At 39.4% G+C, this 72089-nt stretch overlaps 2 protein-coding genes across 5 annotated transcripts; both read right to left on the bottom strand.

Annotated features, from left to right (window-relative positions):
- Nucleotides 1-258: 258 nt before the first annotated feature.
- YEATS4 (YEATS domain containing 4) lies at nt 259-8612 on the bottom strand. The gene is made up of 7 exons (XM_032107170.1): nt 8515-8612; nt 8295-8414; nt 7677-7743; nt 7492-7586; nt 5961-6053; nt 5795-5882; nt 259-4167 (listed from the first exon to the last, which is right to left on the bottom strand). The coding sequence occupies exons 1-7, from the start codon at nt 8563-8565 to the stop codon at nt 3998-4000; spliced, it is 684 nt and encodes a 227-aa protein (XP_031963061.1). The 5' UTR covers nt 8566-8612; the 3' UTR covers nt 259-3997.
- An 8936-nt stretch (nt 8613-17548) lies between these two features.
- CPSF6 (cleavage and polyadenylation specific factor 6) lies at nt 17549-49097 on the bottom strand. Of its 4 annotated transcripts, none has more exons than XM_032105214.1 (11): nt 48964-49097; nt 38164-38373; nt 36893-36996; nt 36008-36153; nt 35178-35351; nt 33535-34039; nt 32224-32316; nt 31109-31224; nt 30618-30771; nt 29832-30023; nt 17549-22313 (listed from the first exon to the last, which is right to left on the bottom strand). In XM_032105214.1, the coding sequence occupies exons 1-10, from the start codon at nt 49021-49023 to the stop codon at nt 29837-29839; spliced, it is 1749 nt and encodes a 582-aa protein (XP_031961105.1). In that variant the 5' UTR covers nt 49024-49097; the 3' UTR covers nt 17549-22313; nt 29832-29836. The 4 variants fall into 4 exon arrangements, with proteins under 4 accessions (XP_031961105.1, XP_031961103.1, XP_031961107.1 ...); XM_032105212.1 differs by having other exon boundaries at nt 29832-30026; XM_032105216.1 differs by lacking the exon at nt 32224-32316 and having other exon boundaries at nt 48964-49096.
- Between the last annotated feature and the right edge of the window lie 22992 nt (nt 49098-72089).

Consider the following 72089-nt stretch of genomic DNA (forward strand, 5'->3'; position numbering starts at 1 on the left):
GAAACTTAAACGACTTCATGTGCTAGCTTAGAACATTTTAAAATGGAAATAGCATAAATGTACCATAAATGAATGTTACATAAATCCCCACTAATATATATAACAGGAATTGCTCATTGTTGCTATTCTTTTCTACCATCCTAATTCTCTTCTCTTCCCCTTACTTAAGTAAAAGTGTTCTTCCCTGCTGTATACAGGAAAATTAGAAGTTTCAACACACTTGGAAAGCAAAGTTCATTTGTAGTATTCATTACACAGTAAGTAGTCAAAGAAGTTTATTAACTTTATCAACATTAAGTTTTAAAAAGTAATTGCTTTTGCTTGTGGAAAATCCTGCCATTTTGGACCTGCAATTGAGTGCAAGCAAAGCATGTAGTCCAGTAGAGTGCCTAAATTAAGTTTTGTGCACTCAGATTGTAACATAATCTTGGCCTGAAAAAGAAAGAAAAAACCCTGAAAACAACCCCTCAAAACAACCCTTAAAAACAACAAAGAGATTTTTATTTGAAAGCTGCTTCCCTTGCCAAATGAACAAAAATTATAAACATTGACACTTTATTTTGTGCTTCCTGGCACAGCACATTTGATTTGCTGACAAGGCTGCTGAACAGTTCTGTAACATGCAAGAGATAATTTGGTCACCTCTACTAAAACAAATACAGATTGTCTCATGAGATGATCAAGTCTCAAAGCAAATGAGGTCAACCAAAGATATCACAGATCTGCCAAAATCCCAGTAATGAAGCTGCTGTAGAGACTGGAGAATATTTTGGACATAGCTGCCACCTGGTGTTTGGTAAACATCATGTCTGAAAACCACCTGAAACGCTCTTAAATCTGTATTCTCATTAAGAAGCAAACACACACTGATGTATTTTATATGGATGAAATGCATAATCAGAAGAGGTTATTACCAGCATCTGTCTAGAAGAAAAATGAACAGGGTGCTTTAATGTTGCTTCCAGTACTGACTACAAAAATTCTCAAGTAAATCTTTCACTTAACCATATCTACACATCTCCTGTCGGATAATGGCACTTTTGGTGAGAAACCTCCTGGGCAACAGCCTTATACAACTTCACAGTCTGACTGTAAACTACAGAGGGCCAAACCCAAAGGAAAGAACTAAGTTATATGAGATGGAGCTAGGTAAGAAAAGGACTAGTGATACGTAATACTGGGTACTGAGTAAACAGGTCATTGTCTGAAATTACTGTGATGAGTAGTCATTTGTCCTAGCTCAAACATTTAAACCCCCCAAGTCTTTATAGTGGAAGTGGCCATGACACTAACTACTAGTTTTGCATACTTGATATTGATGCTCACTGGTAAAACTCACAACAGTAAGCACATAAACTGAGATAAACCATGGTTTATCTTTACCTACCAAAAGGCAACTTCAAGTGGTTGCTAAAGCTTTAGAGTAGGCAATTGAACAAATTACTGTGCAATTCAGTGATATCAAACTGTATCTGTAACACAGTGAGGTTTTTTTCTCTGCCTCTGCAAAGGAACATTTAAATACAACTGTGTTTCCCAATCATAACTCAGGTTGAAGCCACAGTCTAAGGTCAGCCTCAGCAATATAAATAGCATTTAAGTTTGCATCCTGGCAAGCACAAACCAGAACTATTTTCTCTGCAATCACATCTTTGTAGGGCTGCTAAAATAAAGCAGAGTGTAGCGTTTGGGTTTTTCTTTTTCTTCAAGGCAATGGAGGTCAAATGCAACTGTGTCCTTAGGTGCCCCACTCCATTTCACTTCTAATAACTTTGAAAATGATATGCACTAGAAGATCAACACTTACTGTAAATTCTCTGTGTACACATATGCTCTCAGGAGCCTAATACTCTTCTAGGATCTTTGCAGAGAGCACAAAGGAGAAGGAAAAAAATACAAAAAGTTGAAAGAAAAACTGAGGAAAAAAGACCACTAATGACAAACAGAAATTACATCAGTGGTCTAGCATGCTGAGGGCTACTAACAGTGGAGCCAGGATCGTTGTTCCTGTATCCTAGGACACTAGGATTCAGGATGTTTATTGGATGTAAACAAAAAAAATACTTTAGGCTCCCACAAAAAAGTTGGATTCAAAAGGTAGATCTCCATTCTTTTTTGGTCTGTTCAAGTCTGTTTCAGCACATACTCATGTTAGTCAAAGCTCTTGCAGATCCTCTTTAATATTCCATTTGAGCTGGTCATCATTACTACTATTTTGACTGACAAATATGAAGATAATAATGTTGCATACACCACAAATCGTGCTTTCCATTCCCATTTTTGTTTCAGCATACACAATATACTGTGGCCCATGCAAGTCTTACTCTCAACGCACAGCTCTGAAAACAGCATTCTTCTTCAGCTGCTGCTTAAAAGGAAATTGGCTACTGAATAAAGAAACCAAAGCACTTAGCCAAAAATTGACAGATTTCGATATTCTGCAGTGCTAGGAAGGATCTGTGTAAACAGCACAGTACAAGCTGTTCCTCAGCCTCTGTGCATACATAATACCATAAACTAAGTATGCCAAATTGCTGTTCTTAATGAAAACCCTAAATCTACATACTGAGTGATTCAGTTTACCATGCCATATAAAAGTCAATCAATCATCAGTTTTTTTCAAATATGAAGAAAATAGTGCTTTGTTCTCAAAGCATTGATAAAATCATGTAGATTTTTGGGGGAGCACTTGCTAGTGACTTAAGAATTATGTGCAAGTTTTTGGTAGTTAGGGAGCTACAGGGGTGGCTTCTGTGAGAAGCTGCCAGAAGCTTTCCCCATGTGCAACAGAGCCAATGCCAGATGGCTCCAGGATGGACCTGCCACTGGCCAAGGCTGAGCCCAACAGGTTGCTGATTTAAAAGGCGGGAAATAAAACCTGCTTACACCAGGGAAACAGAGAGAAGAGTGAGAATATGTGAGGAACAGCCCTGCAGACACCATGGTCAGCGAGGAAGGAGAAGATGCTCCAGGCAGTGGAGCAGAGATCCACCTGTAGCCTGTGAAGGACCCCACACCAGAGCAGAGGGATGCCCAAAGAGGACTGCAATCCCATGGGAAGCCTGCACTGGACAGGCTTCTGTGGCCCCATGGAAAGGAGCCCACACTGGTGCAGGTTTGCTGGCAGGGCTTATGACCCCATGGGGGAACCACACGGGAGCATTTAGTGAAGAAATGTAGCCCATGAGAAGCTTTCACATTGAGAAGTTCATGGAAGACCATCTCTTGTGGGAGGGACACCAGGCTGGAGCAGGTGAAGTGACTGTAGTACAGTACAAATATTAAACAAAATCCTACAAAACAGTACTGGAATAATTTGCTGCTTCTGAACATAGTTTGTAGCATTGGTGCATTTATATGTGTTAAAGCAGCTTTGGGGCTAGAAACTCTTACCTGTTTTAAAAACAAGTTATTTAAAATCCTGTTTTCATAAAGTGTTTTCACTGTGCTGATAACAGAGAGACATGCCAAAAGTCACTGCAACCAGACTTAAACAACTTGCATACCATTGTATTTCAACCTGCCTGAAATCAGGGTATGCTACTTACAGTTGTTCTTGAAGCCCACTGCTGGACAGAGACAAGTACTAAAATAAAAAACTGCATATTTTATTTTTAGCTTTAAAGATGCATCTCTAAACAATCAGTAGAAAAAAAAAAACAGTAAAAAAAGTAAACACCAGCATTTTGTAAAGTCACATTGAACTAATACAAGACTTAATACAAAGTTTTCATACACGACTCAAATGCAGTTTTAAAAAAAAAAGTAGTCTGGTCTCCAAGACCACTTCCACTTGAAATAAATCGTTAAGTACCCACAGATTTTAACTATAAAACAAGGATACATTCTTTCTTTTTTCCATTTATGGAGTTGATTGCCACAAACTTCAATCATTTACCAGTGAAATTCTCATAGGCTCAGTTACAGAACTGAAGAGAACTCACACAATTCCATGACTGAAGTCTTTCCATTTTCAGTACATACAAGTCAGCACTGGTCACATATCTTTAGACTGATCATCTTCTTCAAGTTTTCTGATTTCATTCTTTAAACAGTTGATGGTTTCACGGCTTGCTTTTAGTCTTTCTTTAAGCTCAGCAATTTCAAAACTAGTCTTCTTTTTGGCAGCTTCGAGCTTCTCCCTTGTTTTCACTTCAAGATCTGCAACTGTGGTGGTGATAAAGAAAAATAAATGTTTCAAGTACCATGAAAAGTTGCAATTTTTTAAAAAATTGAAACAGTAATTTGGATAGCATGTGTCCTGAAAAAATAATCTATTACTTTTAGCCTTAGAGATTCAATGGTTGTAATCAAAATGGTATCCACACAAGAATCTGGATTAAAAAAAAAAAAAAAAAAGAAGCTTGTTTTGCAGCCTCTTTCAGCCCTCAGCCCATCAGTTTTGTAGAGGGAGTTATACAATTCATAAAATAATTTTAGACAGTTTTTTTTAAAGATTGGTGAGGAAAATAAAGCCTGACATGGTAACAGCAAATACATGGGAAATTACTATGAAAAAGAACTATGAATATGTGGTGCCCAGTGACAGCACATGAGGCCACAGGCACAAACTGAAATCTGGGAGGTTCCCTCTGAACATCAGGAAGCTTTTACTGTGAAAGTGACCAGGTGGTGGCACAGGCTGCCCAGAGAGGTTGTGGAATCTCCATCCTTGGACACATTTAAAAGCCATCTGGACACAGTCCTGGGGAATCAGCTCTAGGTGGCCCTGACAGGGCAGGGGGTGGACAAGATGCATCCACAGGTGCCTTCAAGCCTCCACCACTCTGTGGTTCTGCCTCGACGTACTGTAACCATTTTCTGTGTCTCACTGGAGTTTAATTCTACATATTCAAAAGTTTTAGTGATGCTGCCGTGCTTTACGAACATCTGACATCAAGTATCCTCTTTTTTATTATTTTTTTCATGCACAAGTTTTGGGATAAAGATGGTAAAGTCAACAAATCTATGAAGACCACAGAGACCCCTCATATCCCATACATTATGTAATTGTGGCAGAGGCAAATATTATCAAAAAAACCACACTAAAAGTTTCTACCTACTCTCTAGAGAAATATCCGAAAATTTTAAACTAAGAAAGTTTACATTTGGATGTTTTTATGAATCATATTATTAAACATTTTCTAAACAAAAACTGTAACATGCAACAATAACAAAAATCCACCTCAAGACTGGCTGAACTGAGGCAGGAAATACAAGCAGCTCACACATCCACATAGCCAAGCAGACGTAAGGCAAATAGCAACCCCAACTTTGAAGAGCTTCAAACTCATAATCACTCTCCACTCTTAGCTCTAGGTGTTTGCTGTCCAAAAAAATACCTGACATTTGTTGTCAGGTGAACATAAGGTCAGGTGAGGTGGACTACGATGGAATAAAGTTTGTAATTATTAGGGCAGGAATTTGGCTCAATAAATACTAAATCTTCTACTCTCAGAAAGCAAGTAAGAGATGAAGTACAGAAGATCAGAACAGAAATAATCACTAAACACACTACAACTTATGATCCAATGGATCTTAATTTAATTTCCTTAATTCCCTTAATATTTTTGCTTATATTTGGAGAGAAATTGGATAAAAAGGACACAAAAAACTTTACATTGTATTGAAGTATTAATATCTTTGCAAAAGTTCAAGTTAAATTTAATACAAAAATATCACTTTTTAGCAGCATCCAAATCCATTGTACTGCTACAGTCCAGAAAAAAAACCCACTAAAAGCACATCCAGCTATTGTTATTTCTAAAATTAAATATTTTGACTTTCTACTTACACTCTGTTTCATGTTTATAAGCACCTAGTGTTAGTTGACGAGATGTTGTTAACAGCTGCTGCATCATTGCAGTAGGATCTTGAAATATCTAATGAAGGAGAAAAATACATGGTATCACTAATACTCTTTAAAAATAAAGTGAGGATTACATTAAGAATGTTCATACCATTTCATCATAGAATTCAGAAACTACAGTTTTCTTCCCCAGGATGGCGTTGGTATCCGACTGAAAAAGCTTCAGCAAGTGATATAAGGTTACCTATGCAAAGACAGAATTTTATTAGCTTGACAATTGTAGGGAAATAGAAATCTTGTTCTAGATATCAAAAAGTAGTACTTGTTCTACAAAGCAACTGTATAGGATTTAAAAATGTTTTAGGAATGCAAATATAAATGTCATATAGCTTCAGTAGAATTACTTAAATTTAATATTAACTGTTAAAACATGCCAACTATCCAAAGGCCTCTTGAGACTTTAAAAATGCCTGGGAAAGTGGTTCAGTACTGGTATGTAAAAACGACTAATACCACCTTCTCTCAAACATTTCCAAATAGGTGATTTAATTAAAATTGACTTTCCCAATGAATCACTTAGAAAGTGCTTTCTGTGATGTTATCCTCCCTTCCTGAAAAAGAGAGGACCAGGGAGGCTGTGAATCGCTTTTCACTGGAATCTCTCTTTATGGAGTTACTCTTCCATCCCTGCACTGCACATGGCAGGGTGGGGAGAGGACTGGAAGCCCTCTATCCAGCCCTGAGGAGCCACTGACCACCTGGCCCAGGGCCTGGGAAGAGCACACACTGCCCACGTTTCTCCCCTTCTACGAACAGGCCCAGGAGTGATGGTGGGACAGAGCACCACTTTACTCCTCTTGGTACTTCCTGGAAAGGAAGAATGTGACAGGCTCCAGAACAGCCTTCCAAGAACTGCAGCAAAGAAAAAACACCCAACCAGTTTAGGACAGCTTGGTCAAGCTGTGAATGGAATTAATACAAATCAGGATGCTACTGAGACCAAAAGCATAGGAAACCCTTTCTACAGATTGCCACGTATTCAAGAAAAACATAAAATTCAGTTTCCCTCTCATTTAGCAAAAAATGGATAAATAAAAGGATTGTTCATGTGGCAGAAGGAACACAATGCTTCCAGAAACATCCTTTTTCTCTATAATAGAGTAATCAAGTTTCCTACCTAAACCTGGATAAACAAGCCTACAAGATATGTCTGAAACACAGGAATGGAAGAAAGAAATTAATTCCAGTGCTTTATGCAACTACAGAGTTGTCTTAACCTGGTTTTCTTAGGCAGAGACTTTATGCTAGCATAGTACCTCTGCTGCTTTTTAACTGATTTTGATCTGACAGAAAAAAAAAAAAAAATACTCAAATATCCTAGAACTTGGAAGCTACATGGAAGAGAAATCCTCAGCGTGTGCTCAACCTAGGTAAGGTGTAATACGTGGTCACGTATTAGAAAATGTCAGAGAAGCGAAGCACAGGAAAAGCAGTCATGAATACCAGGAGCAAAGCACAGAAACAGGAAAACGTGACCAATCCTTAAATTAATTTTCTACAAAACCAGACTTTTATTACTTCCATGACCAATGAAACTTATTTTGACCACCAATTTCTTAGAGCACAGCTGTAGGCCACCATAATTAATTATTTCAGTTTTGTTAAAAGTTCAGTGTACTTACAGGTCTTTCATTTGGATCAATGAAAAATATCTTAATGATTATTTCAAATTCACCCCAGCCTGTTTCGGTGATTTCATATGGTGGTTTGGTAACAACTGCAATAGGAAACACAGAAGTGTTAAACCCATGATAAAGCCGGAACAAAAGCCCAGTTCTAGGAACAAATGCCAAAATGCAAAACCCACCTCTTAAAGGATTACCGTAGCTTTCATGCAACTTGAATTGAATTTTTTTCACATATGCAGACATGTCCTACAACAGAAACATTGCTATTTCTGATTATTCAGCACACCAAGCTACTGTTCATTCATCTATCCTACATGCCTATCATTCCTTCTGACTTAAAAGAGTATTACTTCTGACTTTAAACACAGAATGAAAGTAAAACAGTAAATCCAAAAACTAGTTCTGGCACAGAGGTCTGTTAGTATTTTGTCCCCACGAATGCTTCCCAGTCTTCCCCTAACCTGGAAAGACCACTCCAAAAATACAGAAGTGAAAGCATGCCTTTCCCATGGTTTTCTTTTTAGGAAACCCACCAGCCTATGTGTTTCCTCTGCTTACAGCCAAAGACCCTCCTGCCCCTTCCTCGAATCCCGGCTTTTCAAACCCCCACGTCCCGGCTAGAAAAGACCTCTAACATCACGGAGTCCAACCCTTAACCCAAGGCCACCACTAAGCCATGTCCCCAGGTGCCACATCCACAGGCGTTCTGCACGCTTCCAGGGATGGCGCTTCCCCAGTTTCCCGGGCCGCCTGTCCCAAAGCCCGACCAGCCCTTCGGTGAAGCGGCTCTGCTGTACCTCGTTCCGGTACGGCTTCACGTACACCGTCCACTGGTGAGTGTGACCATCCTCCTCTCGCTTCTTCCCAAAGTACCGCGCGACGTTCCCGTACACGATCGGCTTCACGATGGTAACGCCCTTAAAGAAAAGGAACACAAGCGGACGCGGCGCGTTCAGAGAGGCGCTGCCGCGCCGCCCCCCGCGGCCCGCGCCTCGCCGGCGCCCGCCCAGGCCGCACCTTCACCCTGCCGCCGGAGTCAGGCCCGAACTCTGCCATTCTCTTGAACATATTGCCCGGGGGCGCCGCCCGCCGCCGCCACCGCCCGCGCCCGCCCCGCCCGGCCCCGCCGCCGCTCCCGCCGCCGCCGCCGCCCCGCGCCCGCCATCCCCCGCGGCTTCCGGGGCGGGGCCGCGCCGCCGCCGCCCGCCGGAGCGGAACGGGCCCGGGGGAGGGGTCCCGGCCTGGGCCGCGGGGAAGGCAGGCCGCGGAAGGGACCGTGAAGGGCGCCCAGTTCCGATCCCGCGCCCAGGACAGGGACACCTTCCACTAGACCACGGTGCTCAAAGCCTCATCTGGCCTGGCCTTGAACACTTCTAGGGATGGGGCATCCACAGCTTTTTTGGGCAGCCTCCACTCTCACAGTGAAGAATTTCTTCCCAATATCAGTTTTAAATCTATCCTCTTTCAGTTTTAAAGCCATTCCCCCTAGGCCTGTCACTACATGTCCCTCTCCAGCTCTCTTACAGGCCCCCTTAGGTAGTGGAAGTCTGCTCTGCGGTCTCCCCGGAGCCTTCTCCAGGCTGACACCAACTCTCTGAGGAGGAGAGGAATCTGAGCGGGTTGTTGATTTGTGGAGTTGCTCCCTGCCCCAGCTGCACCCTCTGGTCAGCCCAGCTCTGTCCCTCCCTGTGATGGACTGGAGAACTCGGTGGACTCCTCTGGGGAACTGCAGCCAGACCCTGCCTGCAAAACATCTTCCAGAGCATCCCCCTCCGGTGGCGCTCCTATGCCTGTGCTGGGACTCCTGGCTGACAAGAAGGCAGTGAAGATCATGCCTAACCCACTCCCAGAAAGCAAAAATTGCCTGCCCTGTTCTTGCATGAACTAGATCTCATGTGAACAGCACTGCTCAGCTATGTAATGGTACAGCTCTTCTTAGTAAAACAAAGCAAGTTGGCAAGACTGGTAGCTGGGCCACTCTTTTACAAGTGGTCAAGCTCTGTCTTCAAAGAAAATTCTTCTGAGGTTAACTTTAATTAATAATTGGCTTCTATGGAAAACTCTTTATTCCAGTAACAAGATGAGCAAGAAGGGGAATGGTGCAGTTCCTGCTCTAAAGAAACCTTTTCCTCCCACATGCTCATTACTCCTCTACAGATCTCTCTTTGGGAAGGGTGTGCTTGAACATTTCTGCTTTGGTTTTTAAAGACAGAGGTGCAACCAACTTTTGTTAATTTGTTAGAAAGAGAATAGTATTAAGAGCATCAAAAACTCCATCAGAAGCTATCCTACAAACCCTGTTAAGACCCCATCTGGAAAAGTGTGCACCTTTCTGTTAAAAGAATATATAATAAAATGGTTTGGGTTTGGAGGAACCTTAAAGACCATCTAGTTCTCTCTCTCCCCCCCTGCCATGGGCAGGGACACCTTCCACGAGCTCAGGCTGCTCGGAGTCCCATAGAACCTGGCCTTAAACACTTCCAGGGGTGGGGCATCCAGAACTTCTCTGGGCAGCCCGTTCCAGTACCTTGCCACCCTCATAGTGACAAATTTCTTAATATCTAATAATAGTGCATTATCTCCTGTTATAGAAAAAATAACTGAAAGGCAAATAAGCAAGAACAGGGCAAATTGGTGCAAACACCGTGTCCTAAAGAAGGCCAGAGCCTCCTTAAACAAATTTGTCAAAATAAAGGCAGAGAAAGTATTAACTAGCTGTTGCAAATGCCTTAAGGGGTTAAGTATGATGGGCAGGGAAATAACTAGAGAGTGAGCAGTATCAGCACAAAAATCAGATTAATACAATGTAGCCAAGAAGACACTCAGGCAGCAATTTCCTTTTGCAACCCATGGAGCATGGGAGGAGCATGATAGAAGTCCTGTAAGAAGTGCAGGAGCAAACACCCCAGACAGACCCTATGAGGTTTTAAGATAAATCATGGAAGAAGTTAAAGAATGCAGTTGCCTGCCCCAGGACAAGATTGAGCTTCATATCTCAGGCAGCATTTCCCAGTCTTTCTTGCTATTTTCTTTCCTTTTGTGGCCTTGCAATGAAGTATGGAAGGCTAAAACACACCCACACCATTCCCAACCTGTTTTGCCTGTAAGTACGGCCAATCAGAGAGAAGACAGATACAGGCTCATTGAAAAAGAAATAAATTCCTTTTTTAAACCTCATACAAAGATTTGTTCACCAAAAGAATAGTTAATGGATTTATTATCTGAATATTCACAGGCTTGAATGTTGTTACCAAGATGGAAGCACATTTAGGAAAAGAAGTGGCAGAACTGGAAAAACTGGCACTGGACATGTGCTTTGTGCCAACTGAAATATAGAAAATAATTTCAAATGGAGAAGTCTTCAAGGCAGTCACTGAATTTCAGAGTCAGAGGCAGATGGTGGCTATGGAGGGTGGCTTTGTTGGAACATGTGGAATGAGAAGAATCTGCATAACAAGATGACATGGGAGAGATTGGAAATGGATGGGATGGTTTGAACGGGACCATGTTAGGCAGGTTCCTGTCTGTAGTGAAGGGCTGGGAGCACCCTGAAGAACACAAGTGCTGAAATCTGCTTCTGCCGACCTATTTTGGGAGCTGCTGCACATGATCTGCCACCATGCTGTAACTGTTGAGCCCAGCCTCTGCCCAAGTGTGCAGTTTAGGTGAAGCTTTATCACATGCCACTGCTGTGAAAGGCAAGAGCCACATACAGGGAGCCTGCTCCTCAGGGCTGAGCCCTTCACTGCCAGCTGTCCTCAGATGACACACAGATAGTGGCATACACAACAAATAAAGAACCATTTCCAACTCCAGATTCTCAGCAAAATTACCACGTTCCTCAGCATCTTTACCCAAGTTAGGTCATTTCAAAATTTAATTCCAAAATCGTGAGGTTTAATTTTCCTTTTTTTTTTCTTAAGTTCAAAAGAGATGGTAACATTTTTATTCTTTGTAAGGGGATTACATACAACCTCACAGCAGCTGACCTTGTAGAACTGTCACATAAGACTTTCCTCAAACTTCTTCCAGTCCTGGAAAGGACAAACTGAGTGGGGGAAAAGGCCACCTGCTCCAAGGATCAAGTGCAGCTGGAGGTAGCACAAACCTGGCTCCAGCAAAGAATGGTATACCACCATCTCTCTCACTAACCCTGACTGTTTTAACAGACTACTAATTTAATTTGATGGTAATGTGGTTTTGGCAAGTTCCTCCTTTTTCCCTTAAATAAAGAGCTGCATTTTTTTACTTCTTCAGTAATGTACCCAAGCCCCTCACAGTTAAAAATCTGAGCTACCTATTGCTGTAATTATACCTAAAAAGTAGGAATTATAATGTAGAGGTTTAAGTTTTATTTCTAAATTCTTTTTGAGTAAAAGCTATAAAACTAGTTTTAAAATATGATAAATTACTAAACTAAATGGAACAGGCAAGGCATAACTTGGAATTAGGAGGGCACAGTAGGGATCCTGTATGACAAAGTAAGTTATTTTTCTGAAGTATCATACTGTTACCACTGTGAAATTAACACCAGGAAAATTTTCCTGGACTCCTGCTGAGATAGAAGCCAGCCAGCAGATAGCTTTAATCTTATGGAGAATTTATACTTACATAGAGAAGCTCAAAATACAGCTTTTTAGAGCTGCTAATAAAACACTGGCTTCCTCAGACTCTTTTTATTCAAAGTACTTTATGTATTAAAAAAAGAACCCACCAAACAATTTAGACATTATTTCCAACAGTTTCTTCTGCAGGGTTCTGTTGGCCATTCTATACCATTCACCATTTTCATTACCCTTACACTACAGGTCTTTGAGAAAGTAGGGGCTATGAACCTACATCTTGCAAAGATTGCAGGCTAAATCACTTTCAGGAAAGAGAGAACTGCAGTTTTAAGTACATATAGGCTCCAATTAACTTTCTGAGGTGGTAGCCCAAGTCCCTTAAAACTTGAGCCATGAATAAGGATTCTGTTTGGCATGAATGGTCTCTGTTTCTGTCTCCTCCCACCAGTGCGGAGCTATAACACATCCAAGCAGAGCCATATATTTGCTAAGTGAAGCACAGGCTGCAGATCGTAAAAGGTGGCAAGAGTAGTCGCCTGTCAAAAGAAGTAAATGGCTGAAAGGGAAATGGGACACCAGCGAGCCTCAGAAACCAGTTTTAAGTATAAGAGTAACCATTTCTAAATGCAGTAACTCCATAGAGCTCACTGCTCCTTCAGAGGCAAATGCTGCCTGTTCCACAGAGGAACCCCACCCATCTTCAGAGGGGTTTTAGAGATGCATTCCACTACAGGTAACATTTTATCCGCCTGTGTGGACAGTATCTTTTTCCAGTGTTTCTAGCATTAAAGAAAGGTTTCTAAGCCTTTAAGTATTTCAGTACCAGTGTATCATACAGGGAAACACAGAGGAATTTAAGAGCAGTGCATTCAAAAGGCATTCAGGCAATAAACAGGGACTTCTTCATGAGGTGTCAAGCCAAGGAAAAGAAAGTACAGCTTGTTTATTTTGTGGAAAAGGGGGGAAAGAAGTGACTGCTATCTTCTTAAATTTAGGACAGTTGAGGATTATTACACCTAATTTTTCTGACAATGCAGACATAATTAATGAGATTGCTAATTAAGTGGAGAGGTTTTTTGATGCCACTAGATGGCAGAAAGAGCCCTTTTACACTCCTTGATCACATCTACACCATTTTGAATGTACTCTTCCTTGTGTGACAGGACACTAGAGGCCTATCTTCACCACTACAATGCAGGATAAAAGAAAAAATCTACTCAATGACTGCCAGTGCTAAGTAGATTCAAGTAGTTTTGAAAAAACTTTTCACCAATATATAATTTTTAAAACCATCTGTTTACACTGGGTCCTTTCTGTAAAGCTGGGAAGCCTTGTTTGAGAAGAAATTAATTTTACTTCCCATTTACACCAAGGGCACAAGATTTACAAGACTTCCAGCAGTCTGATAGGAAGCAAAATGCTAAAAATTTTCTGCAAATTGTTCAGAAGAGATGCATAAACAGGTTCAGATAATTGAAAGGAATAGCAATCTTCTATCTGCAGCAAAGAGCCCAGTTTCTACAGGGCTGCAATTGTTTTTCACACTGTCTCTCCAGGACCAGAAAAAGAGTGGAGAAAAAAGCTGAAGAATTTTTGATCACTTCCTTGAACCCCATATACTTTATAGAACATGAATGAGCATCAACTCATAAATAAATTCCTCGCTGTGCCTGGAGTAATCCCTGTTGTTATTCAGAAAGTAGTGTCATGCTTTAAGTACTTTAGGATATGCTAAATCCATTGTCAGAGGTGTTGAGCGTGCAGACTACATTCCTTTAACAAATATGCTATGCTAACCAGGAGGTTATCTTCAGAAAAATGCTAACTTGGCAAAACTCCTTTCTCAGCTGACTACTTTATATCTGGGAGTGTGATACTGCAGGCCTTCCAGGGGACTCCGCTAAATCCCAAGACAAAACAGGTACTGGCCATAAGTGATTAAACCAGTTTTTCCTTGCCTGGTGTGTCATGATTTGTTACACTCCAGAATTTCAGGGTACAGACACTCAGGTGCCTGCACCTGAACTTCATGGAATATTTGTAAAAAAGGCATCTTCGTGATCATAAACTACACACATATCTCTGTCTTCCTTTACTCAGTCTGCACTGGACAAACTTAGAGACTTTGTTCTGCTCATTTGGGTGTTTGATTTGCTTTCTGCTGCTCCTCTCTTTTGCAGCTTACCATTTTCCCTGGACAAGCTGCAGTATTATGGAACTGTCTGAATGATGAACCAGGGGAAAACGAAAAGGCAGAGAACAGCACTAATACTCCAAACCTGAGCATCTCTTTCCAGCCCAAACAAGGGTTAAAGAAGACACTTTGACCTCCTTACTCAGTGTCTGCTCCCCTGAAGGTGCTAAAGATGTCTCACTTCCATAGAGACCAAATTTCCAAAACTAAAGTCTCTCTCTGATAAGTAACTCCTGTATTGATAGAAAATAAAGGAAAATGCCAGCTTTGTGAGAGAAGAAACTTCAGTAGTGTTTTCAGTGATGTTGGTGCAGAAAAGGTACAGCAGCAAAGGGAAGACTTCCTCTTCCTGTAAAAACATGTGGAGAACTCATCTGTCACATTGCCTGGCATGCAAAACCCACAGCAGGTGTGCATAAGAGCTCCACATCTTCCTCAAAGAAAAAGTTCCTACAGTCCAGTAATCTACCTTCAATTGCACTTAGCGTAAGAACAGAAGGCTCACAGAACTGACTAGTTTAGGCTCCTCTGCCAAACCTCAGAAATGCCTTCCACCTGCCTTTCCTCCCAAAAAACTGACAGTCAATAATAAGGGCCACTCAGTGAAGTTACTCAGCCACGTACAGCCATGTTCAGGTTTATCCTGGTGTGGGTGATTTTGAGTTTTTGGCATTTTTATCTTGTTTCCAACCCTCAGAGGACAAGACAGATGGGAAGAATTAGCTCTCTTTGCTGAGGTGGCAGAGAGGAAGCTCCTGCACCAGATTCCACATTGCTAAGCAGTGGAGACTCTCCAGTATTAGAGAAACAAGCAAGGACAACAATCTGAAGCCTGGATTCCACCACGATCTCTCCCTCCAGCTCACCTAAGGCTTTGGGCCTTTCAATCTGCAGCAGTTATGAAGAAGACTCAGAAAAAAGTTGGAGGCAAGGTTCTTAACAAGCAGAATTGAGAAAGAAACTTTTCCTAATAAACATTATCAAATAATTTCCTTGTCTGCAACTCGAAGGATATTTTACCTAGGGCACTCTCAAGGAAAAGAAAACAAACCTCATACTTGTTATATTACCTTCCCCATTCTCCAGTACCATTTCAAAGCATACCTCGATGGTCTTGCATCCTGGTTAGTTGGCCTATGCTTGAACACCTCCACAACGAATTCATCCACGTACTACGGAATCCTCACTATGTTTACCTTAGAGTATACATCCCATGTTTTTGGGGACAGGATGTTTTACACTTGTCTCACATTTCAGCAATTGGAACTGTTGAACCCTAACCTGGAGGAAAATTGCAGGAAGATACTTTCAAAATCAAGAGTTCACAATGATTTTCCCCTCTGCTCTTAACCCAGAAGGAAGTCTGAACCCCACCAGCCATAGCCCAACACCATTTCCATCTCTGACCCTTCATGTGGTCAATGAAACCATGCTACAACACACAGTCATGTTGTTAAAAACTCAGGTTGTAACAGTGAAATTTTGACACAGTAAACCCAGTGGCCAAGTTGGCTTTACTATCCTGTTGCTTGCTATTTTGACAATTAATGTCTGAGCCCTTTAGAGTAAGTGAATGTTATTTCCATTATTGCAGGTTTAGAGCACAACCCAAAGAAATTCAGGTTAATTTTCTAATGAACATTTTGTTTCCTCTACAGAGACCTGTACAATTACCCATTGGGTTTAAATACAATCATGAATGTTGTGTTCTTCCAAGCCAATCAGATTAAATTTTAGACTTTTTTTTGAAACTGTTAATTTTTTTCCCCAACAAAAACCAGCATTCTCACATAATCTTACACTGTCACATGGTAGAGGCTCATCACAGGCCAAATTTGGAGCCAACAGCACAGAAAATGATACCTCTAATCTAAGATGGTACAATGGATATAGCTTGTTTTGTGCCAGTGAATGAACTTTGACAAGTATTATGAATTATGGAAGTTCACCACTAGAATGGCACAGTATAGCAATGCCAGTGGCTTTGTGTATGTAACACAGAGATGTGTTTTATGTAACACAATGTTCTGCTTTAGCAGCAAAAACATTTGCCCGTGTAACTCCAGTATCAAAAGTAGTTTTAAATCAGGGGATAGATACTGTCACTGGTACCAAACCAATGTTCTGCATGAAATGAGCTGACAGCAGCTCAATCTGCCATATACCTGTCTTACAGCTGCTGTGTTTAACACTCACATGCTCTGCAATGATTAACGTTTGCCAGATCTAGTCAAAGCAAGAAACCAGATTAAAAAGTTTTATCATCAGTGATTTAATGCCTCTCATAGAGCCCACAGCTCCAAACATTACTACACTGATGTTTGAGTCTGAAAACGTAATTTTAAAAGACTGAAATTGCTTTATGCATATGCTTATTTTTTCCTTTTAGTTAACACATTTCATGTGGGACACTGTATTTTACAGAAAAATATGGTTATCTTAAAAAAAAAAAAGTCTGCACTTCTCACTGGCTGTTAAACTTTGCAAAAAAGTCTTTAAAGACCAGATAAGGACAAGAGCTAGTATAAACTATTTCTAGATTCAGAAATAATTACAGCACAGAATCTAGCTGTAACTATCTTAGAATGTCCACCCTCCAAGTTTTAATATCTGAAAATTTGAAAAGTCTGGAAATAATGAGAATTGCAAAGAAATTAGACAAGCTAAAAATGAAGACAGACAAAAGTATTTTTTAATATAAAAATGGTCTTTATTTCTTCAATACAAGGTAAACTACTATTGCAGTAGACCAACACAAAAGTTGGACAGCAAATTGCTTAACAGTCTCCTAAAGGCTGAAAAAAAGAAACCTATGAAAGCTAAAAGTTGTGCAGTATTTCAAGTATAACATCTAAAAAATAAGAAATTATCCCTAAACTTACAGATTATTTCAGTACCTCTGCTGAAAATGTATTGAAATCCACATTTGCTAGGATACCATCTTACCTTGTGGAGAAATATAGGTCTCCAAAAACTCCAGTATTCAACAGACTCTTTGGCCTGCCAGCATCAGGAAACTGTTTACTATATATATAAAATCCTTTGGAGTCAGGCATTCTGACAGGCATCCATTTCCTTACATTTTGCATTGCAATTCTGCATTCCAACTTGGACAACCCCCCTCCTGTATTTCAAACCATTTCTTGAATATTTTACTCATATACCCTTGTGCAAAGCAGGAACCAGGAAATGGAATGGTACAGGACGACAACACAACCTTTTGTTTAGAAAGTCAGCAGTGCTGGTAATCATCATAAAAATGTTATTGTTTACCAAACAGGAATGTATTTCACCTTTAAAATACTCGGCTTTTTTTTTTTTTTTTCTTTCTTTATTATTTAAAAAAAGGACAACTGTAAGGAATAAGTAAGGAATATGAATTTGCAATCACTTATATTTATAAAAGCACATACATTCCTCATTTTCTTACATCTGAAGATCAAGGGAATGTCTGTTTCATAATGTGATAATAATATGCACAGTTTAAAATATTTTCTATTACAAAATACTGTGTACAAGAGGGTGAGGCTGAAGTCAATTAGATGAATATACTCCGAAGTGTTATTTCTGAAATCATGTAAAAATCACATTACATTGTATGAATAGATGGGAATTTTTACAACTTAAATGCTCCATTCCATTGAGATCAAAGGTGTACTGCTTACTGTTTTCAAGAGACTTCTGTAAAACTAGTGTATTTAGAAGATTTAAGCACGGGCATAGGCATCAGCATCATCCCAGAACCTACTGCAATCACTGGAGCTACAGAAAGGGTTTGAGAATTAACAAAAGTATTATATACAAATGGAATGAGGAGCTTTACTGTATTTTGTCCAACATGGGGGAAAATTAATCCCACAAGAACATCAAATTGATTAATTTCTATACCCCAAACTGCTCCTTAGTAAATTTATCCTCTAATGCTAAAAGGAATTCTAAAAATACATGGGATGTCAGACGTTAATGGGGTATGGGGAGGAAAGGGGAGGAAGGTGAAACAACTACAAAACCAAAAAACCCCCAACTCAAACACCCCCATCCACCCCAAGCCAGTCTGAAGTATTAATTGCAAGGCATCATAATTGCAAGAGGCAGTATTTCTGCATAAACATCATGATTCATTAGCATGCTGCAACCATTATGTTCAAGACCTGTGCAGTCAATTACCAAAATAATTTGAATCTCAACTGAATCCACATTGCTTCTCTTCTATGTTAAAATTGCTATTTTGGAAAGAATTCAAGTTAATTTTTTTTTTTTTATATGGACACTGAGCTGCACTTTCCTTCTCTAAAATCGTGAAGGGTTTCTATTTTGATGCAGAAGCAATTTAGTGACTTAAATCTCTGAAGAATACCAGTCTTAAACGTGCATGTTTTATATTTAAATCTACATGACTGACAGTATCTTAACGAGCATTGTATTAGGAAATTTAAGGCTGTATCTCAGTTTACACAAGAATCATAGACAACTTTAACAGGCTATGTATAAAATTCTATAAATAAAAATGGGAGCAAAGTCTGTTTAACCTGTACACAGAGAGCAAGTGGATAAGGAAAGAAAATCAGGAATTAAGTATTTCTATAAAGAATGCCATGTATTTTACTAGAAACACAGATGACAAGTATATACAACATTTAAATCTCCAATTATCCACATACAACTAGGAAAAAAAACATTTACAAGGGTTGGGGTATGCAACTAACAACCAGGTAAAAAAATACAGTTAGAAAAACTAAGCCTCACCGATTTCAAAGGAACAAAACCAAAAAGTACTCAGTCCATAAAGAAAAAAGCTAATGTCTAAATGTAATAAAAATATCTTGTTTAACACAAAAAACAACATCTATCCAAGCTTATAAGCCACACTGTAAATAAAAGTTTGAAGTTCTGACAAACATTTTTCAAAACGTAATCAGAACAAAAATTATTGGCACAGAAAGCAAAAAGGGAATGAGGAAAAAAAAAGACTGTACAGTTTCCAAAATGCTATGTTCTTCTTCTTAAGTACTTTGACCTGCCAAAACGTATAGTCCTGTAAAATTTTTACTTTAAAAAAACCACCCTCTACTTCTAAAAAATACATCACCAATAAAACAAATTCTCTTGGTAAAGCACCACCACCCCCTAAGTCACTACTAGCTAGTTTTGTCTTTCAAGATAAAGGACACAGCCTTAAGATAATATTTTCAATGTTACTTATAAACTCAATATTTGAAAGAAATTAAGTATTTCCTCACAGATTATTTCATCCTTTCATCAGCAAAAGGAAACGAAATGCAGCTGAATGAATATTAAAGAGCAGTAGCCATCATGGCATCACCATCAGTCATATGTTTCCAAACTGCCATTTCCTGCATGTGCACAGGAAATTGCCAGGAACATTTAGTAAACCAAAACTCGGTAAAAATTCTACTACAGATCCAGTTATACATGATGTACATTAGGCATATTCCTTTTTGGTGTCTATCAGGGTCTTTGGGTTTTTTTCTGTACATTTTTTTGTTTTATAAAAAAAATCTAACAAAGGAAACTCACAACAACAAGAGTATTATCTAAATTGCAACACAGTACATTTATCAGTTAAAACTAAGTATTTGGAGAACAGGCAGAAATAATGGGCTTCATACAGGGATCTCATCTCTCAGGTCACAATGGTCATTCTGTTTAATTAACTTATGTTATTTACCTGCTGCTATTCCCTCCCTGCTATTTCCATTGCCAGCAATGGAAATAAGTGAGTGAGAAATTACACTCTATGTAAAAAGAGCAACAGTCTCCTTAAATCTATTTCAATGTGGACTAAAATATCAGTTCCTGCATAAAATGCTTGTAAAGTTACTTTTTTTTATTTTAAAATTTAATATATCTATGCAATGGAACATTACTTACCTGCTGCTTTTTCAGTATTAGCTATTCCCCATTTAACTGCTACAGGCAGGTAATTTCTTCCTTAAACTTATTACACACAGTAGTAAACAATGTTTTTAAGTAAAGAAAAAGAAGTTACAACAGTACTGTTTGTAACCAATACCTATTCACAAAAAAAAGCAGGAAGTGACTCATGACTTGCTTGATACAACTTTCAGTTTTACAAAATTTTTAAAGGCAGTTTTCATCTTTAAACAGGATTAAACAAACACGTGAAATATCTTCTCAGTAGCAAATAGTTCAATAAACACCAGTGATCCCATGCATGAGGAACTGAGGTACACAATTTAAGAAAAAAATAAAAAGGGGCAAGTCCAACAGCATCAACCTGGCTGCAGGAAACCTGGTTGAATAGTAGGTGCCAAAAATATTAGAGCATTTCAGACTTATGCAAAACTTTTGCAGTTGCACAAGCTACTGGTCCCAACTCAGTAAAGCATAAAAATCACTCATGTATGCAAATACGATACTTAAAGCATACTTAATGTTTACATTCCTTGAAATTTATGAAATGTAAGCACATGGTTTTATATGCTGTGGAAAAATCAAACAGATATAAGTGCTCTCCTGAACAGGATAACATTTTAAGTCAGCTATAAAATCTTCAAAATTGGTAAAAAAGAAATCAAGAGGCTTCTAAGAGTTGCCTCTTAAAGCCATCTGAGGTCTTGAAACTTAACTTAAAACATTAAGTGCAGCTATTTGAACGAGCAACAACTCCAAGAGCATGTCCGTTACGTAATGCTTTACAATAGACTAAAAGCGAGCCTTTGCACAAGGCTGACAGAAACTAAAGTTTTGCAGCTTTTATGAAATTTCTATTTGCTTGCATTTCACACTTGATGAAATTTAAAACAAATTCTTTAATTTGATGCCTACTTTCACTGAGTGCTCCAATAATTTGTTTTTAGGTAAATTTACAAAACCTCATCTGACAAATTTAACCAGTGCCATTTTTTGCTAAGACATTTAAATATTGCCCATTGGTAAACAAGGACATACAAGTGTACCTTCTCTTTTATATGCATGTGTGAATAAACCCCGAAGTATTAAGAAAATACCAAAAACATGAAGTAATAAAAACGGTAACATCTTGTTTCTTCTGGCACATTTCTAATATACAACTATGTACAGACTGCTACGGCCTTGGGGGTGGACAGGGAACACACACAAGCACTATTACTATAAAACCGTAAACAACTGCAGGATTTTGTGTGTTTTAAACCTAACCTTTCTAGCCCTTATTATGGGCAGTTTAAGTTCATATGAACAGTTTAAGTTTATACTAACTGTAGTGTCAATAAGGATCAGGGCTGTATGAGAGATAAAATTTTCAGTGTGCTAAAAATCACAGATCTGGGACTATCTCTCCTCAGAACAACTGACCACAGAGAACTGCAGTTTTTACAGTTTTATATGTCAATTAGCAAATTCACAAGCCACCTAGGTAAACACTGCTAAAAAGCAAAATAGCATTAAAGGTTTTATGTAACCACCTGGTTTTGTATCAAAATTGAGTGGGAGAGCGCAACATTAGTACGTTTAACTCACTCGCTGAATGCAAGATTAGGTTGAGGCATATGCAAGAACTATTGCGATGTTTTTGAAGACAGCATCAATGTTTTCATTGTAACATTATCTTTAAATATTGCTGAACACATGACTTTCCCTGAGGTGTAAACATCAAATAACTTGAACAGCTTTACACATCAGCCCCATTAAACAGTTTATTACAACACTACATCTACTGTAATCAGTGGTGCTGTGTACAGACATTATAGGAACAGTTTAACATGAACAAACTACTATAAAAACAAGCATTTACTTGACTTTTTTCAATTGCTTGCACATTATAATTGCCAAATGTATATAACCAGTAATAAAGTTGCAAAAGCTATAAGGTTTAAATCACACAGGTTTCCCTCAAATAAAACAGTTAAGCAACATAAAAAAGTAAAAGAGCTACTGGTTACCATGTATGCAGATTTGCTTTATTCAGATCTACTCCTGTTCATTTTATCCATGAATCCTTACAGGCTCAGTTCAATCACATGAAGCAAACTGCTGGACAAGCATCTTTCCTTGAAGAATGTATCTTGTCTTGCATGCTGTTCCTCTTCCTTCAGCTGTAATGTGTCAAAATTTGTGATGTAGATTTTGCTAGTCCCCATAACACATAGAAAATTGTTGGCTTATCTATACATACACAACTCGTGCATCTACTTCACCATGATGTAAACTAACACAAAATACCCAGAAGCAGTAGCTACTCATTTGAAGTTGTTTTCTAATACAGTAATTAAAAATAAGATTCATGTTGTTGTACAACAAAGTTGAAAGAATATAAACTTCACAGTTAAAAGTACTGATGATAAAGAAAGAAATAACTACTGCTCCTGTGACTGATGGCAACATTTATATAGAACACTTCCTAAAGTATGCATTCTGCAAAAGTAACTGAACAAGAATTTAATTTTACCACAATTCAATTTTTACATTTTTACCTGCCCACTTACAGAAGTTTTAAGCTGGTTTGACATTTAAGTAATTTATTGATTGTATAATGAAGTGGAGCGCTCACAGCTCAGTAACATTTAAAAGCACACAGAATCTGACACCAGTACTTCAAAATTTTCAGACTCGTGGCAAGGTGGATGGGGTTCACATCTAAAAATACACACTTGCAGTTTAAGCACAAGAACCCACATTTCAATTAATACAATGTAGATTTGCAGGTTTCCTCACCTACTTGGCCTAGAAAAAACCCCAAACCCTACTTCCTACTCTCATCTATTTTGGCAAACAAGGGAACCACACAATTCAGAGTTAATTACTGTAAGAGTTCACAAAATACTTGTGATGGTATAATTCCATACACTGGATTTCAGTTGAATTCTATTACAAAACAGTTAGCTATCTTAATTTCAATCATAATTCACAATTTCAACATTCAGTAATTTCAAAATAGTTTCAATCAAATTATTAAAAAAGCCAACACATTAAATTGTTCATTTGAAAACCAAGACATTTAGAGAAGCAATTTCATGAACAGGCAACAGTACACAGCTGTCAAATATTCTTCTACTAGTACAATAATTTCAAAACTGGGAAAACTAAGTATTCAATTTTTCTTCTTCATTTCCTCAAAGTGACTGTTAATAATAACTTCAAAAAAATCCAAAGTATAACCAACTAGACTCTATACACTACAGTATGCACATAAACTAATCCAAATCAGTGAGTGAAATTTCTTCTCTTACATACAGACTTTGTTCTCAAGTCCTGAATGCATCAGCCAGTAACTACTTTTGGGGAATTTCCTTCCCCAGAGGCCGATATTTCCATAGGTGATATGTACTTTTGAAATTAATTAGTAGCAAAGTGACAAAGTGGTGCCTCCACCAGAAAAATATGTTTGGAGTTGTGAGCTAAGTTAGCACAAACAGACAGGAGAGAATCTCAGTTTTCCAGTGGAGAAAGTAAGTAGCTGACAGCTGTGAGACTGCACGTCAGAATTTGCTGCTCTCATCATACAATTGCTGCAGCCAGAATTATGGATCTTTATTACGTCTACAGCAACAGTTAACAGATCCAAAGCACCCTATATGTGATTTATAATATTACTATAAGAAAGCTTCAGTTCCTGGGAATAATTTGTTGATTTATAAAGGTACTTATGGAACTACAGAAACTCCAAAGAATGCACAATGAAGTGAATTTAGGATTAATGTTTTTTGGTATAGGACTCTTAAGACGGTCAGCACCACGCTGAGCCTTCATTTTTAAAAACGTGACCAACTAAAATCCAAAGCAGTGTACATTTTGGTTCAAAGTGTTCTGCCACTGTATCTTGGCAAAACTGGAAACCCTAGTGGTTCCAAAAAAAAAAGATCTGTATGGATTATACCTGTGTGCTCAGCCCTTTTCAGTATTCTACAAGCAAGTAGAATATTGAAGCAACAAACAACTAAAAAAAAAAAAATTAAAACTCTAGTCAGCATTTCTTGGCAATACTGTTTTCCATCTGCCTCAAGCTCATATATAAGCTATCTGTCCCAAGCATGTGTTAGAGTTGTACAATTTAACACCAGACAGCAATCAGTTTCTCAGCATTTCTACCAAAATTTACCAAGTCTACCCAAATTTCAGACTTAGGTGTTGAATAGACATTTTGTGGTTTAAAAGTTAGGGGTTTATGCCAGAATATTTCACAAATGAAATCCCAGAACTTTAGTAATCAAACATTTCTGTATTTATGCAAGATGCAACTTGAGCACTTTTTTACCCACAAAGACACACTCTTACAACAAAACCCAATAGATTTCTTATATATGTATCAAAAGCATCTTGCAATAGCAGCTCTAATTTTTCCCCTGTAATTCCAATTATCTAAATAATCACATAAAAGCTTTAAACAGCCTTTAAAATTTTGAAAATTCTACAGCAGTTTTAAAGCTGTATATACATATACCCATCAAGTTTTATTATAGTAGTGTATTTTCAGAGATTGAATTTCAATCTCACATGTTCACAGTCCAGTAAAATGCACAATATACATTTGTTATTGTATCCTACAAGCTCCTATGAATTACTTCATGTAATTCTCCTTTGTTTTATTCTATACATGAAGAAAAAGAAATACACAAACCAAAAACCCCACAGAAAGTATCATCTTAAAAGCCAAAAAATTCTTTTTAACCTACATTCCAAAACATCACAAAATACCCCAAATATTCTGATGGTTTAGCTATAACATAGTGAGAAGGAAGGATTTTCAAGCTTGACTTTCTATTTGTCTTTCAGCATGTAAGCAAATACACATGTGGTTCTGTTCTGTTCACCATACACATACAGACTATTTTATCACCACTAGCATCTTCTCACATTTGCTGCCTCTTCCCATCTCCTATTATGAGTGTACTTACCTGCTGTCTTTGTTCAGTCTTAGTGTATAATTTAATATCAACACAACAACAATTTCATGACTGTATAAATAATTTTACATGGGGGAAAATCCTCCCAAACTAATTTCATTTGTCAAGTATCTTTCTTCCACTATCCCAGCCTGTCTATTCACCAAAAATAACTGATGAACAGAGAGGTGCGGTCAGAAAATTCAACCTTTAGTTTACAAATTAAAAACATATGAATTATTGGCAAGTGTTTTTCACATTAATATATGAGGAAGAGACAAAAATGTAGATCGGGCTGCCACAGGAAAACATAAAAATGAAGATCTCTCACATCTCCTCTTTTTTTGGTAAAAAGAAATCTTAGTTCTCAAACCACAATGAGCAAAAGTAAAAAAGTGAATTTTTTCCATTCTTTGAAGAATATTGCATCAAACCAACATTTTCACTTCTGTGTTTCATGGGGAACTTTTCACACAGAACAAATTTGTCAAAACTAATGAATTCACAAATAAAAAAGCCCAGGATATGAGGAACTAAAAAAAAAATGAGTGTCTTACGACACCTCAGAAGTCAATAAAATTACAGCAACATATTCATGGGAAAAAAGTAATAAAAGTTATGCATTTGAAAGTAAGTAGCATAAGATATTCCGCTCATTTTTTAAATCACTGTTTCACCCTCAAGAAAATCAGATTCACCACTGAACATTAACAGACAAACTATGTGTTTCTGCAAAGCACCAGAGTAATGATACAACAGACTTTAAAAAGCACATAAAGCAGTGGCACTGCTTGCCTCTATCGTGCTATGCTGGATTTCAAATACTGAATCAGATGCACAAAGCATTATTTCTCTGATGAACGCTAAAGACAGAAGAATAGTGCCAGCCCCACATATGTGCTTCCTCAAAAACACACACAAAAAAAAAAAAAAAAAAAAAAGAGATTAGGTAAATAATATTCGTAATAGCTTAAGACTAAGACCTGATATAATTCTGGACAGGTATGTATACCCAGGTCTTGAACAATGCTGCCACATGATTCACTTAATATTAACTAGAAGCTTATTAAAATAGCCTATTAAAAATAGGCATTTTCCAATTGTTTACAAGGTTTTTTAAAAGGCTAATTTCATACTTCGCTTGATGTTTAAGTGGTTATTAGCGCAGTCACAGGACAGGTCCAGCTTAGAGAAGCAAAAATATAATGAATGGTATGTAAGCCATTAGTACCATTTCCCCTCCTACTGACACAAAAAATTCCAACCATCTTACTTCTTGAATCACTCAAAAGCTGAAACTAACTTCGGAGTGATCTGAGAGCAGTTTTTGAAGAAGCATATGAGCCTCAGACCTTCAAATTATTTTGCTTACAGTGGTTTGAGAGCAGAAAAATCAGAGAATAAACATGAAATATGGAGTACAAATTCTACATACATATCAACTGTTACAATGTTGTGGTTTTGTCTTTGTAAATCAATCCAAATCCAGTTTAAATAGGAAATAATCAACCCAATAACAAAAACACAAAATGAAAAACTTAACATTCAGCAGTTATAGAAATTCAGACAGATTAAGATTGGGACAATGTATCAGCTAGAAATACATTACTGAGTATCAGTTAAATAAAAAAAAATTCTGCCTAATAAGTCAGGACTCATGCTAATGAAGTTACATTACTATTCTGTTTGTACACATTAATTTTGCTGTTAATTCTTCTAAATGTCATTCTACTGGGTTCTTAGTTTTTTTGACTAATACTGGTTAGATATTTGTCTTAAATCCACTGCTCCCTTCTATATTTATAGGCTTTCTATGAGCAAAGGCAAGATGTTCCAAGGAAGCATTCAGCTTACAGTAATTCGGGAGAATGGATTGAAGCCTTATGCAAGTGAAGGAACAAAAATCTTGCAAGAATTTAATTTTAAATCATGAAGTGTACAAACAGAAGTGTAAACACCTGGTATGGTACAACTAAACTTTTTATAGAGTTTTATTGTTATAAACATATTTTGTAAGTCATTCCAATTTAACCCATCTCTATAAATGTAATACAGTACAAACCGAATTTCACTGTTTACAAAAATGTTCACAATGGACCCTCAGAATCCTTCTGAACTAGACGTGTTAACATTTTGGAAAAATGCCAGTACAGTATCACAGTTATGACTATAGGTACACAATAAGGAGAAATATAGGTGCCATTCATAGGGTGCAGGCACAGAGGCAACTTCATGTTTTCTGGCAAAACACATTAATATGGGGAATAACTCGTTTCAGCACTGTTGATATTTATTAAATGACTGAGTGTTAAATCCATTTATGAATATTATTCAATGTAAAAAATGAAACAAAAAATGTATGGCAACATACATCTTAGTGAAAATGAAACATACAAACCAGGAGATAACTGTATTTCTTTTATGTGTGTGTGTGTGTGTGTGTGTAAATATATAAAAACAAAACTACAATAAAGCTTTTCTTCATTAAGACAGCAACAAGACAAAATGTTTACAACTTAACTTAAAAAAAATACCAAATGTTTTCAATTACATGTAGTATACTAAATTTGCCCTTTAAAGCAAGTTCTTAGGATCTATTTTCTTTGCACAAGGGAATCTTACCAAGATACCCTTTTGAAAGAAAAGAGAAATCCCAACACACACCAAAGCTGAAGGATCTTCCAAATATAAATCCCACCTGAACTGAGACTGAAATCACAGCCTCAGTGTAAATTGTGCTTTGGAAATTATGAAATGCAACCTAATGCTGTTTGATATATTTTCTTTGGGTAACGGAGTAGGAAATCTGTACTTGGCACAGTAAATCTTTATCTACGTGCACAACAGTAAATACACAAAATAAAGCTACATTAGTAAACTATGCCAACGGTTAAAAAAATTATCTTTCATTCCAGGCTATTAACAATTTTTAGTATGGCTTGCTCATCTCCACCAGAAGGAAAACATTCTGGAAATGCATCCATTACTCAGCTCAATGGTTACCCCTATTTGTAACAACTATGTGCAAATATCAAAAATATACAGTTATTATAAAAGGTAAAAACCCAGTTCAACAAAATAAACTACATTTACTTTTGTTATATGTGTACTTTTACGTTATTTTACAATTAAGAACCACAGTTGATATTTTTACTAAATTCCAGAAATATTTCTACCAATCAATTTTTAATGGCAAAAAGTGGCATTAACAGAAATATACTGCCAACTTTATTTTAGATGCCATGTTTCACCTTCCTGTTTAAGCCTTTGGCTCCCCTTCTCTAGGTCAGTTACTTCTTTTTGTGTCCCCTGTTAGCATATGAACCCGAGACAACATCCCACTTAATTCTCAACACACTAAGAGCATTTAGTATCATAATTTGTTCTCTCCCAGAAAAACGTCAGTGACACAAAAAGCCTGACTGAAAAACTGACACTTAACACATACAAAACTGTATTTTCACTTAGGACTATACTACGTTTTACTTGACTTTTTGAAGTTTTGCTCTGTAACGTTGGCAAATGAACTTCCATGAATAAATAACACATGCAAATCTGGAAACTAAATCTGAGGTTAAATCTAAGAAATGGAAGCTGGGCAGACAGGCACATCTACAAGCTCTAATTTCAGTGTAGATGTAATGGGAAGTTCTTTTAAAAAGGGAAAAGACCACTAGAAAGTCACTATTAGATAGGGTTGGGTTGGTTTTTTTTTCAATTGTCAAATATAAGGAATCATGGGTAGCTTTAATTCCCAACCTTCGAAACAGTACATTATATAATGTAAACATTTCTATGCATTTTAAAGCAGTACACTGAAAAAACCCATTGTTTAGCATGGTACTCTAGCTGTCTAGACATCTGATGTATACAAGACTTCAGATACATGAAATAAAAGAGCATGTTAGTTTGTGAACAACCAGAAAAAAATCAATTCTTTTGTCATGTATTTGTTTACTAGTCTTCAGAAAATGACTTTACTACCAGAAGGGGGAGGGACTGAAAAATCAGGGTGGTGGGCAACAACTGGTAATAAATTTTACTGAAGATTAACACCTGAATTTAGCTAGAAGGCAGAAGATACTGACAGGTCACATTTCATAAAATCAAGACCAAAATCTGGTTATATTTCCTGAATTTGACTAAAACTCACCAGGAAAAAGAAAAAAAACAAAAAAACCAACACAAAACAAAACAACAAAACCCACAAATACTAAAACCCAAAAAATCACCACTGTACTTGTGCAAGGACAATAACTGTATGGACACTGAAATAATCCACACACAATCTATGAAGGGCTAAATGCTGCAGTCCTTACACAAGTATATTTTAAAATACAAAATCAGTATTTTTAAATACAATTAAGGAATAAAACTGTAAAATTCATATAATCTTCTAAGATTACAAACAGAACAGTCTGACTTACTGACTTTTTAAGAAGTGGTTCAATCACATTTCAAAAAAACTGGGAAGACTATTATCAGCCAAAATAAAAGAAGTGGCATGCAAAATGTAGAAGATAATTGCACAAATTCTTGCTCCCTCCCAAGACTAGTTAATTACCTGTTATTACTTACCTGTGGTCATGCCAGGTGCTGCAAGAAGAAAGTGGTTCAGTACATACTGCAGGATCATTTAAATACAGATATGAATGGTATAAATCATCTCAAACCTAGAGTGGTTACTTTTAGTAAGCCAGTAAAGTTCAGGAACATGAAAGAAAAGCTCACCTTCTTTAACGGTGACGATATTCTCTCTCTCTGTCTCGCTCTCTGTCACGATCTCTGTCACGATCACGATGCCTCTCTCTCTCACGGCTTCTTTCCCGGTAATAGTCATCGTGACGATCTCTACTACGTGATTTGTGGCGCCTACTTTTTTCTCGTGACCTACTGTGGTCCCTCTCTCTGGATCGCTCACGTCTTCTAAAAGAAATTACTTCATTAACTTTTTCTTCAAAATACTTGTCATCCCCACACCAGTTTTGTACTCTGCTTAGGAGTATGAATTTGACCAAAAACAGATATGAGAGAAAGATCTGTTCATCGCAATGCAGGTCTATTTTTGTACATACAATTAAAGACACCTGGTACAAAGAGTGGTGCCTAAGAACTCAGTAACAGGTAGTAAGGGGCACCCACTTTCTAATCTAGCAAAGAAAAGTCGAAGTACATACTCAGAATGGAGGATGACTGAAATCAGCCGGGGGAAATGCACCTCATCTCAAATGATCACTACAACATGGCTGCTAATCTACATATGGAAAATCTGTGCCAAAACCACTAAATTAAACTAAGAGCTCAATTGAAGCTAGTCAGATCAATTTTGAAAAGAGGGTTAATTAAAAGGCAGCTTTCCTAAGTTCAGGAAACACTTACTTGGTTCCTTCACACATTTCCTGTGCAACTCAGCAAATCACTGAACTTCTTACATGCCTTACTTTCTTCTCTGTAAACTAGTCCTGCACTACACCTTCTCTTTCCTAAGTAAGAGCAGATGGAAAAGGAAAGTTTTACCTGGATCCAGAACCATAGGACTTGGACTCAATTCCATGAAGGCAGTCCTGAAGAGAGCTAATAAGTACTTTGCAGCGATCATCTGCAGATACTTTGGACTGTTTGATTAAGGAAATTGCAGTTACCAAGGTCTCTATAGCACTTCCATAGTCCCCTGAAAATGATGTAAGATGAGGATCAGAAAATTATGCAAATTAAAATATAGATATTTATCTCTAACAGTATTATCATTTTGAGTACGTTCTCTTAAGCAGCCATCTAGATAATTTACGGTAGCACCAAATACTAAAATACTGTCCAGATCAGTGCTCAGAAGGTTTTCTTAGAAACTAGCTGAAGCACAATTCAAAATCAGTCATAAATTGTACCTAAATTCAGTGTCCTATTAGGAAAATGTGGGTTCAGACCTTCCAGAGTCCTGATTTAAAAAAACCCTATAAATTCTTTTCAGTTGGGTACAATAGCAAACACATTAATTGAGTTTTACTAACCAGCACTGGCATCTGATACAGCTCTCGAAATGGCACTGCTTGAGATCGCCCTATTTCTATTCATGATTTCTTCAAATTCTGCTTCACTTAGAGGTGTCCTTGCAGCATCCATTTCTCTGCAAGCAATAAAACTGGTATTTAAAAGGTTAAGGAGAACTTCAGAAGCTATCATTGCAATTTCAACAATCCAAGTTTGCAACTTTAAGCAGTGACAAACAGAAAAGAAAGCAGGATCTGGGTTTGGTTTTGGTTTTTGTTAAGGACCATCGTTATAGTATAAAATCCTGAAAGCTTAAAAAAAAACCCCAAAAAACCCCAACAAACCAACCAACCAACAAAAAACAAACCCAAAAAACAATTAAGACACTGCTGTATAAATAGACTTATTTTTTGTTCATCCCATCTATTTCAAACATTCAGCAGCACTTAATATTGTGCTTTACAAATATTTACAATTTTCGTAAAATCCTTGAAGGTACGTAAATAGATATTCCCAACTGAATGGATGTGGAAATACATGTACATAGGCAATGCAACTTTGAGCAAAATTAGAGATAATTTTCATAACAGTACTGGAATCAGAACTATATGATCCTGTTTCCCAGATCTTAACTAAGACCAGAATGCTGTAACTTTTGAAAAACAAATATAGTTATCATCTTTAAAACACTCAATTTTCTGAATGATATGTCAGCATTTTACAGCAATTTTTTTTTTTAAATTTCTGGTCAAGTTCAAGGTACTCCAATTTAATCTCCATACTAGTCACAGTAAGGAGGAAGCAATAAAGCAGAATCCTCATACTCATTACACTTCAATTATCAGCTACCTATAGAGGGTTTGCCAAGTAACAGAAGTAAACCTAAATTTTCCCAAAAGTTTTGCAGTGTCCTATTAGCCAGTCTGTGTCACATAGAAAATTTGGAGAAATGTGTTAAGAGATAAATGCTGAGACTGTCAAACTGGCCCACTGCTTGATATTTCTAGAACAGTGTTAGTTCTTCTGGTAGAAAGAAAATGCAGAATAATAAGCAATGCTATCCTCTTAATTGCAAGAAGTGGAACAAGATCCTATAGCCAGTTTAGCATAAGAGGAAATGTCTAAAAATTCATACCTCCCTGAGTTTTGAGTATTATTTTTCGTGTGCCTCCCATAGAATGGAATATGTAATTTTTCTCTTATGGACATGTTATTTCCAGTGAAACGCCTATGATATATAATTAATGACAATTTAAATAGTTATGGATGATAGCTTTAACATTATTAATGAAAATACTGGACAGTAAGTTATACTGTCCTATTCCCACTCCTTCCCTCCCCAGACATTCTATAAACTGCAGACAACCTTGATTTTGTCCATCAAAAAACACCCAACACCTTATAGTCTTATATTTCAGGCAATTAAGCCAAATGCTTGAATTTCTAGGGGTTTTTTTGTATGAACATCACATGTACAAATGCTTGGGCAGGGTTTAAACTTTGTGGTAAAAAAAGCATCCCAGCAAAGCATCTTTGCAGAAAACATTTTAAGCCAGGAAAGTGTGTTTCATGCTAGCAATAAAATTACTATTAAAAAATTCAAATCTAACTATGTAAAATTGTCCCTCTTACAATTTATGCCAAAATTTTTGACAAATACAAATATGGTGAAAATCAAGAAACAGCAGCAAGACAGAGATGCTTGAAATCACAGATGAAAAAGATGTTTCAAACAAGAAGTGAAAAACTTGACAAGTCAAGTCAGGGACTTAAGAATTCTGTCGCAGATAGGATTAACCATAGAAAAAGCCACTGCTACAAACACAGCAAGATTGCACCAAAGGAGCAGAAACATCTTGGTAGGAAAGGAAGGTAAAAGTCTTGCAGTAAATTCACACCTGGCTTTTAAGACAAACACTAAGTTTTAATTAAATCCTGAAGAAAAAAGGGACAAGCAATGCTGCTGAAAGATGAAAATGGTATGAGCTTGGTAAGACCTCAACATATGCACATATTTGAAAAAGAAAACTCCAGAGCATTCTTAAAAGGCAGCCTGCAAAGCACGATGATACAGGTAAAAGTCAGAATTTCAAGTTAAGACAGAAGCACAACCAGAAGCTACTGCATAAGAAGTGATATGTAAGTTTACATGTAGAACACATGGAATGATGACATTGCCAAATAAAACAAAGACAAACAGTTCAGAGCTGAAAAGGGAAAGTAAGATTACTGGTGTTACATTTCAGGATTTTCTTCCTGCTGCAAACATGTTTCTCAGATTTATTCCCCTGGAGAAGTTAGAAGGGGCAAACTACAGGACTGGTGGGATCCCTTTTGGCCCTACTTCTAATTGTTCCTAACATTTGCATTAGAAGGGAAAAATCAAATGCTTCCAACAAGAGGAGTAAAATATGCGACCCAAACACATTAGACCAAAAGAACTCACCTTCCAGGTGGCCCATAGTCACCTCTGTCATATGGTGGAGGTCGGCCATATGGATCTGTTGGAGGTGGGCCACGGCTGTCTGAAGTGGGTATGCCACTATTGGCAGGTGGGGGGAAGAAAGCTGGATTCACATGTGGTGCCGGTGGTGGAGCACCTGGAGGTGGCCCAGGGAGATGTGGAGGAGGTGCAAGAGTCAGGGGCGGCCCAAGAGGGCCAGGCGGACGAGGGGGAAATGGACCCGGAGGTGGAGGTGGACCCTGCTGAGGTGGTGGTGGACCTGGTGGTGGCCCATAGCCTGGAACTGGCGGAGGAGGGCCTGGAGGAAGTGGCCCAAGTGGAGGCTGACCAAAAGGCTGTCCTGGAAACAGAACTGGTGGTGGTGGACGATCACCACGATTAGGAGGTCCAGCTAATGGAGGTGGGAGGACCTGACCAGGAGGTGGAGGGCCTGGTGGGCCTGGTGGGCCAGGAGGACCTAAGGGTGGACGTGGGGGAGTTTGTCCAGCTAAAATTAAAAAAAAAAACCAAAAACAAACACACAAACAAAAAAACAACAAATAAAATTGAGTGAATAAATACGAGGAAATAAAATTCTTTAAAATGCTTCCTTTTTTTTGTTCTTAAAAACAATGACAAAAGAAAAAGAAAGCAACCCTCCCTCCCTGAACATTGTGCAACATGTACAAGACATGCATGTTCCCGCTTTGGGTCCAGTAGATTAGAAAATTTTTAACTTATCTGTATCTATTGATACTAGATATCTAGAGATATCTAAAGAGAACAGCATTATCTTGAAAACGGACAACACCCCTCCTCAAATCACTTAATCACCTGCTGTTGTTTCCAAAACCCACAAGAAGATTACAAAAGCTAGAAGCCATTGCATCTTACTGCAGCTAGTCTTTCATATGGGGCTTAGGATAAAATATATATTAAAAATATGGGAGAAGCTGTATCGGAGAAAGTAATGTAAATGCAGTATCCAAACCTACTCTTAGATTCTCATTACTGGCTTTTCAATTTGACTATGTCCCTTAGACTGTTGGTAGACAATTTATTACTGAATGACATTTACTAAAAAATATGTCAGCTGAAAAAAGAACTTCACCGCAGTGCAAAGCTAACTGTTTAACAGATTTCTCCCATATCAGATACCTAACTAAGCATGAAGACCTCGTCTTCAAATTTCTGGTGCCAACTAACAGACCTGTCAGTGGGCATGAATCAAAGCTGAATTTCTGATCACACGCAAACTTGAACTACAGTAAGGAAATTAGTTACTTTACACGCTGCCACACAGGCATTCTCAGCACATATAGCAAATAAGAAAATCTGAACTATACTACATTAAAGCCAAATCTACTTGCTAACATGATCTATTTTAATTTTTTTCATACTTAAAATACATATATTAACATAGTATAAAGAATGTATCTAAAAAAGCTCTTATCTTGCTATCAAATTTAGTAAGTACAACTTCCTGGTGAATAGCAACAAAGGAACAGTCAAATCCTACAATCTAGCTGTGAACACTGATTATGGTTCATTAATTGCCTTGATCTTTATCATTTCCCAAATAAGTATACCACACTGAAACAAGAAAACACAAGTAAGACTGAAACTCCATATATGAATAATTTTACCTGGGAAAGGTGGTGGTGGCCCTCCTGGCCCTGCCGGTCCAGGGAATCTGTCTCCACCTGGAATGGCACCTGGAAAACGGCCCCGACCTCTATTACTAGGTGGAAATGCTGCTCGTGAGCTTCCTCCTGGGGGACCAGCTTTACCTTCGCCAGACATCTGGCCAGACTGTGTGGCTGCAACGGAAAAGCAGAAGCGTCATCACATACACTGAAATAGGTTAAAGCCTTTCAACACTTGATCTGAAGTGCTAAAGCATGACCTTATGAGCACCAACTTGCTCCCTGTACCCAAACCCAATGCATTTAGGGAGGAAAACATTCTTTGCTAAAATACTATGCTCTACACTAAAGGACACACTAAAGGAAGAGGATCTGGAGAGACTGCCAGTCTCTTCCTTCCATGAAGCCCAAGGCTACAAATGATTAGGACTGGGAAACACAAGACATGGTGCTGAAGTACAACACAGAACCGCTCTTCCCCATTCTGTCATAAACACAGACAGTCCCCACATTAGAATTTAGTCCAGTTTGTCTACAAATGTTAAATTTCTAAATGCTCTTGTGCTTTTTTTTTTTCAGATTACGTCCACAAGAAATTGAGAAAGCATCTCCAGATGTTAAGAGCTGCACAAAGCTGCAACCTTCTTTCAGAATGCAGCAGCTCTTCAGTGTATGAAGTGATTTCTTTAAACAAAGATATTACTTCATTCACCTGGACTCTAAGTATTTTATAGCTATTTTAAACCGTGTAAGAATTGTAAGACGCTGAGCTAAAAACCTGCCATTCTACTTTTTCTGCTTTTCCAAGACAGCACCTAAGAAAAGCTTACTTTTCCTTGACTGCATTTCAAATTGACTCAGAAACTGTTTATTACACGGAGTTACAACAGGATTCTGCCCATGCAATTCTCTTTTAGGCAACAAATCCATCAACTTTTTGGAGGATGCTTCCGATCCCACACCCACAAGGGCAAACCTGAAAGGAAACGAAGAAAGTTACAACACAATTTTTTTCCATTTTCTGACATCCTGATACCTCATGAAAAAGATTACACACAGTAAGCGAAAGAATACTTGAAAACTAGACACCGAAATTGTCTCCCAGGTCTTAGTCCAGTTTTCGGAGCAGATAAAATAACTCATTCTAGGACATAAAAGAAGAAAACAAAAGAGCAAGTACAAGATGCATCAAAATTTATCACAACAAAGGCAGCTTTTTGGTGGAGTATCAACAGACTACATAATGAATTCATACGACCAAGTTATTAAGCATACACTGCGTGCTCATTACTGTTAAAGGGACATGAAGGCACATTTATGCAGTGAAATTTAGGTTATCAGTGAAAAATGGGCTCAAGCACTTTAAAAAGCTAATGGAAAATAAAGACATAAAGAAAAATTCATAATGAAGGTTGGGAGAATAGCATTTACACTGAAGAAAAACAAGAATCACCACCACACCAACTAAAATCTAGGAACAGTCTTAAATGAAGATGATGAACAAGCTTTAACTCACAAAATAATGAGACATGCAATACCATCACAAGAATTTATACCTGAAATTTAATTCATTAGGATGAAATGATATGCCAAATCATTTCTGTATCAATAAGCTAAGATTAGCAGTTCAAAGATTGACAATTATGAAAACTGAGAACTCCTTCCCCTCCCAAACTTCAATCCACATACAGAAAAAACAAATGACAAGTTCTTACCCTTTAGATTGGCCATTAGCACGATTTTCAAAAAATTTTATCTCCAAAATATCATTTACCCCCAGTGAATGAACTGCTTCAGTTAAGTCTTCATCTGTTGTCCACTGAAAAATATTTTTAATATTCAACTATGAGAGCTTATCTAAAACATCAGGCAAAGGGCAATTAAATTTTCCATGGATTTTTGAGTGTGTGTGTGTGAAACTGATCCACAGGAATACTTTAATTCAGGATGTCAATATATTCTGACTTTTGGAGTACTCATTTTTATTTTACAATTCAACTGTTAGTTCACCTAATTCATGCACGTTTTACTGATTCCATTCATGTATTTCACAATGGGACAACCCAACAGTCAGGTCCTTTACTTACCTATTAGCTCTTGGAATAATGTAATAACTAATGAAAAAAACACCCATAAAGTATTCTTTTTCAAGTTTAATCCTGGTAAGAAAATATCAGAAAGGAAAAAACCTCATTTTTTATTTATCTTTTAAAACAGAATTTTGCATATGTGAGCCCTGAAGAACTTGGTTTCCTGTAAACAGATAAAATTTCCACTTAATTCAGCTACTGACCAGCTCTTGCACTGTTTGCTTTAATTGATTTTAAAATGCTTTCATTCTAACAAAGGTAATTGTCTTAAGGGTGACTGCAGTTCAGTGAGTTATCATAAACCTGTTCTTGTTGGACAGAGAAATAAGCCTCAAGACAAATACCTGAAAACAGTTATGCTGAAAGAGTCACTGCCGACGGAAAAGGCCCTGGAAAAATGTGAAAAGTAATTTCAAGAAAATCCTAGAGAACCTTCAACCTCCTTTTAAACTAAAACCTTCAGCAAGAGTTTACTAAAAATTGGGTTTGTTTAATAACCTTGACGTATTTACAGGCATGAAGTACTTATTAGTTTAAACTTGTTCTCTTCTTTCATTCGGTTCTCTGAAAACCTTAAGAACATACTAGCACAAATATCCCTTCATAACACTTAAAACATGACAGAAACTCTAAAGTTTATATTTACTGAAGATTTTCTTGATTTGACATCACAACAGCTCCAGATAGGCTCACCAAATTTCAAGTAAAAGGAAAAAAAAAACCCACAACCATAAATAAAAATTAAAGAAAACCAAACCAACAACAAAAACAAAACCACCTGATTTTTTATACTCATAATATTTCATATAAAACATTTTAAAGCAAAAAAAAATTAAAAATAGTTACGTCCATAATTAAAATTCCTGTCTACAACTAACCAGCAGTAAGATACTTACCCAAGTGAGATTTCCAATGTACAAGGCAATTCTCTTTCCAGTATACGTATAGACAACATTTGGTGCAGCTCCTTTACCTACATCATCCCCAACAGATGGTGGAAGAGAATCCATGTAATCGCGATCCTCTGGAGCATCTCCATTATTTGCAGATGGAGAAATTACATCATCATATAAATCAATCTGATCATGCCCACCATATTCAGCCTCCTAAAATAAAAAAGACATCTTGATTACAATTTGTATTACTCTTAGAACTCATTGAAGCAAAAAGTGGTGATAATTGCCATGTTCCACAGACAGTCTGATCCACCACCTACACAACATCCCTGCTGAAAAGCTAAGCTCCAGTTTCATCCACATCAAAACATGTAAAATTCTTATGACTCCTATTATATTCTAAACTTATGTGGAAAAAAATACTTCTGGCCACTGTTTTCCACTGCAATACTTTTGCCCTTGTAATACAAGCAGGAATCAAAAAATCCACAAGCCCTACTCCCAGAATTGCATACATTAGAAAGCACAAGTGTCATGGTTCAACCCCAGATTGCAGCTAAGTACCACAGAGTTGCTCATTGACTTCTCCCTCCCCAACCACTCCATGGGACGGGTGAGAAAAAACAGAAAAAGGTAAAACCTGTGGGGTAAGAACAGTTTAAAAACTGAAATAAAATAAACTGCTAGTCCCTGAGCACTGATCAGCCCCTTCCACCCAACTCCCACCAGTTTATGTACTGGGCATGATGTTCTTCCATCTGATGCTTTCCTACAGTACAGGAGGACCCATCAGTAAATGAGGTGTATTGCATCTCATTTTCTGGTAGTTTATTATACAATGGGGCCCCTTCAGCACGTTATCTTCTCCTCTAGTGACATTCTGAAATCTTTGTCTTCTAGATAGTCCATGATCACTTCCAAGATTCTTGGTCAACTGGGATTTCCTATTTGAGCTCATTATGTGGTCACTGCAATCTACTTATTTCATGTAGCCCCAGCTGCATGACGTGTAGAGAAGACCCTCCCTTTGAACACCCAGTCCAGCACTGGCAGCTGCTGGGGAGCTGAAGGAGTTGTGCTGGAGTCTCAGGAGGAGCTGTGCTTCAGCACCAATCCCTTCTAAAGCAGCTCAAGCCCCTTGATTAGATTCCAATATCTCTTTCAGCTGGAGTATAGGAGGCCTCGATACTCTGTACCCCCACTTCCAAAGAGAGAGGACTGGAGATGGACTGTAGTCTCCCCTGGTGCTTTCTGCCAGACACTCCAGGTAGGGCAATTCACCCCGGCTGCAGTATAGAGCACATTTTTACATCTTGCCCTGCCCAGACTGGCCAGGGGGCTGCTGCACGAACTATGTCCCATTTAATTTGTTCAAAAGCTTGTTGCTGCTCAGGGCCTCACTTGAAATCATTCTTCTTGTAGGTCATTTCATAGAGAGGGCTTACAATTAGACTGTAATTTGCATTCTTCAAAAACCCACAACACCTAAAAAACCTTGTGTTTGCTTCTTACTAGTTGGTGGAGACATTGCCGCTATTTTCTTGATCACATTCACTGCAATCTGACAACATCCATCTTGCCATTTTACTCCTAAAAACTCAATCTCTCATGCAGGTCCCTTGACCTTACATTGTTTTATGGTAAAATCAGCTTTTGGAATAATTTGGACTATTTTCTTCCCTTTCTCAAAAATTTTTGCTGTTGTAGGGCCCCACATGATGGTATTATCAATGTACTGCAGGTGTTCCAGAGCTTCACCCTGTTCCAATCCAGTATGGATCAGTCCACAGAACTGGTTGGGCTATGTTTCCACCCCTGGGGCTCTGGATTCCAGGTCTACTGGACATTCCTTGAAGGGAAAGCAAATTGTGGCCTGTCAAAGGTATAGAAACACATTAGCAATATCAATTGTGGCAAACCACTTGGCAGCTTTTGACTCCAGCATGTCCAGTATGCAGCACTCAGCCACAGCATGACTTCATTCAAGCCACCATAGCTCACTGTTACTCTCCACTCTCCGTTACACCTTCACACTGGCCGTATGGTCTGGTCCTGCTCATCACCGCTTGACTCTCCAGTTGATAAATCAGCTTGTGAATGGGAATAATGGTGTCTCGGTGCAATGCTGCTGCTGGAGTAATACCATGGTAGTGACCAGCACAGTTCTCTGACCTTCAGCAAGCCCACAACAGAAGGGTCCTCTGAGAGACCAGGCAAGGCAGGCAGCTGCTTAACTTCCTCTGCCTCCAAGGCAGTGGTACTGAACACCCACCAGTACCCTTCTGGGTCCTTGACATACCCTCTCCTGAGACAGTCTATGCCAGGAATGCACAGAACCTCCAGGCCAGACACAGTGGGGTGCTTTTGCCACACATTCCCAGTCAGGCTCACTTCAACCTCCAATACAGTCAGCTGTTGGGATCCCCCTCTCTCCCTCCAGAAACAGAAATAGGTTCTGCCCCTGCAGAGCTGGATGGCATTGGGGTACCCTGTGCACTAGAGCCTTACACTCCTGTGGGCCTGACGTGCCAGACCACAGGATCCATACATTCCTGAAAACTCAGCATATGACAATGGCATGATCTGGACAAGTTTCTGCTGCACGGGTCACATGCGCTGGAATTCTTCTGGGTCTGCGGGTGACTGTGCATTGTCTGGGTCATAGCAAAGGTACTGGATACCACTGTGGTGGCCCACTTGCCTGGGTGACACAGAACATCTTCCTTGAAGGGATGTCTTTCCGTCACACTCCACAGGAGTTGCCTCCCAAAGGCTGAGGACTTGTGGCCCTTTGCCAATTGCCTTGTCAATGCCCCCTTCCCTAGAAGGTGGTCCCAGCTGCTTGGTTTCCCTACCCTCCAATTCTGAGCTACCAGCCCTGGTACCCAGCATCTGAGCAGTCAGGTGATCACATGCACACCTGCTTGATGGCTGAAATCTTTTTGCATATCCCACAGCTCTCTCAGGAATAGGGACTGAGTGGTTCCCTCTTGTTCTGCCTCTTCCTCCTGTTCTTGTGATGGCCCTGCTTTGTTCTCCTTTACTAAACAAGCTCTCTTGTGTCCATTTCTTCTGGTGGAAAGGGGTGACTGATATTGGCAGGGGTTGGTGCTCTGGTTCAGCTGCATCACCCACTGCAAGGCTCTGAGCAGCTGCAGCACCTGCTACCAAAGTTTGAGTAGCCACAGTGCCTGTCACGGGGTTTGAGTAGCTGCAAATAGTTGCTTAATCCTAAACAAGACCTGGCACACAATTGTGGATCCTGGCCATAGGGCCATGCTTGTTTCAACATCCCAAGGATATTCAAAATTTTCAAGAGCTATTGTCATTAGCCTGGTAGAGAAGAGGAAGATGTGGGATCACGTCTCCTCTGCAGATTAACTCTCAGAGGATGAAAGGTAAAAGGTGTAATCATTAATAGTTTCCAACAGATCACTCACAAAGTACAAAGATGACAGCAGGGCTGAGTACAAGTAATAGATTACTTTCACAACCAGCATTTCTATCGTATCATACGTCAGTGTTCATAGGATCACTGAATGGTTTAGTTCCAAGCCCCCTGCTGCGGGCAGGAATATCTTCCACTACACCAGACTGCTTACATTAAAATACAACACAATAACCTTGTACCACTAGACCAGTATCCCACAGGATAAACAGCACAACAGGGAGCACACAGTGGAAATAAGGAGTTAAATGATGGAGCTCTGAGAACCAGCAGAACAACTGAGAGCATAAAATCAACATTGTGTCCAGTGACTATTAAACTAATATAATGAATGCTTATAACAAATTTGTTCTAGCATGTTCTAGTCAGATTTGTTGTTTTCTCAACCTGTCAAGTCCCACGATGGGTGACAAACAAAGGGCTATTGTGGTTTAACTCCAGCCAGCAACTAAGTACCACACAGGCATTTCCTCACTCCACCCCCCAAACCCTGTGGAACAGGGGAAGAGAACTGGTGAAAAGGTAAAACCTGTGGGTTGAGACTAGAACAGTTTAATAACTGAAATAAAGTAAAATATAAAAATAATAATGGTGATGATGAAAAAGATGACAACAAAAAGAGATGAAATAATGGACAAGACAGACAATTGATACATAATACAATTGCTCACCATGTGCTGACCAATGCCCAAGTCCATCCGCAAGCAGCAATTGCCCCTCTAAGCCAACTCCCCCCAGTTTACTGGACTCTCATACCCTACTCCAGAACAGAAATTGCCTCACCAGATTTTGGTATCACAGATATTTCAGCACCCACTATGAATTTGTATCTAGAAACTCACAGAAGCATCCTAGATAGAATAGTTCAAGGTACCAGATATGGCAGCTAGAGAGAACCAAGCTGGACCCCACAAAACACAGGCTGCAAAGTTAACGATGTTTGCTGCAAACCCAATATATCCACAGTCATGACCACAAGATCCACTCTCTGTATGAAAATACTAACAACTACTGCTCATACAGGGAAAATGTAACTAAAACAAATAATGCTAATTTAAAAAACCCCAACAAACAGGTAAACTGAGTTTTGGCATTGTCAATCAAGTAGATTTAATCCTCAGTAAGCTGCACTGTCCCAATAAACTTCAGTACAAAAATCTCCTTCTTAAGGTAAGCTTATCACTATTAAATTAAGGGTTTCATATTTCACCTAGTCTGTCCAGTTCTCAGTTTAGATTCCTCCTATCACCATAGCTAATGAAATCAGGTTCATGGAACTGCCTGAGACAGGCCTAAACACGACATCTTACAGCTAGATTAGGGTTGATGTCACGAGGCAGTTAAGGAAGTCCTCTGCTAAATGTGCAGTAATTCTAGTTACCTGTGTATATGAACGATGACTTCAGGAAAGTAGAATTTAGTCTTGGTAGACAGATGCAAACAGACAATCACCAATCTTACAGCAGATGTATGTACACTAACCTATCTCTCTGAAGTCAGCATTGCCAAAATACCGGAGCAGGCAGCAGTCCACTGCAGCTCTGCTGCACTCCCCTAGTGACAAGAAACTCCTTGAAACAGATCGTTTGTATCACACAGGCTTTCAGGTGACTATCAGTGGAGGGAGAGAATTATTGAGGCAGCAGAGTCTGCATGTAATTGAGAGAGGGGCAGGATAGGCAAAGTGCCCAATAGCACCAGTGTCTTAATTTAAATAAAGACACAAGAGAAAACCTGATGCTGTTCACTAAAATTTCTTCTTACATTGTGCTGGTTTTGCAGCCAGCATGGAATTCATTCAGTTACCAATCTGTCAGCAAGGTGTGTGCTTAGATGATTAAGAATGACCTGAACCAGCAACTCCCAAGTGTAGACAGAAGAGAGGTGTCCTGGTGGATGTTGCACAAGATCCAACAATCCTTTCTCCTTCATACATGATCTGTGGAAACTTACCTAACCACGCCCTTCCTTCCTAGATGCAGAAAAGGAAAAAAGAGTACAGGAAGTGTTACTTCTCAGCTATTTAAACAAATGCTCTGCCTCTATCAGGAACCAATTTTGACCTCTTCCAACTTCCTTAGTTACAAGAAGAACATCAAGCATGAATAGAAATTATTTCTGCTCAATTACTGTAATTCACAATCTTGCAAATAAACATGCTAAGAAACAAAGTGAGCGCCACTGTTCTGGCCCCCCCTAAAACCAAATCAGACAACAATGCATTTCCAAAGTCTATGTTTTAACTAGACCGCAGTCTGAAATACTTCGTCTTAAAATCAGGACTGAAATTCCACATTCTGTGCTAATAAGTGGAATGGGTGAAACATTCCAATATGAAAGCCATAAACATATGGAACTTCATGTCCAGAACGGACAAACTAAACATGTTATTTCTTTTTTGCAACTTAGCAGTCATACTCCTCAGAGATGCAGAGGACCACTCACTTAGTTTTCAAGCGCTGTTTTGGAAATGGCTTTTGTTGTTGTTGTCAAGCAAAATTTTTTTAAGCTGTCCATAGGTCTGTGAGACTTGCTTTTTCTGCAGAACCTTGTCCAATTTAAGAGTTAAACACTAACTTACACCTTCAAGAACACATTTTAAAAAATCAGTGAGGTAAACAAAAGTTTCATGAAAAATATTTACTGTTGCTTCTGGGAAAAAAAAAAAAGAGAAAGAAAAACAAACTATCCAGCTTCCCCCTTGCCTTTTTGTTCACTCGAGTTACAATATTTGTGGTCAAAAACTCTAAACACATGCTACTATCCTCACTTATAAAAAAAAAAAAAATTGTAGGTCCTGAAGAATAACAAGTTATAGACAAAAACCTTTCTGGTTTTGATTAACTGTCTGAACATACGAACTGGAACATTAACAAAAAAGACAGCCTTTGATACTTCTAAAACAGCAAACTGCCTATGGCAGAAACATCCAGCACAGTGGACAAGTTCGTTAGACCATAGGATTCATGTTTACTCTATAGGCCCAAATGCTCTTGGCTCTACAACTGGCACAGCACCAAAATTTAAGCAACCTGATCCCTTGTAACTAAAAATTACAGAGTAATTACAGAGTTACAAAGAATAACTAAAAATTCACAAGCAGTCAAAAATATAAACTAAACGTACGTAGGATCACTGTTCACATTAAAACAAAGTGAAGAGGTGCCAGATAAGAAGGTATCAAGTTTTTCTGGAGTTTGGTATTTACCAGTATACAGAAATTATGTCTTCCCAGGGCCCCTTTCAGCAGAATTGGCAAAATGCATATGCCATAATGCATTGTGTACATATTTTATAACACATGCAGGTCTGCCAGCTTATGTTTTTTATGACCAGGACAGCCCTTCTGAGTAGAGATTTATTATACCACAATATATCCATCCCCTCCCATGATAAGACACCTGTCTTTATGATATAAAGGCTGTTTTTAATAACTGGCTTTAACTGGCCACTAAATGCTAGCTTTTATTATTTATCACACACAAAAAAATTTTCTTTGTGTTACAGAGCTGAAGTCAAGACAGTAACTAACACATTCCTTAGATAATGTAGTTTTCAGATAATTAGCCTCTTAACTGCTTATTCCATCTAAATAACTTTTATTATCCAGTTACAAAATACAAAGTCAAAACTCTTTCATTCCTAATTTGTTAGCATTTAAATATCAAAATAGAACACTACAGGCATGTTTACACATATCCACAATGCAACTACTCAAGTTTACTTATTAAGAGTATAAACAAAGCAAGCACCTTTTTCACAGCATTAAAATAAGATATCCTTAAGTTCTTTTGCATCCTCTTCCTGATCAGCAAGATTTATATTTGTATACTACATGTGCATAATAAACGGTTTTTACTATTTAACTACATGCACGAGCGCATGTGGAAAAAACCCCCTGAGCAAGGGAAATGCAAAGCTGCTCAGAGCATGAGGGAACTTGACAATGCATGGTCAAATCTTCATGACCATAAGAAAGCAACCCAGTTTGCTGGCTGAAGCAGCAGGCAGCCTCAAGTCAGACCCAAACTGGCGTCCTGCACAAGCTCATTATCTCTGTATCATGCAGCAACAGTCTAGGGTTTTGTGTATAAAACCACAGCCTAATATTTGCTAAAGCACTCCAGGCTTACTGAGGGTCTTCTGCCCTCGAGAGAATGCCATCCTCAGCTATTTGTACGCAGGTAACAGTTTTCACGAGCAGCACAGATCTCCCTCTCTTGAAGAGCAAGATGTGTAATGTAGGGAGATGCTCAAGGTAAAATAGTCCATGCAATACCTATTTTTAAGAAGGCACAAGCAATGCATGCAGGAAGTACTACATTTATGCGACTGTCATCTCAAAATGAGACTTTAAATAAATAGAAAAGACTGCTGGCTGGGGAAGCCAGCTTAGAAGAAAATAATGAAGAATTACTCAACCAAGTTCTCCGAGAAAAAAAAAAAAAGCACAATTTAAAAAAAAAGTAATTGATCAGAGCCAAATTGACTAAAGCTGTGAGCCCAAGGACAAAAAATATGATTATGATGAACAATAAGTTAATAAAAGAGTAAGAGGCAACACTGACAGATGATGAGCTTCAGATAGAATAGGCAAGATGCATTTTTACTAAAAAGATCTGATATCAAGTTAGTCAGCTCATTGCAACCAACACTAAATACTACCCAAAACAGTTTAGAGTTGTCATCCATCTTAGCCAGCTTGTAAACCCATGGCTCTGTGGTCTTTATTTCACCTTTATAATCTATGGTTCATTTAGTGCTAATCAAGCAGAACATCCCTCCCCGCCTTCTCTTGGAAAAAAGGCATTAAAAAAATCCCAGAATATCCTCGAGGATGAGCACCTTGAGGCCCAGAACAAGACAAAACAACCAAGGGAAGTTCACCCAGTCACAAGTCCTAAATGAAAGGTTAACTCCAGATGCAAACAAAAGTTTTGTCCCAAAAGCTTGGGCATAAATACAGTTATATACTACATATCCACAAGAACGGCAAAGCACAACAGTGTATTTTTCAGTCCCTGTTACTGCCAAAACCAGTGGAAAGGGTTTCTATAGTCCAATTCAAATAAATATTAGTAACTCAAATTAACGTAGAGCAACAAAATCAAAAAACAATAGTTCACTCACTAGATAAAGACAGCTTTTTTATAAATATGGTGTTCCGTAAAATGCCCTCTAAACAAACAAATTAATAATACAATTCGCTTTCTCCCTAAGCATCTTCTTAACTGTCATCTTCACACATCCACAGAACTATGTTCCACCATATCCATTTAAACTGTCAGCTTCAAATCAGGAACAATAATTCATGAATAAAAGTTTCTAGACAACTTTTCTCAATGATGTCAGAATTAAGAGGTAGTAACTAATACGACAACTCGCCTTCTTTCATATATGACAGAAGGAAATGGGACAGTGCAGAGGCATCAATCTCTCACAGTAAAACTTTTACATTGTCTCAAGACCTGCTCAGTTCAACAACATTACTTTAAATACAAAGTCACAAAAATGGAATCTGGACAAGAAAAAACAGCACTTTTTTAGGGGTGTGTGTGAAACAGACAAAAACATAGAAGAAAACCCCCTAAAAGAAACAAAACCCTTAAAGTCAAGCCGATGGAAAAAAGGGCACTAGCCTCTTCTCACTTTCTGCCCTATATTTTGCAAGATTTATGAACTGAAGCAACAGGCTGCAGAAATGCAAACCCAGCAGGGAAGCAACTGGGGTGAATACTGTGAAAAAAGCAAAAAGGTTCCCTGCCTGGTGGAATAAGTTAAACTAAATTATCACAAGACTCTCTTCATTTGCACCACCATGGCCACAGAGAATATCAACAGTAATGACAATATGAGTAGACCAGGACCGTGTGAGTGAAACAGATCATCCCCATTAGTTTTGTTCTGGCACTACCTCTCTTCACTATACTTACAGCACACAACTATTCTACTCTGAGGGCTTCTGCACACATGAATTTACACAAACACTACCAGATTCAAGTGAGGGTTTTTTCCCTGAAAAACTTTATTTGTTAGCAGTTTTATCTAGAATTTATTAAACCAAACTCAAGTTATCACAGAATCTCAAAAAATGTACTCTTCCGCTAAATGGTGTTTGTCCACCTGTTTAAATTCATATGATGGGTCTTCAACTGTAAGGGACGAACCTTCACATGCAGACAAAATAAGAGCAAATCACTCCTCATCTCCCCTTAGTATGGCCTTCTTTCATAGTATACCTTTATGAGATTACTAATACTTAGAATTACTGTATTAATCGAGATCAGAAGAAATTAAGTCTTCTGAGAAAGTTACAAGTTGCTGAGAAAATTACAGATTACCTGTGAATTCCAAAACCATTGCCTACTTCCCAGTTCTCTGTAGGGCAAGCTGGCATACAGCTGGGCCCTGTAAGTGCGTGAAAGTGCAGTTGTTCCCGGTTATTTATGCTCTAGGGCAGGAACAAAGCAATCTGGGACAACTCAACCTGGAGAAGTGCAGGACTCGCTAACAGGACAGATGGCATGCAAAACCGATACAAACATCGTGTTTCGCTAGGAAAGTTGGCACACGGCTATTTGCTAAAAATGAGAGGCAAAAAAAAAAAAAAAAAAAGGTACTAGAAAACTGGACTACTTATAATCCAGAAAAGTTGTTTATTTCATCCACATTTCCTCAACAAAATAGGAACTCGTCCTCTAAAAAAGGCTTGCGCAACATTTTAAAATGGAAGATAATAACGAATAAGCAAAACAACAACAAAAAAAAGAAAATATAAAAAGCAGGATACTTTCTCCAGTGCTGCAAAATAAAGCCGCACTAGTTCCACCTCCCCCGCAAAGCGCGGCCGAGAAACAGCCACCGCTCGGCGGCTTTTTGATTCATCTGCGAACAATGGCAGCGCTTCCCCTCCGCAGCCGGCGGGAAGGGGCCGCTCTCCCCGCCGCATCCGGGAGGGCCCGTCCGCCGAGCCGGCGCGGGAGAGCCCTCTGGAGCGGCCCCTGAGCAGGAAAGTCAGAAAGGGAGGAAGGTTGGGAAGAAGCGAAAAAGCGAGGGAGGGAAGGAAGGCGCTCGCCCCCGGCGCATCCAGTGCCCCGCCAGCAGCCCCCTCTCAGCGCCAGGCGCGCTCTCCGCCCAGCCGTGCCCGCCGCCGGCACCCGCGGCCCGGGCGTGAGGCCGCGCCCGCCCCGGGCCCGCGCAGCCCCGCGCTCGGCGGCGGCGGCGGGAGCGCCCGAACAATGGCGGCGGCGCGGCCGCCGCGCTGAGGGCCCTGCAGGCGGCGCGGCTGCGAAGGCGGGCGAGGAAGGGGAGCGGAGCAGAGCGGAAAGGCCGCGCCCGCGGGCCGCGCATACCTGGTTGAACTCCTCGCCCACATCGGCGTAGATGTCGATGTGGTCCACACCGTCCGCCATGGTCCCGCCCGGGGCCGCCGCCAGCCGCGCCCGGCTCCCGAGCCGCCGCCGGGAGGGGGAGGGGGAAGGAGCGGGGAGGCGGAGCGCGGCGTCACTTCCGCGGCGGCGCGGCGGGGCTTCCGCCGGCGGCGCGGGCGGTGGGGGCCGGGCCGCTCCTCCTGCCCCGCCCCGGGCGCTCCCCGCCGCGGGGACCGCCTCACGCCGGGGCCCGGCCCGGGCCGGCCCTGCTCGGCCGGGCTGTTGTGCGCGAGGCAGTGAGGTCCATGTCGGCTCTGCGGGGTGCGGGCTCGTGTTCCGCACTGCCTCGCTCCGAGGAAGGGAGCTTCCAGCAGTCAAAGCGCGCTGGGTGCTCAGTAGCCAAGGACCGTAATTATCGGCTGAAAAATGAGCGCCGTGCTACGTGTTAAAGCACGGGCGCGCGCTTGGCTCAGGAGCGCAGTAAGACGTGCGGAAAGGACACAAAACAGGCGCACGCCGAACTGCATTTAGCCAGGGCTCTCTACTGTGCTGCTGCAGAGCTCTCTTTTTAACATCACAAAGTGAAGATAATTAGTGTCAAATCAAGCGTTGTTCTTTTTTTCGGTGTTAGGTTTTTTGTTCGGTTGGTTTTTTGTGCATTCAGAACTGTTAGGATTGCGCGACAGCTTCAAATTAACTTTGAATCAATGTTCTGTTACCCAGATCAATGTTTAAGCTCCAGGTGATTTTAGAAAGCAACATCTCCTGGTACATAAAGCGCAGTGCACATAATGCTCTACGTAATAGATTATGTTCTGCTTTGTGCATTATGTTCCACATCCAAAAATAAACCTGCTTTTTTTACTTTATCACAAGCTGACAATAAGAAGCTTGTGCTTCTTAGACTGAATTAAAATAATGTAAAAACATCACTGCAATGAATAAAAATGTTGTTATTATTAGCTTGACTCAAATTTCTTGTTTCATGACTGGGAGTACTTCACAGTGTGTGGATCAGCATCCAAAGTGTCCTGACTTCATATTGGGTCCTGGACTTGTGTGCAGATCATCCCTGTCTGTCTTGCAATCCCACACTGAAGTGCCCATGGAAAAGAAATATGAATAGACCAGAAAATAGCTAAAAAATCAGAGATCCAAAACGAGGGATATGTTGTGGACCACACCTGCTGACAGTCTAGATATATTTCAGGTATGGAGGTGGTTGGGTTGTTCCTGGGGTTCTTACCAAACTTGTGACATGATCAATTTATCAGCTGCAGATATTGTGTCATTCCTGCTGTTAATTCTGGAAGATAGAAATACTGTATTTAAGGGGTTTTTATTGGAGTTTCCTGGTTAGAGAAACTAGCAGGTTGTGAACTCTTTGGTAAAGTTCAGAGCATCACCTGAAAAAAACATTTTAGAGGTGGTAGTTAGGAATAAACAAACAAGACATCTTAATTGAACTTTTAGTGTTGGTTGCAATTATGATTTGCAATACTATGTTTGATCAAAGGTTAAAAGTACATGTTCACATCTGTGAATGCACAAATTGCTGGTGAATTAAATGAGTGATTGGTTTGGAAGGAAGATTCACTCTTCTGGATTTCTCACAGTTCATACAGGTACTGTTAAAGTATTAAGATCTAATTGGGTTTACATACTTGCTTAATGGTGATTTAGTAACTAGTCTTCTAGAGAATAAAATGAAGCACTGTGACAGTTACCACTTCTGGCCATGCTAAATAAAGTTACTGAAATCAAGAAAACCTAAGCCTTGCTATCCCAATGATCAGATAAAAAATCACAGCAGGCAGTAGGTCGTGTGCTGTTCAATGTTTTACATGCGTCTGAGTATTATCCATAGATAGTTTAAAAGGGCAAAGAAATGAAGTATGAATGAAAAAGTCAGCATCATCACCTCAGAAACCACCGCAGGGATTACCACTAGCCTTTGAAGGACCCCATCCGGGGCCTTTGAAGAGGCGGGAAAAGACATCAGTCTCTGCTTTCCTCTTTACAATAGTGAAGGATGATCAGTGAAGACCCTGGACTCCCCTATGCTGTGTTTCATGCTCAGGGGGCTTTTCCACTTTGGAACCTTTCTAAACAGTTTGACTTGCTAGATTTATTGTCCACAGTCATTTACAGAATAGGTTATGATAATTTTTATTCTTGTATGCATATTACTAAGCAAATTCTGTAGGCAGAATTTAGGAGACTAAATATTAAGCAAGCTGTTCTATTTATTTTCTGTTGTATTTTCGTTCTTTTCATGTGTAGACTTACTAAATATATCTTCCTCTTCCTTGTGGTCATCAATAGCTTCTTTGTGAATTACTGTGTCTCAGTGAAGCAACTTCAGAGTTGATCCACTCCAGTGAAACTGTTAATGCTTTATTTATTGTAGACATTAAAATTATTTAGACAAAATGTTGCCTTCCTTCACCCAATAAAATTCAGAAGGCTAAGGTGAAGCAGGGGTTGAAACAGCAGTGTGATCATGAGAGAAAGAATTCTTGGCAGTACAACATCGTCTTGGAGAAGTGTCCTCATAAGTTTTGTTGGGGCAGCAAGAGCCACTGCTCATAAAATGCACACCTTTGAAACCTATAGCCCACCACGGGAACAACTGGCAGCAGGCGAACTGGTGCCTTCCATCAGTTCTTATTTCACACCATGGGATGTTCCATCATTTGAAGACAACAGCTGGAGCTCCCTTGATACCAAAAGAACGGGGGGAAAGGGACTGTAGCAGTTCTGCATAAGAAGGTAGCCTACAAGTCCCTGTTTCTCATGGATACACAAAAACCTCTTTATTTGTATATTGTTCCTTTGGTCTCTTGTGCTGTTAATGATGCAAATTCAGGTATAATCCTCATTTTGAACACAAAAGCAGCAGCTGGTTCTCTGAGAACCTTGTTAGCCAACACATACACTGTTAGCCAACACATACCTTGTTAGCCAACAGAACTCTCCATATCTTCATCTTCAAAGCATTTCAGACCATTTTCTACTAGGATGTTCCTGCTGCAAGACAAAGGGGAGGAGAGCTCTTTTCCCTCCCCTTTGTATTGTATGTGATTACCTCAAAATACATTTAAATATATTACTTTAGTTAAGAGTGGCAGAACCAGTTTCAATATAATAGTATTTTCAAACATTAACCTATTTCTGCTAATACCAACATGGCAAACATATATATTTATATTTTTAAAAATAAATGTATGTAGAATTTGCCTGAGGGATCAAGACTGAGAATGGTGCAGGAACTTTCAAAGGGACTTTTATTTCAGTATCAGTATAAACTGTTCAGGCAGTAATGTTATAGACAACAAAGTGAAAAGATAAGATATGAAAAAGTGCTGTGTTAATCAGGATAATACTCAAAATCAGAAGAGGCATCAGCTTAGTTGAGAACTGCAGTGTGTGTTTTGTTATATAAACTTACGTCCTAGCTATGTCAGTCCAACTGCATTGAATATGTTTTGTTTCTTTATTTGTAGTCCTGAAGGCTTTGATCTCTCCAAATCCTCTTCCAGCCACTCTGCAGGCCCTTTTACTGTTTTTCACACAGTAAAATAATCCAAATGGTCAAGTCTGTACACCCTAATCTGTAAGAAATTGTCTTTTCCACTGAAATGCCTTAGTTTATAAAATTCCACAGACAAGAAGTGAGAAAAAATGTTATATTCAAAATGAGATGACAAATAGGCACAAATCTGCATAATTGCTTTCAGAGGCCAAAATTTCAGGTTTTGTTAACTCTTGTGTAACTGCAGGCTCACATGAAAAGAGACATTTGTGTTCCCAACAAAGGTAGCAACAGCCTGTGCTGGGAAAGAGGGAATATTACCTCATCTTTTGGTTGTGGCTCAGAGTTAGATTGGATTAAGTGTAATATAAAACTGCATCCAAAGGACATCTACAAGAACTCCTACTGTCATACCTATTGTAGGAAAATAGTTGGCACTATTCATTGCTTGCTCAGAGCTGTCTTTTTATAGGTATTCAATTGTTTTGAGCTTGTACATGTGAGCATTGTGTTCCATCTTTTTCCCTCCCATATAACTGCCTGTCAGTCTGCTGATTCTCTTGGTTCAACTGTTCATTCTCAGGTTGAAAATTATGGCTAATCAGGATATGATTTGCAAATGGCATGCATATTCTAACCCTCAAGGCAGAAAAGTGTATTAGAGAAGGCAACTATAGTACAAAAGGTGGTACTAAATTCCATCACCCCCTTTGAATCCACTTTCATATAAACTGCTAGTCAGAGGGCTCAGTTACCTTCAGAAAAAGTATGAAATTGAATTTCCAGCTTTATATAATATCCTATTTTTTGATAGCTTCCCTTTCCCTTGTTTAAAAACCTGTCTCCAAAATTTCATTTTTTTCCTGAAGATCGTCACTAATCTATTTTTTGCAATACCTTTCTGCCGTTCAATTCCTCTTCTAAATTGACTGAAACCTCCCAAACTTGTTAACTGCATTAAAAAGGTCTTTCTTTCTCTGAATGGGCTATATACATATACAAATTAAGGAACAGCACTATGAAGATCACTTTAAGATGTTCTTTAATATTTCAAAGAATTTCAGCTCAGGGATAACTTTGTTACATAGTTTCTGTTTACTTCTGATACCAGGAGTCACTCTGAACTTGGATAAAGTCTTCACTGCTCACTCATGCATTGTGCATGCCTTAGCGCATTGAGCACAGGCTGGCACAACTCTGTTCTCCAGGCTTCCTCTTTTCCAAGCTCAGCTATTTAGAGATACAGTTTCAGAGAAGAGAAGCCTGCTCTGTAGTATTCAGGTTTGTTTTTTTTTTTTTAAACTTGAACACTTCCAGATTTCAGGAGGGGAAGTATCTATCATGACTGTGTTATAAATAAGCAGAGTTAGTCTGGCACTGGAAAGCAATGTATCCTATTCAAAGAGCACGCCAACCTTCTCACTCTGGCCCTCATCCACGTCTCTGCAGCTCTGCTGAGCGATGTTCACGTGAGCACTTAGCAAGGGTCAGAGGGGACATGCCCCTGCCTGTGCCCTCTGTGAGCTCATCACTCCTGCTACAGGGATGGTATAGCAACTCCCAACCCCTGTCCCACTGCTGGAGTTGCACCAGAAAAGCTGAGTGTCTCATTTGTATCACCAAGATTTTGAGGAGAGGCTGTCCCGTTTGTACCACTGACAGTTTCAGGAGTGGCTGTGCTGGGGTACAGCAGGCAGGTGCAGTGGGATGGGCTGTGCCAGGCACCTTTGCAGAAGTGCTATAGGGAATGGGGATCACTCTCATCTGCAGCTTTCACAGGGGCCATCCTGGCTGCAGAGACAGCAGAGAGGAACGAAGGTTCAGGTTTTGCTTCCAACAATCCCTAAGAGTACCAGGGACATGAGGCTGCACAGATAGCTAGGGGGTTTGGTCTTGAGGATACCGCAGAATAAATAACCATTGTAAGCCCCATGGCAGCTTCTTGCTGCCCTGCAATTCAGGGACTCACCCCAGAGGAGGAGCCATCAACTGCTGCCCACACCATAAAACAATTATGTGTGCACTGATTACACTTGTTACAGGACAGAGGTTTAGATTTAAGCACTGCAAAGGAAAGCAAATAAGCAGAATATGAACTGATGCAAGCCATGTGCATGGTTGAGCTGATACCACCAGGCTTACTGTCAGAATACTTGTATGTCATACAGCCAAGTTATGGGTTTCAAGGCCACTCTCAAGGACTGCTTCAGCATTGTTTTCATGGGTCTAAATAGAACACCCTTTTGATGTTAACAGCTTAGTGGTAGAAAAATATTCCTTATTCTCAACAAGATTATTTCTTTAGGAATTTAAAGGGTATCTTAGGAAAAAAAAATTTACATATGCAATAATTAACTTTTGGCATAGAAGACCTCATTCTGAATTAGCCCAAATTCATTTTGAATTACAGAAAATGCACAAAACACTCATAAATATTTAGCACTTTTCCAGCACTTTAAATCTGAATTTATTATATCATTTACAAATGCTATGATATATTCATTAACTCTCTGTCTGTAAGTTAGGTAAGAGTACCATGATATTTATTGTAATCAAAAGGAGACATTTGAGCTCAAATTTCTAAAAGCACCTCTTGAATTTGTCAGAATCGGACGTCTAAAATGCCAGTCATTGCAGTATCAGCAGTAGTCAGTAAACACTGGTGAAATTTAGCATCTTTATGTACTTGAGTTGCTCAAAGTGAATAGACATTTTAAAAAACATTGATTTTCTCTTCCTGCAGGTGTGAGGTCACAAGATATCATTACTAAAGAAAAAGTACGAACTAGGAAATTTCAGAAACAGTATAATAACACCTCAATCAATGAAAACAATAATAAAAAAATGTATTTTGACTAATTTAAAATGCAAGTAACTAAATATAAACTCCTGATTTGTGCTTGGAATCCATTTGGGATAACTGAAGAGAAGCAAACTAGGAGAGCAGTTGTGAATGTATTAGAAGAAAGATTTCATCCTAGTATTAATCTGATACTTTAATGCAAGAGGAAAAAAACCAGTACCTATAACTGTAATTTTGTTATATATATATGTCTTTATTCCTTGTCTCTATTTTCAATTATATTGTGAACTGAGCACATGCATATTAGGAGCAATGAAGAATTTCACTGACAAAAATAAAAGAAATTGTATCTGTGTTTCAGGTAGGAGTTATATCTCTGTCAGACATTTTGCATTGAATTAAAAATCAGACATGAAAGAATAAAAAAAAAAAAGGAGAAAGAAAAGCAAGAGAGATCAGAAAATGTGGGGTTTGTCAGCCAGATATAAAATGGCTCTAATGGCTGTTTCTATGGCAACTAAAAATGAATAGTTCTGAAGATAAACTCAGTATTTTTTTTTTAGCAGAGACAGTAAGGTTGCTGTCTACTGCCACATACTCCAAATAATATTCTCTGCCCCAAGGTTGAACATGTGAAGATTCAGTATCACCACCATATAATTTTGCACAGATGAAGTGCAACAACTTTTAGTTGACAGGATTGAGTCCATGATAGAGATTCTGTTGCTCTGTCCTGAGCAGTAAACCAGAGCCCTGGTTTACTGAAACTAAGTGATTCATTCTCTGAACTGATGCCCACCAGTGCTCACACATCTTTTTTTTCACCCAAAGCCAACTCAGCAGTTTTAAACTCCTTTGAATTACATACCCTTTCTTTAAGATAAGTTTATTACACATCTTTGCTACAAGATTCACAGCATCCTTCCAAGAGCAGCTGACGTCCTCCAAGCGCTCAAGTGGAGACTGCCACTGGAGGAAGGGGAACTGGCCTTCTGCAGCCCTCCTCCTTCTGCCTGCACCTTCCCTGTGTGCCTTGACTGGCTCATAATACAATTTAACCCTGAATACCCCTGACTGGGTAGGACCGGTAAGACTTTGTTAATTCTGGGTCCCTCTATCCTATCATCAGTGCTCTCCCTGCCCATGTTATCACAGTGTGCAACACATGCTCACTGTTTCATGCAATAAAAGAACCTCTCCTGGTAAGCTGCAACATGGTCATCCCATTCTTTCAGAATCTTTGAACTGAGGAAAAGCAGACAAAAGAACATTTATGACTTGGGGCCACAATGGTACTCTGTGTGAACAGTGTAAGACCAAGGGCCGGGGGTTTGTGGAGAGGAAGGAGACATTCCCTGGAGGTGACCAGCTGTAAAGAAAGTAGCTGCAAATCCCTCTGCAGTGCTTGGCATTCCCTTAATTAGCAGTAAAGTCCTAACTTATGTAGACCACGGTGAACTGGGTCACAGCAGTGATCTGATTCAAAATGGTAAAAAGAATAAAACTGACATGAGGCTTTAGGATCCTTTGTGTGAGTAGGTGGGAGTGGTGGGGGCTGCACACACAAGGGTCTGGTAAGGGCAGGGTGACTTCTTTCAGTGGTGATTCTGGTTTATGCCAGTTCCAAACAACTGTGAAAATGAAGCCATGCTTAGCACCTTAGCTTGTCTTTTTTGTTGAAGTTTTGTTGGGTTTTTTTCCTCCCACAAGTTCTGGTGCTATAGCCATTGAAAAATTGTTTTTCTTTTTTCTTCAGGTATATATGTGCTATAAGTTGAACAGAGGACTTTCAAATAGGAGTGCCTTCAAGCAGTAACATATTTCACACCAGCTTACTAAAACTCAACCAGCTGATATGGAATGAAATCCTTAGGAAGTCCCATCTGAGACACAACCAACTTGAATCAGTCTTTATATGAGATGACCTCTCAGTGAACTACAGTATCATATGTTTTTTAAGGTCTGTTTTCCATTGCTCAATAAAACTTCCAACAGGGGAATCATTCACAATACAAGCAAAAAGGAGCAGGATGTACAATGCAGTTCACTGGAAAGAGGGAATTAACCAGTTGTAAATCTCTGCAGCCTTTGCAGTGCAACTGTCAGCTTCCAAAAGGTCTGAGGAATCAGCAGGAAGGGCAGGCTGGTCTGAAAAAGTAGAGAGCAAAGAGAAGGGAGCCTCATCTGTCTAAGACACATAGCAGTATAGTCTTGCATTAAATTTGATGTTTGGTACCAGGTGCATTTTGGATGTGAATTCTCCTGACTTTACTTGGAAGCAGAAGTGTTGAGAAAAATATGAAATACTATTTGGCTGCAGGTTCAGTAAGTTAGTGGATGTGGTCTGGAATATAAACAGAAATCATACACTACAGAAGCTTACTCACTTTTCTAGGTCATGGTTTCTTTCTTTGCATCTAGAAAACTAAAGCCTGATACAGAAATAGTAGCTCCTTTTACTTCATTCTGGTACATGATATATGTACACGTTTGCATAAGAGAGTCTCTGGAACATAATTACCTCTGGTGTAACAAACATGTAGAAAAATGAGATGATTGCATATCATTGATTACTCTGCAGGGCTGTCCAGACTTACAGCAACATGGGCAGCAAAATTGTGAGCTGTGTTGTCAACTGCACCTGTCCTAAGAGCTGGTTATGTCCCAGTCATTATACCAACATACCTGAAAAATCTCTGAAGACTACTCCATCAGTCTTTACCTTGCTTGAATCAGGGGAACTATCTCTGACTACCATCTGTCCTTTCAGGGTGTTCCAGTTCTCTACATTTAAATGACAAGGTTTCCATGCCCAGTTCTGCCTTTCAGATTGCAATGTTAATGTACTGTGATATTTAATGTGTGCTCATTGTACTGGTACTTTGGGATTTCTGTATATGGAAATCAACAACTTTGCATCCATGCTCTGACAGATGGGCACAAAATTCAATTCTGTGGCATCTCTTTTGGGAGGGAGGTACTTAAGATTAGCAGAAAATACATTCAATAGAGCAGAGTACAGAAAAAAGCCTTCTGTTTGGCCATCCTGAACTCTGAAGCAAGATTTATACACCCTCAAAAAGTCTTCATTGTAGTTTATATGTCTGTCTGATTTCCTAAAATGGTATTCTGACTTTGCTGTTTTAACTCTGAATGTCCTTCCATTTTTATTCATATATGATGTGATTTTGAGTGCTTGTAAACTCATAGATTGATTTGACTACAGTTACAGTGGAATTGCAAAACAAGCTCAGGAGAGGGAAATTTTAGAATAGATCTGGACTCTCTGTGCCTATTACTACAGTAGATGGCACTGTAACTTAAGTCAAATGACTAAGTCAGCTGGACTGGGGATCTCACAAACATCTAAATAGTATCTTTGAGCAATTTTAAAGAACACTCCAACAAGGAGTAAGCATCAGGCTTTTGGCATGCATCTGTGTTGTGGCTGAATTCTGGTTTTAGATTTTTCAGGTCAAATTGTTTTCTTAGGAAAACTCTGAATCATGTATTTACATAATAGTTTTTCCATCCGCTTGCATTTCTCAACTCAGAGAGTTTTTTTGTTACTTTTAATATTTCACCTGAAAACACATGCGTCTTGTTTTCTTCATTAATTTCTGTTACAATTTTGGGCTGTTATCAGCAACATACAACATAATGATCTAAACTTGCTATCTTCTTATTACTAACTGAAACAATCATGTCTTGCTGTAAATCGGGAGGATCACATCCTGGAAATATACTACAAGCACTTGGTATTTACATATTAATATGACTTATCTGAGCTAGAATTGTACCTGACTCTATATCCCTAATACTGGAGCACCCCAAAAGTAGTTACTGATTGTGCTCTCATAATATCCCAGGAGGTAGGATAGCAATGTTGTTCACATTTCTAAATAGAAAATCAAAGAGGAGAGAGACCAAATAACTTCACCTTGTTCACAAAGGGACTGTGTTAGAATGGAGGCTTGCATTATATGTGAAATATATCTTTATCTCAGATATACCTGCATATCCCATTTGAAGAAAACAGTTCACATTCCTCTACACTATTATTTAGGTTGTTCTGGTGTTTTACAGAATGAAGACTCAGTCTAAAGTGATTCTTGCTGTTAAGCCATATATACTTTGGAAAAGGCCCTCAATATTGGATATCCAAATTAAAGATGGTTAGACAAACCTCAGGCATTTGCAACTGTTACTAAACCTCTTTCTTGTTACTGAACTTCTTTCTGGTGTATTGAGAAAAATCATAGAGCTGTAAATAAATCAATTCTCTGGCTTGATACTATATTTAAAAGACAAGCTAAATCTCTCCAAGGGGCAGAGGAAGAATTCCACAAGAAAGCATAAGAGATGTAAATCTTCCCATGATGTATCATTTTATTGTCCAATGTACACTGAAATACAGCTGTGGCAGCTACTGCATTCCATCAGGGTCATTACTTTCTTCAAGATAATTTTAGTTATGTATGGACCTTTATTTCTTCAGTAACACACAGCCAAGATGAAACCAGATCTTGAGGTGTAAGTTTTTTTCTTAGTGTTCAAAAAGAAGTGCAGAAAGGACTGTAGTATTTTTTACTGTATTTTTTACTCTTATTGGCGTCTGTATGTCTGTGTTCATCAAACCAATTATGCTGCTGGTAGTACTTCCTACAATGCAAAGACGTGGTTTTTTCTAGTATAACAAAACAAATTTTAAGACAACAACAGTTAAATCTGAAAGTCAGGGAGAGCAAGATATTTCTGCCTTAGGAATACTATTAATTTGGCAAAAGTTTCACAAAGCCTTTCCAAAAGCTAAACCATCTGTGATTCATTTGCACTAGGGTACACTAGATTGCCAGAGTGAAAGCAGAGAGCACAGTTCCATGCAAACAAGGAAAATCCTCAGAACTGTTTTTCATAATGTATTTTTTTTATAAGACTGCATTATTTTTTCTTACCTTGACACATAAACAACCATGTAGGAAACCTCAAATGAGCAACGATTCAAGGCGTAATTTGACACAGTAAACAACTGGGCCTGGGTAAGATAAATAGTTGAAACAGTAAAAGAGTGAATCTAGGTAAGTGCAAACTGCAGGCATGACTTTTATTCCAAAAAGAGCAGTCACCAGGGACTATTTTCAAATAAAAAATTGCAATGAAAATTTTGAAGGAAAATATGTCCACCATAGTTTCACAGCTGTCATATACTTCATATTTAAACTGTTTGCATAATTATTAGTAATAAGCTTCTAAGCAAGATTCCCTGAGTTAACCTTCAGAGGAACCTTACTCACTCCATTTACAGGGGGCTCCTGACCCAGGTGCCTTAATTCAAACAGTGTGAATGTTCTTCTTGGGCTGCTATAATTTTTAAAACATATTTCACTGAAACATTACATATGTAACTTGCTTATCAGAGGATACAGTTACGTCATTAAACTACGAATATGAAATAAAAGTATAAAAATTCTTAGATCCAGGGTACTGCTTTAAGGAATATGACTCCGAACATTCATAGTTTACTATAAGCCATTTCTATATATAATTGAAAAAATAATCTTGAAAATATATTTTATAATAGTATTTATATTAATTTTATAGCCAGAATTGCTGTTTTCATCTGACCATAACAGATTTACAAACTAAAACAAGCTTGCTATGTATATACTCAATCTCTGTTTGATTCTACTGTGCCGGAATTTATATAAAGCTCTTTATTTCTTCTACAAGTCCTGCAAGGTTATGAAAAGACTTGAAAAAAATTCTTCAGTACCACCTCCACATGGGTAGGCAGTGTAGCTCTCTGCTTTTGACCCCTTGAAGATTCTGGGATGACTCAGACTAACAATTCTGCTTATGGGAAAGTTCATTTAAAATTGCTTATGTAATTTTTTAAAACACATTATTTGCACATAGCCTTTCTAGCCCCTCAAAACTTGCATTACATTGCAGTTTTGAATCGCCCCAAACCGGGCCAAGAGACACCTCTGAGACAAAGTCCAAGAAGCGCGTATTTGCTTCATTCAGCGCAGCGGTGCGCGGGGGATCGGTCCTCCTGCCACGCGCACGCCAGGCACACAGCACATTACAACACATGGGTACATCTTACGCATATTCATCGTCTTCCTTAGAAAAGGTGTTGTTATGCAAACCATTTCTTAGAACCCGTTATTACCATTAGCAGGCGCGGAGCGCGGGCGCAGGGCTCCCTGGTGGTCGCGCTGAGGAAGGCTCGGTGGTCCTTTCGATGAAGGCTGCATCTTCTTCCTCGCTTTTCGCTTTCCACCTTTCTCCTCTAGGCATGCGCAGTCTCTTGTTAGCGGTTTCAGCCGTTTGTTCACTGGTTTTAGTAAGCTTTGTCCCTCATTTTTTGCGAGCTTTGTTCCCTATCTCTTGCCAAGTTATTTGCTAAATTCTACATTGCTTACAATGCATCTTATTCTTGCCCAAGTATGCCCAAGTACAATGATTTTAACCCTTTCAGTTTACTTCATAAAAAAGAAACTCATGAAGAGGGTGCCTATCCCTGATCCTTACTTGTTTCTTCAGTTTTCTCTTCATCTGAGGCTGGAAAAATTTTGTCCTTAATACTTCTTTTGTGGGAATAGAACACCTATGCAAAACTGGTATAAAATGGAAGCCTTATGTTTTAAAATGTTTTCTAAGAGCTGAATTTGTGTACTGAGCTGCTGTACCCTCTGACTCAGTTTTAATCTGACAATAAATGAAATTTTTTGCCTACATAATCAGGGCAACGTGGCCCATAGATCAAAACGAAAATTGTTCTATTTCCTATTATGAGGAACAAACACATTTTCATACACAGTCAAAGATGTTTCTTAATCTAGATTTTTATTTTTTTTTAAGTAGAAGAAAGTCTAAATGTTTTGTATTACGTTTAGTGCACTTACCATAAATACTAATTTTATAATAATTGTTTAATTTCATATATTACCTGATACGTGACCATATTGACCATGACTGACATGGGAGTTACCAGCATTTTTTGTCAATTTTTCTTTAATTTTTATGGGAAATTAATCATTTAAGTACTCAGTAGCTTACTGTTTTCTTGTAGGCATGCTAATATTACACCTGCTATGATGAATTTAACAGCCATAAGCCAAATGAAGCACATTCACTTAACAGAAAAGCTTAAGAAATGAGGAAGATTTCAATCTGACACTTTCACTTGGAGATGGCAGTAATGGGCAATCACATGGGGGTTTTGTATTTGTAATGCTTGGTGCTGTGCCAAAGCTATCAGAGTTTTCAACTGTTTTTTTACCCAACTTCAAAAGCATCTCCCAAGTCCTCAGCAAACTCTTTAGCCTTAATTGAAAACAACTCCTTGCCTATATTTGCTGAAAGGAGAGAAAACGTCAAAATATTTACCTTAGAAACAAAATATTGGATCAACTGTGTACTGTAGATAATTTGTTGGGACAACAGGAAACTTGGCTGGAAAAGGGGGATGATTATGTAAAAAAGACTTATGACTTACACAGTTCTCTGCACTGGAGTCAAATCTCCAAATAAATGAACATTTCTTCAGGTTCTGTCTTATACTGTGTCATTTTAGTGCTATGTGGATGAAGGTGGGAGGAACATCAGGGAGAAATATCCTCAAGAAACAGCAGACCTTTCTGTTTGCTTTCAGATATTTTAGGTAATGCTTTACCAACATAAAAAATAGGTGTGAGCTTTTAATTATTAGTTTGACCTCAGAACAGGCTAAGCATGAGGTAAGGAGATAGGGAATCTAAAAAACTCCTAGAAACTAATATAAGCGTTCTGGTGGTTTAGCAGCAGCTTTTGGAACTCATGCAAACCTCAGGAAGCAAAAGAGCTTCTTGATGAGATGATAGACACAAATGGTTGATTAAATCTAACAAGGGAATAAAAAGGCCACTTCTGCAGGAGACAGGCGATACCTCTCCCAGTTAAAGCACAGTGCTTGAGCTTCTTAAATGAGCTTTTGTTGTGTTCATGCTCACAAGGGGAATGCTTAATGTGGATAGTCTTTCTAATCACTGTGCAATCTGAAAGTTTATTTTTTATGGAAAGGGCACTGCAAAAGCTCTTGAGAGAGAGGATGAAAAGGGTGTGAACTCTGAGTAGCTGTAAACTGAGGGGATAGAAAAATCCTGTCCTTGTAGGGCAGTGGAAAGGAACAGAAGAAGGAAGGAATATTAACCTGAGAACAATGGGTAATACAGCAAACATGTTACAAGAGGCATGGAATGCTTTGTAAGGGAATCAGTGAGTTATATGCTGTGTCTACGGCCAGCAGCAGAGACTCTGAGGACAGCAAGGAAGGGTATTGAACTGAGGGAAGATATCACCAGATGTTTTTTATCTTCTCTTGCATTCATCATTCTTTTGTCTGTTCTGATTTACCTTTGGTTTATAGCCTGTACTTCTACCCTTCTGTGTGTGAACAGGTACACCTCTACTCTAAGAGCATTCTTAGTCCTACATAGTGGGAGCTTGCAATTATGGTAACTGGAGAGACTGAAATGTTTTCCGTATGCATTCCAGGGTGGTCGGGGAGGAAAGATAACTTTAATGTGTATTTTAAAAAGTATTTTGTAAAAATATTTAAGCTCTCTGCATTGTTAGTTGGAATAATTAAAATTAATACTGTAACTTCAAGGAAAACAAGGATATTGTAAGGATTTCATTGATTTACACAACCAAGACTTAAAATGTAGCAGTGTGTAGATTATTTAATATTTATCCCCAAAGCCACTGAAAAAAATATTTTATGCCTCTCTAACTATCCACTACATAGTCCTAGAATCCCAGGATTACCCAATAACTGAAACTGGAAGAGATGTCAGGAAATCTGCAGCCCAGGGGCTGCTCTGAGCAGCGTCAGCCATGAGTTCATAAAAGGTTACTCAGGGCTATTCCATTGGGTCTTGAAAACTTCCAAATATGGATGCTGCCCAGCATCTCTGGAAAATCTGTTCTGTTCTTTGACTTCCCTCAATGTGAAAAATGTGTCTGCATATATTGATGTGTATGGAGTTTGTGAGGCAGTGTTTTGGTAGCAAAGGGGATACAGGGGTAACTTTTTTAAGGAACTGCCAGAAGCTTCCCCTATGTCCAACAGAGCCAATGCCAGACCACTCCAGGATGGACCCACTGCTGGCCAAGGCTGAGCCCATCAGTGAGAGCACCTTTGACATAATGTGTTTATGGAGGAGAAAGAAGTAACCGCACAGGAGCAATTGCAGTCAGAGCAGAGGATTCAGAATACATGAGAGAAACAGATCTGCACACACCAAGGTCAGAGAAGGAGGGGCAGGAGGTGCTCCAGGCAATGGAGCAGAGATTCCCCTGCAGCCCATGGTGCAGCCCACAGCGAGGCAGCTGTGCCCCTGCAGCCCATGGAGGGCCATGGTGGAGCAGAGATCCACCTGCAGCCTGTGGAAGACCCCACACTGGAGCAGGTAGATGCCCAAAGGAGGCTATGAGCCAGTGGGAATCCCATGCTAGCGCAGGGTCCTGGCAGGACCTGTGGCCCTGTGTGGGACCCATGATGGAGCAGTTTGTTCCTGAAGGAGCCACCCTGGTGCAATTCACAAAGAACTGCAGCCTGTGGGAAGGGCCAATGGTAGAGAATTTCATGGAGGAATGTCTCCTGTGTGAGGGACCCTATGTTGGAGCAGGGGAAGAGTGTGAGGAGTTGTCCTCCTGAGGAGTAAGGATAAATAAAACCAGCATGTGATGAACTGACCACAGCCTCCATTCGCCATCTCCCTGCACTGCTGGTGTAGAGGAGGCAAAAAATTGGGAGTGAATTCGAGCCCTGGAGGAAGGGAGGATTTGGGGAAAGGTGTTTTAAGATTTAGTTTTTGTTTCTCATTATCCTGCTCTGATTTGATTGGTAATATATTTAATTAATTTCCCAAAGTTATGTCTGTTTTGCCTGTGACAGTAATGGGCCAGTCATCTCTCCCTTATCTCTACCCACGAGCCTGAGGAGGGAAGTGATGGAGCAGCTTCAGTGGGCACCTGGCTTCTAGCCAGGGTCAACCCACCACATGGTGTATGCCAGTGAGCCAGTATTGTTTTCAGGAAGATGTACAGGTCTGAAGCATACAAGGCTTCATGTTGATAATTCAAAATATTCATACCAGAATTCCTGTTACGTCTTTTAGCTGTTCTGTATGTGTATAAGTATACATACGTACGGAAAGATGCAGAGAAGGCAGAGGACTGCTGATTAAACAGAGTGCCTCAAAAATGTCCAGCTGGCTAACACGCAAACCAGATTAGTGTCTAAAAAAGGCTATAATCTGTAGATTCAGGTGAGTATTCTATGATATGTAATACAAGAAACATCTGTGGCTCTGGCCAGCTTCTCATGAAAGGAAGTTCTGATTACAAAGCTGTCATAGCAGTCTAATGCTAATCTTTATACTTAATGGAAATTTCAAGGAGAGGAGAACACTGAACGGTTCTCACCCTCTGGAGCTGGGAAGTGATGTGAATCACAACCCTTCAAAACCCCAGAGACCCCAGAACGTGTAGATTCATGAGAGTAGTTAAAAAATAGGGGGATTAAAAATAGTGAAAGTTCTTTTTGTTGGTATGCTAGTTTAAAACCATATAGTTTGCATTTTCTGGCTACATAGGCCTGAAATCTATTGAGAAATGCAACTACTTAAAAAGCATATAAATAGCAACTGCGGCCATTGTATAATCCCATAAAACTACGAACTTGGCTTTATACTGATGAACAGAGTTTTGGCACTGTAAAAGGGCCCTGGTAAGAGTCAGACTCAGGAGTTCTAGTCCTGTCAGATCAGTACCTTCTACAGAAGGACGATAATTAAACCCACGAAAGCTAAGGCATAAGTAAGTTCCTGCTTTTTATTAACAACAATCTCAGGTGAGAATAAAGCTGATGATTTCTTCTGAAACACTGAATTCCTGATCCTGCTCTACAGATCATCCCTTTTCCATAAGTCATGTAAAGGGGCCAGCATTAGAAGATGGGTGGGTCTGACATGGACAGTCTTCTGCAGGCTGCCCTGCGCACCCTGAGAGCTTGCCTGACATCAGTACTCTGTGCTGCAACTCTACTCTGTCCTTGAAATGCCCTTTGCACTGTGATTTGGTGGGGTTACTGGAAAACAGTCCTACAGCTGTTTTCCTGAGTGCCTGTCTGTGCTCCAGAAACCATCTCAGTTGCAGAGTGTTTAGGTCTCTTCCAAAATACTTTTATTTTTTTTTCAGGGTGTAAAGGTTTTAGGGTGCCAGTGAAGATCTTGTGACAAAGCAAATCCTAATATCCTTCTTCAGATATCTTTTAGATTTGAGTCAGTCAAAACTCCCACTGACTTCACTGAGCCATTTGAGAATTGGCCCTAGGACATTAGCACATTGCAATCAGCTATGAAAGCAGCAACAGAACTGAATCCCATAGAGAAACATCAGAGTAACATACATTATTTCCATCCAAGTAAAAAGGTCTTCCGTGACTTTCTTTGCTGGCCAAATCTAAATCTAAACACATTATTCATCTGTGCACAAGTCTGTTTGCTTTCCAAGCCAAAACTCACTAGAAAAACAGGAAATAAGATATAAAACTAGGTTGCTCTGCTCTGTTAATTTGTCAAAGCCACAAAATGTGTTTTTCATTAGCTTTCAAGTATAGGGTGAAATGTTTAGTGCATCTGTCTACCCATCCATCCATTCATCCATCCATCCATGCATCTTATTCTTCCTGAGCAGAGCAAAAGTTCAGCACAATTTTCAGCTATATTTCTTAGAGTCTTTTGTTTAGAGAAAGCAACTGACACCAAAATTTTGACTGTGTTTTGATCTTACAGATTAGATTGTCCTTGTGAAAGGGGAGCAAAACAGAGTCAAGAAACTCATGCTTAAATGTGTGGATCTGCTGGTGCCGGTCTCAGTGGTTCAGGAGGCACAGTCCTTCCTAAACGCCTTCCTAAGGGCAGCTGAGAGCAAAGGAAAGTCATCAGAAAAATCCCATCAATTTCCAAGTGCACTGCATTACTCCCTAGAAAACACTGTTCACAATTTCCACACCCTGTAACTTGCAATCCCTCACCACGCTCCATTCAGTAAGACACCCCTATATCTCTTCATCTACTGGCTGTGTTTTCAGAACTGAATGAAATGATTTGGTGACTGATGATTTTTGGTAGACTCTTAGGGAGATTGTAGGGGTATGTGTACTGCATTTAAACCTTGGAAACTATGGCAACTTTGGCACAGTCTGTGCTGAAAATGGAACTCCATAAATTCAACATTGCTGTTTAATTTTGTAGACTCCAAAATTGTACAGATGTGGGAAATGCTCATCACTGAGTCTCAATAGACCCAATCACTCCAATTTTTAACAATTGATTTTACTAGAAATACATGGGGGTGTTTCACTTACACATATATATTGACTGTGTTTGTAAGGTCTTTATGTGAGAAATATCAGAAATGTCAGAAAGTCCCATTTACTTGTAAGTATATTAATCCTAAATATAGACCTAGGCAACTCTAATTCAAGTTTTCCTCTTAATTTACTCATCTGTATGTTGCTAAGTACCATATACTCCAAAGAGTGTCCAAAAGTCTTAAGCAATTCCACTATTCTTCACAGAAGCAGAGTTGCGAGATAGAACCCAGGAGCAAAGCCAAAATATGTCCGAAATTGTACCTAATTTCTGTGTCAGGAACATACTCTTTCAATGGCAATTGAGGTGGGTTCAAATGTGTTGTTGTACTTTGCCCTGGATTTTTCAAATCTGAAACATCATCAACTGAAGATCACATCTGTTCCTAAGGGCTGAAAGGCCAGATCACGTGAAGGACTTTGATATTCACAGTGGACCGTGAACACCCACACCCAAAATTGTTACCCTTCAGACGAGGGCTCAGATATGACCTCAGCTGGGAGGCCTCTAAAATCCTTGGCTTTTCAAAGGTTCTGAAGGTTCAGCCTCTGGACATTTGCAGAAGCACTTCAGTTTTGACAGGGCTCAGCAATTTGTTTTCTGACTCATGTATGAACTGCTTTTACCTCACCAGAATTCAGAAACAAGAGTTTCTGTGCTGAGCTGTCTCTGGTGGTCTGCTCTAGGAGGTCTCAAAGCCTCCTCTCTCATGCACCAGTAGGCACAGTCTTGGCTATTGTTTCCACTTAAATCACGGTGAAGCTGGTGTGACACCATCACTCCTTTTTCACAGGACTGCCCCAGAATTGCAGTTCTCTCCTTTGCCTGGGAGCATTAACAAACTCCTGTTTCACATCTCTAAAAGAGACTGGCCTAACCACTAATCTGTGATTTACTCCACCTTCCAGTTGAATCTATTCCCCTGTGAATGTAAGAATTAATCATTTTTGATGCCTGAGAGAATACCCAGACGGAGCCTGGCTTTGTGGGCAGGATGCAACTTGTCTGTCTGTTGGCTGTACATGAGCAATCCAGGAGCCATAATAAGGCCAGTATGGGAAGGGAACCTGCCCTAGAGGCGACTCCTATGATACTGGAGAGACACCAGTTCTCATCAGCTGCTGTTTCTCCAGACAGTGGCTGAGACTTGCCACCAGCAGCTGTGGGACGGCTGGAGGAAGCTGGGAAGAAGGACCCTGAGGGAGTGTGGGAGGGTGGGGCGTGGGCACCAGCACTGATTAGAGGCAACTGGAAGGGGCTATAAGGAGATAGAAGGCATATCAGAGGTATGAGTGTGCCCACCTTCCTCCCCATCCTCTGCTCCTTGCTATCTCTGTGACAAACACAATGGTGTGGCTAGACATGCTGGCTAGGGAGGAAGGACATCAGAGTCTTGCATGTCAAAGAAGGCAGCATCGGCGAAAGCCACTTAGTATGGCACTGATTAAACCACAAACAACTTTCTGGGAGCAGTTACTGGAGCTGAGGTGGGTGCCCACCTGGGCAGCACTTCCCCTTCCCACTGGCATTTTTGCTGCCCTTGGACGTTTCCTGCACCACTGGGTGCTGAGCACTCGGGTGATGATCACTTTGTGCAAACACATCCACACTTGCCAGGTGTGCTCCCTAACTGAGGATGTGTCTGCCTATTATGCTGTCCCTGTGATTTATAATTTTCCAGACTGAATACCCTCATCAACATCCTTGTGTTCTCAGTGAGATGTTATGTGCTGGGGGAGTGGGAGGGTTCATCAGAGTCTGCCTTCCACATTCTTCATAAGCAGGCAGCCTCTTTCCTTCTGCCATGCAAAGGAAAGGTTCAGCTATCGGGGGAAAAATCCAGCTTCTGAGACAAACTGTAAACGTTTGCAGCAAAAGGAACAGACGATTAAGTCCAGTGACTGATTCTTTATTACAGACTTTGCACTCCAGGTTCATGCATGGGAGGTCTGGATTTGTGTGGTGCATGAAACTGAGCAAAGGAGCATAGAGAATAAGGGATTAAATCAAAGGGAGGGAGGGGTGGCGGAAACTGTGGGAGGGAAGAGCATGTGGGAAGAAAGAAGGGAGGAAGAAAGGGGAGATAGGAAGGGTACAGGCAGTTGAAGAATGGAAACAGGTTTGTGGGTGATCATACAGATGGTGTGAATCATCATATGCTTATCTCTTCTTCCACTCTGTTAACTCCTAGAGCTATCATTTAATGATTTTCATGATGTCTTACTGAAAATAGAAGTGAGTCTCCTGTTCCCAGAAGGTGAGCTGTTGAAAGCTGAAGACTACAAACCAGTAGCTTTTGTGAGAGATGCAGCTCCTCACTGATCTGAAAGTAGAGCTGAACAAGAAACTTCATTAAGAAGTTTATGTCCCTACCACCTGGCAGATTTCCTGCTTTTTAAAGGGGTGATTACAGTCCCATAATGTGTTTTGTTAAATTGCTGGAAATTATTATTTTAATGTCACATCCCCAAAAGAATTCTTTTGACTGAGTTGTATTTTTTCCCTCTCATAATTTGAGATGTGTAAATATCAGTATATGGTATTTTCAATTGGAGCCAGGTGCAGAGCTTTTCCTGATTTAAATTCACCATCTATCAGGCATCTGAGCACTTTTGTAAGGAACAGGAAGACAAGCTTTAAGGGTTTGACTTTCCTTGTGGGCTGTGGGATTCGGCTAGTCCAGAGAATATATCTGTCTGAAGACTTTTCTGGATCTGGGCAGGGATCTCTTGTACTTCACCTTCCACCACAAATGTCCCCCCTGAGGTTCATTTGTCTGTCCCTGTAGTGTTGCCAAGAACTAACTGAAGCAACATCTAACAGCACTGTTGGACACTGCGATTTTAATTTCCAAAGTGGCTACAGTAATTTTTTTCAGCTGGGCCTTGCTGCTCTTGTTGGCAGCCATCTTGTTTGAAATGATGACTCCCCATTCTTCTTGCTGATGGTATTTTTAAGTCTTGAGGCACCAGCTGTTCTAGTTTGGAGGATTTACATGAAATCTCTGGAGGTAAATGGGTATCCAGGGACATCTGACCCTGGCAGGATATATCTCTCAAGGCCACACAGCCCACCTTGAGTCCCTCCAGCTGTACATCAAACAGAAGGTGGCTTTGTTTTGCTTTGGCTGCCAAGTGTAGCAGCAGCCTAAAGGCAGGTTTTACTATGTGGTCATATAATTTCCTATATATTATCATTTAGAGGAACTTCTCTTGACCGCAGTTTTGCTGATGAACCACCAGAGTCACATCAGGCATTACAGAGAAAAAACCCCATCAACTAGATCACCATGACTGTATCCATAACACAACCATCTGTTAGAAGGAGCTATGTATGTACACCACAGGGAGGTCACCAGGCAAAGCTCCTGTACAAACCAAACCAAGTCAAGCCCACCTAGGTACTGCTGGTAAGGCAGAGCAGAAACAACCTCCACAGTCTTTGTGTGTCAGATTTACCTCCATGACTTTGGAATGAAGAGTTCTGGAAACCAAAGAGATGTGTGATCACAGAAGCACAGTTTGTGGCATATTTCCAAATAAAACCAGAAGAATCATCACATTAGAGCATTTAAATTATTTATATCTTCTTCATCAAGTTGGTTTCTCTGAGAATGCATTTATCTGTATCTCATTAAAAAAGATAAATAACCTATAGTCATGACTGGATAATGTTGCATGGGCAACATCCTTGTAACTCCAACATCAGCATGTAAAACTGCTGTAATCCAGATCTGGAACTGTTCACTAAATAAAAACAAGCCCTGACTTTGTTTTTAAACCTGATCTAAACTAAATCCCTTTTTTTTTTTTTCCTGAATGCTGCTCAGCATTCCAGTAAGACTGGAAATCTTAATTAATTTATCAATTATAATTTATCGCCGGGGAACAGTTTTACAGTTATGCCTGCTGTCAGAACTTTTCAAACTGGAGATGTATCAACTAAAATGATATCATATGTTCCTCATAACTGTATGTGTTAGGACAAAAAGATAGAAGAGAAAGATTTATCGGAAGAAGATTGCCAGATGCTGTCCAGAGAGTAGAGAAAGCCATTAACTCTGAACTGGATGAGACCCTGTTCTTTACCAAGCCACTGAAGTCCAGGCATTGTAACAAATGCTGCATGTGTATTTGAAGGTTTGAGAGGGAGACAATGAACAATAAAATATCCTAATTGGATATTAGGATAGAATTAGCTTCAAAAGTCAAAACATAAGGGGTTTGGGGGGTTTGTCAAATTAAAGCACATCTCATTACATATACATATATATATATACACACACATAAAAAGATCTTTAGCATTCCAATTATGTATTAAAAATGTGTTTTTTATAATTTAT

Source organism: Corvus moneduloides, chromosome 4 (assembly GCF_009650955.1).
Source record: "Corvus moneduloides isolate bCorMon1 chromosome 4, bCorMon1.pri, whole genome shotgun sequence".
Lineage (NCBI taxonomy): Eukaryota > Metazoa > Chordata > Aves > Passeriformes > Corvidae > Corvus > Corvus moneduloides.

Bases quoted from the DNA above. Each gene is read 5' to 3' on its own strand.
- CPSF6 (XM_032105212.1), bottom strand. From the start codon at position 49,023: ATGGCGGACGGTGTGGACCACATCGACATCTACGCCGATGTGGGCGAG. The intron at 38,374-48,963 runs GTATGCGCGGCC...TTTTTATTTTAG, and splicing joins TGGGCGAGGAGTTCAACCAG to GAGGCTGAATATGGTGGGCA. The intron at 35,352-36,007 runs GTAAGCTTTTCT...TTTCCGTTGCAG, and splicing joins TGAAATGCAGTCAAGGAAAA to CCACACAGTCTGGCCAGATG.
- YEATS4 (XM_032107170.1), bottom strand. From the start codon at position 8,565: ATGTTCAAGAGAATGGCAGAGTTCGGGCCTGACTCCGGCGGCAGGGTG. The intron at 7,587-7,676 runs GTGGGTTTTGCA...TTCCTATTGCAG, and splicing joins CTACGGTAATCCTTTAAGAG to TTGTTACCAAACCACCATAT. The intron at 6,054-7,491 runs GTAAGTACACTG...GTCTTTGCATAG, and splicing joins TTGATCCAAATGAAAGACCT to GTAACCTTATATCACTTGCT.